We start from the raw sequence: 72,089 nt of genomic DNA on the forward strand, positions 1-72,089 counted from the left end.
ACCTTTCCTTCTCTGGATAAGCATTTTTACAGATGCCCCAAACAATCAGAAAGGGATTCATCAGAGAAATTGACTTTACCCAAGTCCTCAGCAGTCCAATCTCTGTACCTTTTGAAGAATATCAGTGTTTTTCCTGGAGAGAAGTGGCTTCTTTGCAGCCCTTCTTGACACCAGGCCATCCTCCAAAAGTCTTTGCCTCACTGTGCATGAAGATGCACTCACACCTGCCTGCTGCCATTCCTGAGCAAGCTTTGCACTAGCAGTACCCCGATCCTGCAGCTGAATCAACTTTAGGAGATGGTCCTGGAGCTTGCTGGACATTCTTGGGCACCCTGAAGCCTTCTTCACAACTATTGAACCTCTCTCCTTGAAGTTCTTGATGATCCGATGAATGGTTGATTTAGGTGCAATCTTACTAGCAGCAATATCCTTGCCCGTGAAGCCCTTTTTGTGCAAATCAATGATGACTGAACATGTTTCTTTGCAGGTAACCATGGTTAACAGAGAAAGAACAATGATTTCAAGCTCCACCCTCCTTTCAAAGCTTCCAGTCTGTTATTCTAACTCAATCAGCATGACAGAGTAATCTCCAGCCTTGTCCTCCTCAACACATTTACCTTTGTTAATGAGAGAATCACTGACATGATGTCAGCTGGTCCTTTGTGGCAGGGCTGAAATGCAGTGGAAATTTTGTTTTTGGGATTAAGTTCATTGTCATGGCAAAGAGGGACTCTGCAATTAATTGCAATTCATCTGATCACTCTTCATGACATTCTGGAGTATATGCAAGTTGGCATCATAAAAACTGAAGCAGCAAACTTTGTGAAAACCAATACTTGTGTAATTCTCAAAACTTTTGGCCATGCTGTACTCCAAAAGAGTTTTCAGCGCAGACGGGTACCGTGTCAGCGATCAGCGTAGGAGGCTACTTCTTTAAAATGTGGAAAAGGTGATGTCCATCAAAATGCACTACAAATTCTACGAGGAAGACCTTTACCGCCAATTACATCCAAATATTACAGAGGCACTTATAATGGTGTATTCCAGCGGAGAGAAATGAATATTGTGTGAAGATTATGTAAAAATTATGAAGGTGAGGAACAGATGATGATGGCAACAACATCTTGCTTCTGTAAAGTCAGCAATGTCAGTTGCCCATTGGTAGCTTGTTTTGTGGGGTCCAAACAAACCAGTGACTTCATGATTGAGGATATTGTTGATGAAGGTGTTGGTGGTGAAGATGGCAGGTGCTTGGATCTAGCAGAGAGAAGGGAGCAAGCTGATGCTAGACTGCTTGTTGTTACTTTTTTAGCCAAAGTTTCTGAATTTTTTCAAAAACTTTTTTGATGGATGCACTGCAGATGACGTAACAGGGAGGAGGTTCCTAGATGAATAAGGTCCCTACCTCTACTTACTCGGGCTTTACAAATGGTACAGATGACTTGACAATTGTCCAGATTTGATTAGAAATAATTCCACACATAAGAAGTGGATTATTTTGTGTTATGCCGAGGTATGAGAATGGGCTTTTCCTTATCATGGGCAACAACTGCTTCTTCCACTGGTGACTGATTTACACAAACAACATCCTCATCAACAAAATCCTCATCATCAACATCCTCATTAGCGTCAGCTACACAAATATGCTCCTCATCCTGGTGCAGTTCCACAGAAGCATCATTGATTTCTATGTCAGCATGTTCATTTGTGCTTACATCATCATAAGAGGCAGAACCACCAATCATAAATAAAGGCCAAGGCCTTAGCCTTTCCTTGCCACTTCATGTGGTGAAATGCATATTTCCAATTTTATGCCCTTCTCTAGCTAACTTTCCCTTTGATGTTTTTTTCTTTACCAATGTAAAAGATTATTTCTATGATTTTAGGTGCCCTGATTTAAGCTCTGTATGCCCTTGGGCATTGCCTTTAGTAGATGTGGACAAACTAGTATTGTCATGACAAGTGTCACTGGCAGCAGCTCCAGCACTAGTATGTGGTTCCTGCTCTCCTCTCAACTGATCGTTCTCCATATCAACAAACACAAACAAAGTGGGGGTACAGAACACATCAATTTGTACCAAGTTTAAATATTGCACAGTGGTATCAATGACCTACAATGTCACAATACTTTTTACGAATATTACACTGCAGTTCCACTTACAGTGTCACAATATGTGTAGGAATATTACACTGTGTTTCCACTTACAATGTCACAAAATGTGTATGAATAATACACTGTAGTTCCACTTACAGTGTCACAATATTTTTTATGAATATTAAACTGCACTACCACTTACAGTGTCACAATACGTGTATGAATATTACACTGCGCTACCACTTACAGTGTCACAATACGTGTATGACCGGCAGCATCACAGTAAAAATAATAACATATAGTACACTGGGGTACAGCACAAAAAATAATTATATTATTAATATTATTATTACAGCTTTTTTTTTTTTACATTGGGCACCCTTGGACAGACAGAGCACCCTTAGACCGACAGAGCACCCCTGGAATGACAAAGCACCCCTGGAGGACACAGAAGCCCCTTTGATGGATGGACAGAGACCTCTAGACCAACAAAGCACCCCTGAAGGACACAGTAGCCCCTTTGATGGATGGATAGTGCACCCCTAGACTGACAGAGCATCCCTGGAGGACACAGCCCCCTTGATGGATGGATAGAGCACCCCTAGATTCACAGAGCACCCCTGGAGGACACAGCAGCCTCTTTCATGGATTGATGAAGCAGCCCTAGACCAACATACCACCCCTGGAGGACACAGCAGCTCCTTTGATGGATGGACAGAGCATCCCTAGACTGACAGAGCACCCCTGGAGGACACAGCAGCCCCTTTGATGGATGGACAGAGCACCCCTGGAGGACACAGCAGCCCTAGATGGATGGACAGAGCACTCCTGGAGTACACACACGTCTGTTCAGTACACTCTCCACAGCTGGAGTGAAATAGGTGCCGATGACCGGGGACCTTTATAGATTCCAAAACCCGTCGGAATCTCACTGCGGGAGGATAATAGGGGGGGATGGGCTGCACTACCTAATTACAACATTATCAGAGGTGCTACCATGCTGAGACCTGTAGTTCTATTGTAGAAAAAAGGGGGGAAGCTGATGCACACGCTAAGTACTAAGAATAATAAATATACAAAATATATAATAAACTATCAATTAACATGGTGTTATATAGAGATTCTTAGTACATGTTTGGCCAAAAATGTTTGCCCACCTACCACTTCACGGTGAACCTCATCAGGTGGGTCCCTAACATCCCTAATACTGACACATTGTATAAATTTATCTAGGACTTACCTGTAATAGTGTCCATTACATGTGTGTACTGCAATGCAAGGACCAATACTAATTAAAATCACCTGGGGCAGGTAGGAGGCGTGTAAGCCCAAGAGAAGGGGTAGCACCTCTGATAATGTTGTAATTAGGTCGTGCAGGTACACTTTAAGGTGCGAGACCCCTTCTCTTGGGATAGCACGCCTCCTACCTGCCCCAGGTGATTTTGATAAGGCAATCTACCACGCAGGAAAATACTGGATACTGCCAAACAAACATACTTCCAGTCTCTAACCTCTACTCATGCTTCTAAGCCAAAGTGCCTTTTAATACATTTAAATCTCTTCTCACAACTCCCACACCCAACCCACCAGCTACTATCAGTGCCTAAGATTACTTCCTATTTCAAGGACAAAATTGTTAAGATCTGTTCAATTCCTTTCATGAACTCTCTGGCACCTTCACTTCATTTGATCCCACAAATGAAGATGAAGTTTCTAATCTCTTCTCATTTTCCTTCTCTGCTACCTCTTCTTGATCCTATACCCTCACAAACAGTCAGGCTCTGTTTCATGTGCTCATCTCTTGTAGCTACAGTCTTCTAACTCAGAGGCATCCCTTCACGTGGTGACACCTGGTGCGGGGAGGGTAGTAGTACGCACAGCTAAGCTGCGCACCTGTAAAAAGGGGGGCATGGCCTTGCATATAGGGGCGTGGCCTTGCAACCCGAACCCCCATCTTAGTCACTCTGGGGACCCCAGGGACCACCCTGTGTGCAATGCCAGCTGGCTCACTGTGTCAGGAGGCGAGTTCTGCACGTACCGCGCCCCCTTGTGATGCCACTGTGCTAACTGTCTCTATTGTTATATTTCCATGATTATTCATTCATGCAGTGTGTCAAAGCCGGATAATTGGCTGAGACAGGATCGGTTTAAAATGAAATCTGTGTGACGCCATTTTGCGAATGGCAATGAGACGCCATTTTGCAACTGGCCGCCAAGCTCCATTTTAGTGAATCTCGCCCATTATAAGTACATACAGCAATGCTATTATATAGCGTTGTGCGATTCTCACGCAATAGAAAGAAGTTAAAAGTCCTCACCACATAAATACAGACAGTCCCTAAAACATATAAAATGATTATCCCTGCAAAACACGTACCATGGTGTACTCCACAAAATACGTAGTTGCAAAGCGCTAACTAGTGTCTTTTTTCAATTCCCCAATACTTACACACTGCACACTTACATAAAAGCTTCCCTAGCATTAAAGTGTAATATTCAAGGTTTATTCAGTAATTATTAATGTTGTGTAATAAAGGTTATTTGATATCTAAGGTTTAGTACATGGTAAGCAGACCGTGTTTGGTGTTGTACTGGTCCACTGTGTCCCAACAGACTTCCGGTATCATCGGTGAGAAGATCGGAACATGCGTCTACAAACTATGGACTATAGAGAGTTAAAACATTAAAATGTACTATATAATGTTACCAGCTTAGATTAGCATGCAGCGGGAAAAAGGACACAAAGGGCTGTTGGAGGCTGTTTTGTGTCCATTCGAACTGACCTATGAACTATCCTGTAACAGAAGCACCTTTAAGTAGAACCAATGGAATCATGCCAATCTGTTCTATTGTATTGCCTATCCCTGTAAGAGTATATATGTGGGCTCTCTGAACTCAGACCTCAGTCTTCTTGCTGTGCTGTTGACGGAGGTTTCTATGCTGATGCCGGTATCTGGGTCCAGAGCGCATGCGTATGTAACAACTGTACCTTGGGTCGGTATGATTTATTTGCGCTAATTGTCTTTAGATCACAGTGTTTAACTATCTGTTTTTATATTGAATAATAACTTTTTTGTGCTTTGGAACCACACTCAAAGTCTGAAAGCATTTATTTACTGTGCAACTCATTACGCTAAATAGCGACAATTTTAGAAGGTATAGACAGGACTGCATAGAGGTTTTAAATAGGTATCCATAATTGGGGGCTCGCAGTGTGAATCACGCTATCGGTCACTTGGTAACACTAGGTAGCGATCTCTCAGCAAAAGGGTGGAGGCGCCATAGCAGGAGAATGCATTGTGCCTTTGAAAATCTGCTACCACTTTGTTGCTGAGGGTCCGCTACCTGTTATTGTGGCTTAAGGAGCGCTGATTAAGAATCCAGGGACAAGGAAGGAAAAAGTTTGTTTTCCTTCATTGATAGAATTTTTTTATGTTTAAAAGGGGAAGTCGCACAATAGCGTAAGGGTATTAATGCGTTTTGTGTAGTAGTCTTAGTATTGTGTATGCGAAAAGTCGCACAATAGCGTAAACGTATTTCCTGTATTGCTGCCACATGTTTTAACCACAGCCGTTGAGAGTGCACAGTGATATTGATAGATAGCATTGTTGTAAATACCTTGATCAGTGTTGCCATAGTCTGGGAAAATGTGTATTTTTCTGCACAGGAAAAGGGTGTGTAACAGTATTTGTTGGTAGGGGCAACATGTTCCCTAGTTAAGGGTATCATAGGACCCTTAAGTGCTAGGTGCCTCGTGTCGGCCTAGTTGCTCGGTAGTAGATACCGCAGTCTATACACATAAGCAGGTGTAGTTGTTGTCTTTGTTGTAGTTTCGGCTCTCAGTGTGATTACAGTATTCAGTGATCAGTTAGGGTTATTTGAGCATTGTAATTGAACCACACAGTTTTGGCTAAAATGTGATTGTGAACAGAGCAGAGGGTGCATGAAATCACTGAAAAGGGTAGGTGTTATTGGAATGCCTACATGCTAGCAGTTGAAAGGTAGTCAAAAAGGGATTAGGTGCGTGGAAGCAGCCTGGTTATTCTTCCGCAGGTAAGTGAAAGTATCTTGACTGTCTTTCACCAGTTTAAATCTCTGTTGAAAAGCTTAGGGTTCTCCCAGAATGGGGGCCAAGCAAACGGTAGAGATGTTTGATGATGTGCTGCTGTTGGAAGCGACGCTTGGGTCGGCACGGCATATTATGCATACTAAGTATGGTGCTTATTAGGGGTGAGCGGGTTCGGATTTCTGAAATCCGAACCCCCCCCGAGCCTCCCCGATCTGAGTCCGATCCGAGTCAGGCTCGACTTTTCCCGCCTGACTCGGATTCTGAAATCGAGGCAAAACGTCATCATCCCGCCTTCCGAGTCTCGCGGGTTTTGTATCCTATATAAGGTACCCGCGTCGGCGCCATTTTCTCACTCGGCTGTGGACAGTGAAGAGGGAGGGTGGGAGTTAGGGCTGGATGGGCTGCGTAGTGTAGTGTAGTGTAGTGCAGAGTAGTGTTGTGCTATGCTGTGCTGCGCTGTGCTGCTGTTGTCCATAGGGGCTGTGTCCACTACTTCAAAGTCCATAGGGGCTGGCTGGACTGTGTTGTGCAGTCAGTTGTCCATAGGGGCTGTGTCCACTCCAAAGTCCTGTGCAGTGTCCCAGTCCTAAAGGGGTGCTGTAGTGTTGTCCAGGGGGTGCTCTGTTCATCAGGGATGCTCCCCCCAAGTGCTAAAAAAAAAATATTTTTTCTGTGTTTGTGAATTGTGTGCGCAGTAGCCGCACGTGCATCAACAAAGTAGTGCCAAGCGTGCGCCTGTGTCATAAGTAAAGGGCCGGCTGGCTTGACCGTTAAAGGGTGCTGTAACCCCCAAAGTACACTCCAAACCAAATAAAAAAAAAATTCTGTGTTTGTGAATTGTGTGCGCAGTAGCCGCACGTGCATCAACAAAGTAGTGCCAAGCGTGCGCCTGTGTCCTAAGTAAAGGGCCACCTAGCTTGACCGTTAAAGGGTGCTGTAACCCCCAAAGTACACTCCAGTCCAAACCAAATAAAAAAATATTTTCTGTGTTTGTGAATTGTGTGCGCAGTAGCCGCACGTGCATCAACAAAGTAGTGCCAAGCGTGCGCCTGTGTCATAAGTAAAGGGCTGGCTGGCTTGACCGTTAAAGGGTGCTGTAACCCCCAAAGTACACTCCAAACCAAATAAAAAAATATTTTCTGTGTTTGTGAATTGTGTGCGCAGTATCCGCACGTGCATCAACAAAGTAGTGCCAAGCGTGCGCCTGTGTCATAAGTAAAGGGCCAGCTGGCTTGACTGTTAAAGGGTGCTGTAACCCCCAAAGTACACTCCAAACCAAATAAAAAATTTTTTTCTGTGTTTGTGAATTGTGCGCGCAGTAGCCGCAAGTGCATCAACAAAGTAGTGCCAAGCGTGCGCCTGTGTCATAAGTAAAGGGCCGCCTGGCTTGACCGTTAAAGGGTGCTGTAACCCCCAAAGTACACTCCAGTCCAAACCAAATAAAAACATATTTTCTGTGTTTGTGAATTGTGTGCGCAGTAGCCGCACGTGCATCAACAAAGTAGTGCCAAGCGTGCGCCTGTGTCCCATAAGTAAAGGGCCGGCTGGCTCATTTCTTAAAGGGTGGTGTAACCCACAAAGTGCACTAGTCTCCAACAAAAATAAAAAATTATTTTCTGTGTTTGTGTGCGCCTTAGCCGCACGTATATATCAATATAACATAAATGGAGGACCAAACTTTCTCCGATAAAAATAAAATAGGGAAAGATCAAGAACCACTTCCTCCTAGTGCTGAAGCTGCTGCCACTAGTCATGACATAGACGATAACATGCCATCAACGTTGTCTGCCAAGGCCGATGCCCAATGTCATAGTAGAGGGCACATACAATCCCAAATGACAAAGTTCAGGAAAATGACCTTGAAAAAAACATTTAAATCATCTGAAGAGAAATGTAAACTTGCCAATAAGCCATTTACGACACGGAGTGGCAAGGAACGGCTAAGGTCTTTCCCTATGTTCATGGCTAGTGGTTCAGCTTCACATGACGATGGAAGCCCTCCTCCCACTAAAAAATTCAAACGAGTTAAGCTGGCAAAAGCACAGCGAAGAACTGTGCGTTCTAAGAAGATATCACAAATCCCCAAGGAGAGTCCAAGTGTGGTGGCGGTTGCGATGCCTGACCTTCCCAGCACTGGACGGGAAGAGGTGGCTCTTTCTACCATTTGCACGCCCCCTGCAAGTGCTGAAAGGAGCACCCACAGTCCACTTGCTGATATGCAAATTGAAGATGTCACTGTTGAAGTACAACAGGATGAGGATACTGGTGTAACTGGCACTGAGGAGGAAGTTGGCGAGGAGGATTCTGATGGTGATGTGGTTTGTTTAAATCAGGCTCCGGGGGAGACAGTTGTTGTCCGTGAGATGAAAAAGCCCATCACGGTCATGCCTGGGCAGAAGACCAAACATTCCACCTCTTTGGTCTGGCAATATTTCTATCCAAATCCGGACAACAACTGTCTTGCCATATGTACCATATGTAAAGGTGAAATAAGTAGGGGTAGGGACGTTAACCACCTAGGAACATCCTCCCTTATACGGCACCTGCAGCGCGTTCATAAAAAGTTACTGTCAAGTTCAGAAACTTTGGCTCAGACCGTAAGCAGTCCAGGGTCACCTAAATCCCTTTTTCCTGTTTTATCCAAGGAATCGGTGGATGAGGAGGATGAGGACGACATCTTGCCTCCGTAGAACCAGTTTGTGCAGGGACACATTAATTGCCAGCTTGTTTTGTGGGGGCCCAAACGAACCAATCATGTGGCAGACCCTGGCGCTGAAATGATTGGTTTGTTAAGTGTGCATGTCCTATTTATACAACATAAGGGTGGGTGGGACGGCCCAAGGACAATTCCATCTTGCACCTCTTTTTTTTCTTTGCAGTATGTACTGTTTGGGGCCTAGTTTTTCAAACTGCCATCCTGTCTGCCACTGCAGTGTCACTCCTAGATGGGCCACGTGTTTGTGCCGCCCACTCGTGTCGCTTAGCATAGTCATCCAGCTACCTCGGTGCAACCTTTTGGCCATAAAAACAATATTGTGAGGTGTGAGGTGTTCAGAATAGACTGGAAATGAGTGGAAATGAAGGTTATTGAGGTTAATAATAGCATAGGAGCAGAAAAACCCACAAATTCTGTGATTTTAGCTGTTTTTATGCTTTTTTTTAAAAAAATACAGATCCAAAACACAAAACCCAGAACCCAAAACACGGAAGGGTGGTTTTGGCAAAACCAATCCAGATCCAAAACACGAAGAAAGATCCAGATCCAAAACCAAAACACAAAACACGAAAAGTGGCCGGTGCACACCCCTAGTGCTTATGCAATTAGGTACTGTGATGTATGGTTTAAAATGACAATGAAGAGTGCTAGACCGTTTCTCAGAATTGGCAGCTTTGATAAGGAGGTACTGAAGAATGTCCGAGATAGCATCTGTATGGTGCGCTCTCGAATGAAAAAGGTAAAATATAATGAGTGTTTAAAATTAGGGCAGCATGAGGGGGATGCGTGGCTTAAAGGTGTGGATGCGACACAAAGTAGCATCGCGAGCACGTTACCGGAGAGTATACACGCAGCGCTAAACTGCGGTGCATGCGTGCTGCAAGATAGCGCGCACGTGCAGCAAGGTAGCATTGCGGAAGGTATTGCCAGTGGTTCACGCGCACCACCACCGCCCTATGCGAATGGGGGTGCAGGTAAAAATGTAACAAGTAACTTGTACCCTCTCTTGAGTAATCACAAAGAAAATGTTTATGATGCGGATGATGAACCTGTTGTTATGTCTGCCATTTCCCATGCTGTACACATGGTAGATGCTCCATCTCAACAAGCACATGTGGTGCCGCCATCTTCATCAGTGATAGTACAGGAAGTGTTAACATCCACTGCACCCATAGAGGAAGTTGTTAACCCTATACGTAGCAGTAATAGACTAAATCCCCAGCCAGGTAACAAGGTCAAAGTAGCAGTGCGGCCAGTCTGCATCCCATTTGGACAATAACTGTTCTGAATGGGAATACGGATGCAAATGGTGTAGTGCCCACAAGGGAGGTAGCAATGCATTGTCCTTGGACAAGAGCGGAGCTAAATTCCATAATTAATGATTTCCCTGATCCTAAAAAGGAATTAGCCAAATGCCAAAGATTTTTGAAAAATTTGGGTAGTGCTCACGAGCCAACCAATAAAAATTGGCGAGTGGTGTTAAGGTCTTGTCTTCCACCCAATACCGACGTGAAAAAGTTTATCACAGATTGCATATTGGATGGAGATGTTACCTTAACAGATGAGAGTGACCAAGGTAACATTACCCACATAATAACTCAATTGGGTGTATATTTTCCAATAGTAGTTAACTGGAGCAAAATTTTCACCATAAACAAAAAGAGAGTGAATCTGCAGAGGATTATTTTAACCGAGTTCTGCAGGCTATCACCCAGTACACTGTGTTAAAGGATATTAAAGATAGATCTCACCACAGGGGAATGATCATCACTATACTTATGGATGGTCTAAAAGAGAATCTAAAGACCCGAGTTCAGACCTCACTACCTGGCTGGAGAGGAGCTACTGTAGACACGCTCATAGAATCCGCTATTGAACATGATAAAATCATCCTCAAAAAGAGAGAGACCCAGAGCGTGAAGCTAATGGCTGTTAGTATTCATGCTCTAGAAGGAATGACTGTATCATCACAGCCACCAGACACAGCTACACGTCCTCACCAAAACTGCACCACCTCAAACACAGCCCTACCCCACTTATCACACATAGCTGCAAAACCCACACTATCCACAAACACCAATCCTTTCACCCACTCCACTCACGAAGGTGCTATAATTGCAACCAAGTGGGACATGTAAGTAGGAACCGTAAGGTGAAGAAGGTAGGACCCACTAACCAGGGAGTACCTGGATATCCCCATAAGGGATATACACAGAGTACAGGAAACCCACAACAGTAACCAGCTCCAATTGTGGCCGTAAATGCTGTATTGGAGAGTGAGAGTCAATGCTAGGGGTCAGGTCATACCTGTAGTCTACAGATAGTCAGGTTAACGGGAAGTACTAGGGAAGAACCGGTAATGATGGTTGAGGTAGCTGGTACTACATATCCTTTTCTTGTAGACACAGGAGCGACCAGATCAGTGATAAAATCTCCCGCTAATTTACAGGTGACCAGCAAGACAGTACCAGCAATGGGTGTAATGGGTAAAGTGCAACATTATCCTTTAACTTAATCCACAGAGGTCACTATCGGGCCATGGCATACCAGGCATTCTTTCCTCCTGGCAGTAGCGGCTCCTACTAACCTACTGGGAAGGGATTTGTTATGTAAGATGGGATGTGTCATATATTGTACCCCTGATGGTATATTTCTAGATATCCCAGAGAGAGTTACGCACGAGGTGAGGGATATGTTGGACACTCCCCAAAGGATAATGTATCACTCTACCGGTTCAGGCAAAAAATCCATCTCAGGTAGATCAAATGTTATCCCAAATTCCAGATTCGCTTTGGACAAGGATGGACAGGACACTGGATTAATGGCAAATGTAGCTCCCGTAACAGTAAACCTAAAAAGCGGTAGGCAAGGTCCAAAAATTCCCCTGTACCCTTTAAAACAGGAGGTAGAATTAGGGGTTTATCCCATAATTGAGCGATTATTTAGCAGGGAATTTTAGGGGATTATTACAGCAGGGAAGTGTAGTCTTGCTGTATGGACAGTCCCATCTTTCCTGTGAAGAAGAGAGGTGGGAGGAGTTATAGGCTGGTACAGGACCTTAGAGGGGTTAATAAGGTAGTAGAGAGCCAATTTCCCATAGTGCCAAATCCAGCTGTCATTCTTATGCAGATCCCACCAAATGCAACCCATTTCACTGTAATTGACCTCTGTTCTGCTTTCTTCTCTGTACCTCTTCATCTTGACTGTCAGTACCTATTCACTTTTACATACAGGGGTGTACAATACACATGGACACAATTGCACCAGGGTTTCATAGACAGCCCCAGTATCTTCTCAAAGGCCTTACACGACTGTTTACAATCTTTTCAACCTGCCAATGGATCTGTTCTAAAACAATATGGATCTGTTCTAATACAATATGTGGACGATTTATTGTTATGTTATGATTCATTTATGTCATGTTTAAATGATACTAAACTTTTATTGCTTCATCTCTAGCAAACAGGACACAAGGTTGCTAAGGACAAACTACAGCCATGCCAGTCCAGGGTTAAATACTTGGGGCACTGCCTAACCCAGGGATTACGACATCTGACAAATGACAGAATCCAAGCCATACAGAACATGACACTGCCGCAGAATCAACAGCAAATTCGTACCTTCTTGGGAATGTGTGGATACTGCAGTATGTGGATCCCAGGTTTTTCTATTTTGGCCTTGCCATTACAGGACTTTGGGCTTAATTCAGAGGCGGCCGTATGGTCTACGACCGCATGGCCGCCTCGATGTTTGTCCAGTGCGCATGTGCACGAGGGAGCCGGCTGCTTCGTGCACATGCGTGAGACCCGCTACGACCGACAGTGCCGGTCATAGTGGGTCTCTTTCCAAAGGGGGAGAGCTGTCAATGTTGATTGACAGCTCACCCCATTTGGAAGGCGGGCCGGGGGGGTGGCAGCCCAAATGGAGGCGTTCCCATGAAGCTCTCCAGGGCCTACGACAAGTGAGACCCTACCCTAGGGTCTCGTCGTAAGCCCCGATGGTCGCGATGGTCTATGACCATCGCGACCATCACCCTAGCGGTCGTTAGAGCTGTGGATGTAAATCCACAGCCTAACGACTGAAACAGAGGTGGCCGGTCAGGATGCAAGCGGCCGCCCAGTTTCTGAGCGACCGCTTGCATCTTCTGACCGCCTCTGAATGAGGGCCTTAGTCTCTTCCTCAAAGCCCGATCATGTCATACACACAGAGGAATCAGAGCAGGCTTTCCTTAATCTTAAGGATAGTCTGACAAGAGCACCTGCATTGGGAATACCTGATTATGAAAAACCTTTTGATTTGTATTGTACGGAAGCTGATGGTTGTGCAGTAGGTGTCCTCACATAAAAACATGGTGATGCCAGTAGGCCCGTTGCATACTACAGTGCACAATTGGACACTGTGGCAAGATCACTCCCAATGTGTTTAAGAAGTGTAGCAGCAACTGCTCTATTGGTAAGTAAGAGTGAGGATATGGTACTAGGCCATGATATGATTGTCTATACTCCCCATGCTGTATCTGCTTTGCTAAACTCTGCCCAAACCAGACATGTCTCCTCAGCTAGATTCACAAAATGGGAACTAGCCTTAGTAGCACCTGCAAACATCCCCATCAAAAGGTGCAGTACGTTAAGCCCAGCTACGTATTTACCATATGTGCAACATGATGCACAAAGGGTGGAGAGAGGTGAGCCGCTGGCGAAAGGTGAGTTCTGTAGGTATATTGATGCACATGATTGTATGGAATATCTGAATCAAACCTTTACTGCAAGACTTGACATACGGGATACACCTTTAGAAAATGTAGATGTGACATTTTACACAGATGGAGAGTTATGTGCAGGTTATGCTGTGATAGATGAAGAGGTCATCATAGAGGCTGAACCTTTAGGCCCACCACACTCGGCCCAAGTGGTGGATTGGTGGCATTAAAGAGGGCATGTGAATTAGTAAAATGTGAAAGGTAAATCTGCTAATATCTACACTGACTCTAGGTATGCCTTTGGGGTAGTACACAATTTCGGCGCTCTATGGCATCTGAGAAAATTTATGACAGCAGCAGGCACACCAATTGCACATTCCAGACATATAAAATTACTATTGACAGCAATCCAATTGCCTAAGACAGTGACGGTATTTAAGTGTAAGGCCCATACATGTGAGGATGATCCGGTGTCACTGGGCAACAACAGGGCAGACAAAGCTGCAAAATGGGCAGCAGGGTTAAAAATAAATGTACCAATTGAACAAATGATGACTTTTCAAACGATTGACATGCTGAAATTAATTGAGATGCAAAATTTGTGTTCCATCCAGGAAAAGGCAGTCTGGAAAGCTAAGGGATATGGGCAAGAGTCTTCTGGACTGAGGCAGCACATGGTCTGACTCAGTTGGGAAAGTAAGGTATGTGCAAAGTGGTGAGAGCATACTGGTGTGCACCGGGTTTTTCTTCTCAAGTGGATAAGAGAGCAATGTCCTGTCTAACCTGCTTGAGAAAAAACATTAGGAAAACGATCCCTACCGAACCATCCCACATTCCTCCGACTGACGGACCTTTCCAGGTTATACAAATTGATTTCATCCAGTTACCACCCTGCAGGAATCTCAAGTATGTATTAGTGTGCACTGATGTGTTTTCTAATTGGTTTGAGGCATATCCAGCTGCCACTAATACTGCTGCGTTTACTGCCAAGAAAATTGTTCAGGAGTTTGTATGCAGATACGGTATCCCTAAAATTATTGAGAGTGATAGGGGTACTCATTTCGCAGGTGATGTTTTCCAAAATATGTGTAAGCTGATGGGTATTAATAGCCGACTTCATACCCCCTACCGACTGCAAGCCAGTGCCAAGGTGGAGAGGATGAACGGAACTATTAAAAACAAATTGATTAAACTCATGTCGGAAACTGGACTAGGTTGGCCAGAAGCACTACCACTTGTCCTTCATAGTATCAGTACAACTCCTAGACCCCCTCTTAATCTGTTCCCCTTTGAAATACTGTTTGGTAGACGACCTCATTTGATTATAAATCTGCAGGAAGATTTGAAAGGTAGCAATGAGGTAACTGTAAGGTATCTTATAACAATGAGTAAACAGTTAAAACAGCAACAGCAGAAACTGAAATTGTTGTCACTTGATATGCCTGAAACAAACTGTCATGATGTTGAACCTGGAGAATTTGTTATGATCAGAAATTTCTTGCGTTCAGGTTGTTTGACTGATTGGTGGGAAAGTCCGTATCAGGTGTTGCTGACGAGTACAACCTCATTGAAGGTGGCGGAGAGAGATACCTGGGTCCATTCCACTCACAGTAAGAAGGTCAACCAACCAGTGGAGAAACAAGGCAGAGACGAGGCAGATAACATGGATCTGTCGATTGCGAGCTTGTTCCAGGAGAGTTAAAAGGTTGCAGTGAGATATCTGAACTAAAGAAATTTGCAGGTTCTTGCTACGGCAATGGACTGGTCTGCTGTGTTCATTTTTGTATTCTTTTCCAGAGTTTCCATTATCCTGGTTTGTTCGGGGATTTCTGGTTTCTGTGATGGGGGACCAATAGAGGAGATGGGAGCTAATGGCAGTATTGATGGAGTGGAGTTGAAAGGAGGAGTGCTATGCCAATCAGGGGAGTGTCTGACCAATCTTAGTACAGTAATTGTTAAGAGATCTGCTATTCTGGATACCCGGAGACAGTTTGAAGGTTTATCATCTGAAAATGTAAGTGTGAGTTCTGTGGGTCTGTAGCCAATGAGAGATGCATCCAACAGTGCCAACCAAAGTATAACCAGTATTGGGGTGGGTATCCCTTAGAGGATTATCACACCATGGTGGGCAAAATTTTTAATCAAACCGACTGTTGGGTGTGCTCTCACATGCCCCAAGGGCAGCATAATGTAGGATTACTGCCATTCCCATTAAATATATCTGAAATTTTAGAATTGCAAAAAGGGAAGACACTGGATGGAAAATTTCTTAATACCAAACCACCATATTTTAAACTCCACCAGTACCAGGCAAATAAATCACTTTTATGTTTAAACATCACCAACTCCAATGAACCAGGAAGTTGGGAGGTGACTGGGAATAATCAGACGTTGACCTTCTCACAAAGAGCTGACCATGAGCCTATGAATTATGAACTGTTATGCAAAATTAGGTCAGGTGGAAGACACTTCCAGTATAAATATACACTGAGTAACACCAAAGAAATGGTTGGTAGAATACCAGAAGGGTACTGTGCTAAGGTTATACAACTAGAAACATGTATTTGCCAGATGGGAGAACCTGAGATAGGATTATTTGTGTGGGAAATATGTCTAATGATCATGATGCATTCTATTACTTATGTTCTCCCCGATGATGTATATTTTATATGTGGAAGGAAAGCGTATAAGTGGCTCTCTCCGAGTTCTGAAGGTTTGTGTTATCTGGGAAGAGTAGTCCCAGAGGTTATGACCCTTACACATGTTGAAATGCTTGGTATTCATAAAAACACACCATCACCGTATCTTCACACACAGTATGAACACAGAGGCAAAAGAAATATGATACCTGGTGATGTGCACAAAGCCACACAGTTAATTAGTGAGACAACTGGCTTTCAAGTTTTGGCAGCACTGGATCCCACCAGGATCGCTTGGGGTACACTAAATTTTAGATATATCCAAGATCTTGCTAAATGAATAGATAATATCACTGAGATGTATGATGACACATTCAAGTATACAGGTAGGGAGTTGCAAGCGTACAAGAAAGAACTGGGGCAACACAGACTAGTGTTAAATTATTTAACAGCTGTCACTGGAGGGTATTGCATAACTTTGGCCACCCAATTTGGAGTAAAGTGTTGCACTTACGTCACAAATGATACCAGCCATCCCAAGGAGGTGATAGACTGGAAGAGGAATGAAATTCTGAAGTTAAAATTGGAATTTCGAAAGAACCATAATGCTTCAGTGGCTGAAGTAGAGGAATGGGTTTCATGGTTGAACCCAGTGAAATGGTTCTCAGGTCTAGGAGAGTGGGTCCAGGAAATGATTGTGAGCATAGGTAAACTCCTGATCCTCATACTGGTTGTCATCATAGTAATTGGCATATGTGTTAGGTGTGTTCCTACTATGTTGAAATGTGAAAAATGTAAAGATAAGGTGAATCAAAGGAATGACATTATGATGGTGGTCAGTAGTAACAATATGAATACTGAGGTAAATGTAGGACTGCATTACAACCCTGAACTAGAAGGTACCATCATATGATGTATAAGATTTAGACATGCATAAAAATGTGTTATGAAAATGTTATTTCAAAACATCTTAAATAATGTAAGTCCCTATTCCCCCTCAAGACTTCCTTTATAGGATTGGTGCATCCCCACATCTTTCCCATGATCTTCCAAGATCCACGGTGTGCGTATAAGTGTAGTTTTATGTCCCCTCCTAGAGACACATTATTGTTGGATTAAGAACCACCTTGTGCCATCCCATAAATTAACATTAAATAATATGTCATAATGTAAGCCTAAATTAATTTTAAAATCAAAGTATGATAGCATGTTGTTTGCTATCAAAGGGTGGACTGTCGAAGCTGGTTAATTGGCTGAGACAGGATCGGTTTAAAATGAAATCTGCGCGACGCCATTTTGCAAATGGCAATGAGACACCATTTTGCGACTGGCTGCCCAGCGCCATTTTAGTGAATCTCGCCCATTATAAGTACATATGGTGATGCTATTATATAGTGTTGTGCGATTCCCATGCAATAGAAAGAAGTTAAAAGTCCTCACCACATAAATACAAATAGTCACTAAAACATATAAAATGATCATCCCTGCAAAACACGTACCATGGTGCACTCCACAAAACACGTAGTCGCACAGCGCTAACTAGTGTCTTTTTTCAATTCCCCAATACTTCACACTGCACACTTACATAAAAGGTTCCCTTGCATTAAAGTGTAATATTCAAGGTTTATTCAGTAATTATTAATGTTGTGTAATAAAGGTTATTTGATATCTAAGGTTTAGTACATGGTAAGCAGACCATGTTTGGTGTTGTACTGATCCACTGTGTCCCAACAGATTTCCGGTATCATCGGTGAGGAGATCGGAACATGCGTCTGCAAACTATGGACTATAGAGAGTTAAAACATTAAAATGTACTCTGTAATGTTACCAGCTTAGATTAGCATGCAGACACAAAGGGCTGTTGGAGGCTGTTTTGTGTCCATTCAAACTGACCTATGAACTATCCTGTAACAGAAGCACCTTTAAGAAGAACCAATAGAATCATGCCAATCTGTTCTATTGTATTGCCTATCCCTGTAAGAGTATATACGTGGGCTCTCTGAACTCAGACCTCAGTCTTCTTGCTGTGCTGTTGACGGAGGTTTCTATGCTAATTCCGGTATCTGGGTCCAGAGTGCGTGCGTATGTAACAACTGTACCTTGGGAATTGTATGATTTATTTGCGCTAATTGTCTTTAGATCACAGCGTTTAACCATCTGTTTTTATATTGAATAATAACTTTTTTGTGCTTTGGAACCACACTCAAATGTCGACACATATATTTTTAGCCTAACCCTAACTGCAGCCTAACCCCAAACTAATTGCAGTCTAACCCTAATCCTAATTTCACATTTCAACATTTATCATGTCGACATATTTTTTACTGTGTCGGTACTGTGAATGTCAACATGTTAAATGTTGACAATCTGAACATCTCAATATTATGAATGTCGACATTATGGGGGCAGAGTCTAATTGTCAGGCCTGCGGCATTCAATAAAGCACCGCATCCCCATATGTTAAGCCCCAGAGGCTGCACTTAACACAATTTTTACAACCACAGGAGCAGTGATGAATGCACCCTATGGGGCTTAACGCCGAGGGAAACCCATAGATTCCAGCACTTAACGCGGAATCTATGGGTTAATGTCCGCCACCCGCATGATTGCCCTGCAGGGAAATTGACTAATAATTTAATTGCTCCAAGTGTTAAACCCAGAGCTTTACCCACACAGTACACACTGCGGGTAACTGAATCTGCCCCATGATGTCATCATTTTGAATGTCGATATTCTGACAACATACCCCTCCACACTGCTTTGGAGACTTGCCTACACCCAGCTCTCACTCTTTCTTAAATCACACCAACTTTTAGACCCACTTCAGTCTGTCTTTCATTTCCAACACTCCACAGAGACTACACAGAGTAAGGTGGCCAGTGATTTGAACACCTGCTAAATCTAAAGGCCATTACTCACTTCTAATTCTCCTTGCTGCATTTGACATGGCTGACCACTTTCTATGCATACAAACATTGCAGTCCCCAAGTTTTCAGGACACAGGGCCTGATTCAGAGACTGTCGCAAATGCTGTCACAGCTGTGATCCCATACGCATCGGTTGTGCTAAGATATGCAAATGTAGCAGCCACTGGGCCGGTATCTCAGATTTGTCACTTGTGCAGGGAGACCTGGATGCACATCGGCCGACCATCAAACTTCTGAGTAACTCTTTGGTCACGCAGAATAACCATCAGATGTAAGACCCTGGAACCATTTTTACTGCATACGGGATCACAGTTGGAAGCTGTGACATGCCCCTGAAATGGACGTGACAAACCTGTGTTTGAGACCCCCCATTGCCGCCCGAATGTGGTCGCTATCTGTCAATCATTTTGTGAATAAATTCTTGGTGTGACAGCCGTCGCAGGACCATCATGACACGTGCAGTAAAAAAGTGTGCCCTTTTGCGAAAACTTCAGTATTGCAACCATCTCTGAATCATGCCCACATTCCTATCCTGGTTCTCATCCAAATGATCACATCGCTCTTTCAGTTTTCACTTCTCTGGATCCACCTGTTCTTCACTTCCTCTGTTGAAGTAACGAAAGAATCAGTCCTTTGCTTTTCCCTATCTATACTAAGTAATCATTGCTTTCAGAGTTCATTACCATCTGTATGCGTATGATAGCCAAATTTAGTTTTCCTCCCCAGACCTCTCACCATCCTACTTTACTGAATGTCTTTCTGCCATTTCATCTTAGATGACGTCTAACCATCTCTAAATACATTTTGCAAAAAGTTAATTATATTCCTAACAGTCAACAGTAGATACCGACCTGATATCTCTCTGTTGATGATACAATAATAAACCCTACCCCTCAAGCTTGCTGCCTAAATTTTACCATGGACTCAGAACTGTCATTTACTCTCCACTTTCAATCTGTATCCAAATCGTATTACATACATCTAAGAAACATATCCATAATATGTCCATATTTCACACAAGACACTGCAAAAACTCGAATTCATGCACTCGTTATCTCCCACATTGATTATTGTTATAGTCTCCTTACAGGTCTTCCCCTATATAAACTTTCAACCTACAATCTATTTTAAATGCAGCAGTTAGACTATTCTTCCTCTTAAAATTTTCTTCCACTACTGCTCCGTTCTATCAGTCCTTATAGTGGTTGCCTGTATTACCAAATTCAATTAAAAATGTTTATTTTTAGCTATAAGATTGTCAACAAAGCTATACCAACATACATCTCTTTGCTTATCTCAAAATAACTTCCTACTCAATCACACCGCTATGAGCAAGATTTGCTTTCTTCCTCATCCACACACACTACCATTCACAGTTTCAAGACTTTTTGTGACTGCACTCATTCTGTGGAATGCCCTCCCTCGCACGACAAGACTTTCTTCTAGTCTCCAAACCTTCAAGAGTTCCCTGAAAACTAACCTCTTCACACAAGCTTATCAAATGCCAGAACCACCCATGTAACTGCCATAAGCTATTCTAGACAATTACCTCCCCTCTCCGCAGTTCACACAAGACTGTCATCTATTCTCTTTCTACACTTACCCAACCCTCTGACCTCAGACCAATATTGCAGAGTGACTGGATCACACAGACCACCAAGAAACTTTGCAATATGGCCTGGCCAATTTGCAATACATAAAACTTATGTATCAATTTTACTAACTGATTGTACTGTAAGCTTCTTTGGGCTCAATCCAATTACATGCGAGTTTTCAAATGTGAGTTTGTATTATGAAACTCGTACACATCGTACTAATGCATGCACCTGTAAAGCGCAAGATCTATTTTGAAATGCCAATTTGCGCTACTCATGGTCATGTACATGTACATGAAGCGAACTGGGAATAGAGCATGAAAAAAAGTGGGGAAACCATCCTGGACCCCAATAACTTGACAACTGAGATAGCAGGACCATAGTGAAGGTTGTTAGTAGCCATAAAAAGTACTAGAGGGTCTTCAAAAGGTGTAAAATATTTGTATTTTGAATTTTTTAAATAATGGTTGAAAAATGATAGGATGCTAATTAAAGTCTTTTTGCCCATTTGGGCACAGGAAAATGTTTGTACAGTGATTCTGCAGTGTTTTTAAACTTTTACCTCTCATCTGCAATTTCAAAAACCCCTCTCCCATCAAACACTTCCGCATACCTGTCCCACATCATTTAACCCCTTATTGAGCTTGTTAGAGAAATTTACCTGAAAACTGATATCTTTATTGGCCAAATTATGCTTCAAACCCCTCCAAGCACAAGATTTATCATTGGGAGTGGTGTACCAAAGGTTATGCACAGTGTCCTGACATGCTTACCTTAAAATAAATATATTCCCTACCTTTTTACCTGCTCTGGGGGTGTGCACAAAAAATGTGAATTTCCTCTGAAAAAACAAGTTTGGAATTGGACTGCAGCTAAAATTCATGGTGTGAATTTGCCATGAGAACGGTTCGTAGGACCCAACTTGCACCTAATTGGATTGACCCCTCTGTCTGTCTATTATATTACCCAGTCATGTCTTTTTAGTGTTTTGTTCCCTATTTTAAAGCACAGCAGACTATGTTATATGGAATCGGTATGTATGACCGTCGGACCTCAGCCCGGCAGATCATATCCCGATACAGGAAGGCCGGCAGATGAAGATCCCGACTAAGGTAAGTAACTACCCTAACCCTCCCCTCCCCCCCCTAACCCTACCTTAGGGGTGCCTAACCTTAACCTCCCCCTAGTGCCTAACCCTAACCTCCCCCCAGGGGTGCCTAAACCTAACCCCTCCTCCCCACACCCTAAACCTAACCCTCCAGGGGATGCCTAACCCTAACCTCCTCCCGGGGGTGTCTGACCCTATCCCCACCTCCCGACGCCCTGCTTACCTGTGATTGGTATACCGGGCATCGGGATTTCGGCATGGGGCTAGTGATAGGTGTCGGTATTTAGACACCTATCAGTCCCATGCCGGGATTTCAGTGTCGGGAATCCGGCGGTGGGCATTTCGACCGTCGGCTTCCTAACTACATCCCTGCTGTATAAATAAAAGAGAGAGACAATATGCACCATACAACCATTAATAATTATACATCATATACAAGGTTTTTGGCATAAATTTTGCCAAAGTTATGAGCTTACCCACCAACGTCAAGGTAACCTCATCGAGTAAGTCCCTAACACTATGGGGGTCCATGTCTGGGGCGTGGGACACCCCAAACCATCCCAGTTAAACCACCCCAGAGCACCACACAAAATAAATAAAAGTAGCAGTGAGAGTGGCACTAAGCAGCCACTTTCACTTACCTAACACTTCAACACTTCACTGCTATTTTTATTTTGTGTGGTGCCCTGGGGTGGTTTGACTGGGATGGTTTGGGGTGCTCCACTCCCAAGACATGAACCCCGATAGTGTTAGGGACTTACCCAATGAGGTTACCTTGACGTTGGTGGGTAAGCTCATAACTTTGGCCAAATTTATACCATAAACCTCGTATATGATGTATAATTATTAATGGTTGTATGGTGCATCTGGTCTCTTTCTTTTTTTCTATGTTGTAGTAGTAAGTCTCAGTTAGGTAGCACATCCCATTACAAAGAGCTAGGTTGTGCAGTCCAAGCCCCCTTCCCCTAAAATATTATGCTATATAATTGTTAAGATAGATTAAATAAAAAAGTAAATTGTTCTTATTGTGCTATATTAATAAAGGATTTTGGAGGTGATGTATCAGACCTATGAGAGAGTCAAAGTGAAGAAGTTGCCCATAGCAAACAATCAGCTTAGACTGTGCTAGATACATGCCAGTTAGAAGCTAATTGGTTGCTATGGGCAACTTCTCCACTGTATCTCTCTCGAAGGTTTGATACATATACCCTTTTATATGAAATAATGAAATCCTCTATTCCTGAGGTACAGTTGTTTTTTTCTGATTTATGTCAGTTCTATCTTGTTAGCATATTGATTAATAAATACAAATTATGTTCATTGAGCTTCCAGTAGTTACACTGGTGGAGTTTTAGGTATACTGGAAGTTAGTAGCTTCAGTGCTGTAAGTGGGCTTATGCTTACAAAATGATATATATGTTGCTGTCACATCTGGGACTCATAATCTGGATCATTTGTGCTTCAGGGAAATTTCTGCCTAAAATGGCCTGATTTGCTGTCTCTAGGTGTTCTCATTTCATGCTTTGCTGGTAATCCCCCTCTAGTCAGGACAGGCAATAAGCGAAAATAGTTACTGGATTATTTGTATAGAAAGTTTAAAGTAAATTTATGTAATTTAAATCTATGATCTTTACTCAATGTTGACTTTACGGAAATCAATGAAATTAAACTATGAGGGAACTTGAATGACAAAATGTTAACCAGGAACGGAATGGAACATTAATGTTTACTGTTGGGGATTGTGCTGTGAAATCAGTAAAGAATTACAGCCATCAGCAGGTAGAAATATATCAATAGTAAAATGCAAACAAAAAATCATACAGCATCTGCTATTAAAGTAAAGACCTCTTGTCTGTTATTCATAGTTGCCCAGTACATGCCTGAATTTATTTTGCGCTTATGTTTTCTTTTTAGTTTTTTCAGTTTGAGCTATGACAAGACTTTTGCTACGTATTAGGTAAAAGACTAAAATCAGTGGACACTCTATGACAAAGTACTAAAATAATAAATTCATGTTTCTGCTCACATATAAGTCTCTCAACAAAACTACACGAACATACATAACTTTGATTATCTAAAAATCTCCCAGCTAAAACCTTCTACTCTGCGCAAGATCTGCATCTCTCATCCACACTCATTACCTGCACGCATTCACAGTTTCAAGTCTTTTTTTCTGACTGCACCCACTCTGTGGAATGCCCTCCCACACACAACAAGACTGTTTTCTAGTCTCTAAACCTTCTAGCATTCCCTGAAAACTCATCTCTTCAGACAAGCTTATCAAATTTCAGAACCACCCACAAATCCTACATGCTATTCTACCTGATTGCTTTTCTTTTAGGCAGTTTAGATAAAATATACATTTGTTCTGTTTCTACGTTCACACACCCCACTCACCCAGGCAACAATGCTGCGTGACTGGATAACACAGCCTACCAAGAACCTATGCAATCTGGTTTCACCAATTTGCAGACATAGAACTTATCCTCATGTATCAAGGGCCTGATTCATAGTTGTATGCAAACCCGTTTGAGTACAACTACAATGGTGGGAGGACTGTGCATGTGCAGGACCTGTTCTGCATATATGTAGAGCAGGTCCTGCATCGTCACATGCTGTGCCCTCTAAACTGCAGCCTGATTGACAGGCTGCAGCCATTTTTCGGGCTGGAAGGGGCGGTTGTGTCGTCCCATGTTTTGAAAGTATGCTGAGGCCAGGGACTGCATCTTCCGATGCAGATTTCCAGGCCCCGGAAGAGGAGTTTCGGTGGCCATTCTGAGTCATTTTAGGCTTACTCTGATGGCCAATGTCTGCAACCATCGCAACCGGTGGTGATCCAAAGCTGCATCTTTGGATGCAGCACCTGGATCTGTGATGCTGGCGAGAGGAGTCTTTTTTCTTTAGACACCACCTGCAACATATTTTTGCATTGCTGCTGCATCCAAAGACCCAGGAGCGATATGATCAACATAAAACTCTCAATCACCCCACAATTTCACTATAGATTGTAAGCTTGTGAGCAGGGCCCTATTACCTCTTTATCTGTCTGTTAGTACCCAGTCTTTTTGTATTAGTGTTTTGTTCCCAATTGTAAAGCACAGCAGAATATGCTATATAAATATTAAGAAATATTAAATATAAAAATAAGTTTTTTATTATTTGTGATCTATTAATAAGGGATTTTGGGGGAGATGTATCAACATTTTGAGATAAATAAAGTGGAGAAGTTACCCATAGTATCCAATCAACGTCTGTCATTTCATAGAATGTACTAGATAAATGAGTTAACAGCTGATTGGTTGCTTTGGACACCTTCTCCACTTTACCTCTCACTAATGATCACCTTCTCTGCATTCATTTAAAGTTCATTCAATTCTCTAACAAAAAAAATTATCCTCTTAATAATGTTTTTCACTATTATTATTATTATTAATATTATTGTTTATTTATATGGCGCCACAAGTGTTCCGCAGCACCTCACAAAGTACATAAACAAATAATTGACCAGTGACTTACAGTACAATACAATACAAGGATTTGGATAATATACAGTACATTGCTACATTAGTGACCATAACACCGAAATAAGCAACAGAGCATAAGCAACCAAGTGTTAGGTGCCCTAGTGGGGAGTAAGAAGTAGATGAAAGTAAAGTAAGAAGAAGCACAAGAGGGTAGAGGGCCCTGCTTGTAAGAGCTTACATTCTAAAGGGGAGGGCCAAACTGTACAATTAAGGAGGCTACTAAGATCATCAAAGGGGGACAGATTTGACAAGATGAATCAGGCCCTCAGTTTGTAGAAAGCATATGGTGGGTAACAAAAGAATGGTGGCAAATGCCAAAAGGTGTTCTGCCCATGCCAAGCTTGCTGCAAAAATATGCTAATGAATGCAATTGCAATGCCGTTGCACTGCCAGCATAGAGACTCCCACTGCCTCCCACTACCGCTATCTCACATCCGTAATTCCTTACAAACCTTCACAAACATCGGTAACTTTGAGTACCATCTGTCTTTCACACAGAATTACACCAGCCCTGACCTTACTTAGAAATTGCTAACTTCGTTGCATGCAGTGTTTAATTAAGCTGCATATGCAATCACAATGGCTAATTTATGCACGCCCATGCAATGGCGTTGAAACGCTCAGGCACATCTGCGTTTCTCCGTCCATCCCCCCCATCACCATCCCCAAATGCTCACTGCCTGTCAATCACTCTGCGATGGCTCTGCGTGGTCTCTGTGATCACAGTGCGATCGCAGTGGTGCCTTTGCGCACTATGATGCATACGCATGCGCAGTAAGCAACAATCGCCCATCTGCGTACGCTTTAGCAATATCGATCCTTGCTGAAACAGGCACTAAGTCTATAGTTGGACTCATTGAGACTATTTCATCCAGTTAATAGATACACCTTATATTTCGATCCAAACGACCACATCTGGACTTTGTGATTAGTTCCCATAATTATACTCCTATTTGAACTTAAAAGGGACTTTTCTTTTGCAATTTATTACACATAAACTGGTTCTGTTTCTACACAGATTCCGCATAGAGGCCCCCATTTACTAACGAGTTTTATCACCAAAATGAGTGATAAATGTCACTGTGTATGATAAACGGTGCTCCAGCCAATCAGCTCCCAACAGTCATTTTTCTAACAGTTGACAGTTGGGAGCTGATTGGCTGGAGCAGCATTTATCATACACAGTGACATTTATCACTTGTTTTGGTGATAAAACTCGTTAGTAAATGAGGCCCAGAGTTTACTATTGAGACAGTGATGGTATTTTGCACCTGAAGCTGTAACCCTTTATACCAGTCTATGATTTGGAGAACATTAATCACATCAAACATCACCACCCACCAGTGGCGTAAGTTCATCCCAGACGCCCGGAAGCAGGCAGCCTTGCAATTGCGACCCTTGCAGATATGGTAATGCAGCAGAAGGCATCATGCCTCCTGTGCATTACTTATCTAATGCAGCATCGGATAATCTGCGTAACATCGGCCGGCTAAGGTGACCCATGGGGCCACGCAGCCGGCCACCGCAGTTGAGAGGAAGAGGCCAGGAAATCTCCATCAGCCGACAGAGATCCTGGCCTCTTCCCTCCCCCCCAAAACGGCGACGACATACCTCCATTTCAGGAAACCGAGGCCATCGCCAACCCCTCCCCGCCCACAAATGGCAGCAGACTGCGCAGATTCCCGAAACATGCACTGCTGAATCAGGCTCTCAGTTTGTAGAAAGCATATGGTTGGTAACAAAAGAATGGTGGCAAATGCCAAAAGGTATTCTGCCCATCCCAATATATAATGCAATCCCCAGGACACAACCTCACCTAACCACTGACAGAGGTTCTCACCAACGCCACCCTCCACTCATGCATGCCGACATTTCGACTATGCTGACATGATAACTGTTGACATAACATATCACACCCAGGGCTGTCATCAGGGGGGACTGCTGGGACTGGAGTCCAGGGCTAGGAGACAGAGGGGAGCCTGGGTGGCAGCAATGCCCAGCGGCAGGCATGGAGGAGAAATGGCAGTAGCAGCTCCTGATTGACTGCTGTTCTGCAAGCTCTGATTGGCTCATGGCCAGCGCCATACTCAAAAAGCCACCAGCGCTGTATCTCCATTCCTGGCTGGCTGCCAGTGTGTCAGCTGCAAGTTGCAACCAGGTACATAGTTCGTGATCCAGCCCTGTGCCTCCCTCTAGTCCAGCCAGCCTTCCCTGCACTGGGCCCCCCCCATTAAGGTCCAGCCTTCCCTGTCATTTGCCCCCCCCCCCCCTCCCCCAAGTCCAACTTCACCAGCCCTTTGCCTCCCAGGGCCAGCTTTCCCTGCCCTGTGTCCCCCATTAAGGTCCAGCCTTCCCTGGATTACGCACCAATTGATGCCCCACCCATCAATGTAGCTCTACCTACATTATACACAGCTCTGCCAGGGCCCATCCTATTTTGTCAATACATAGCCTGACAATTTCTGATGGCAGTCCTAATCACACCCCATTCATAATGTCGACATAGTTGGTATGTCGACATTGAACATGTTGACATGTTCATAATATTGTCATTCACCATGTTGACCCTATGAAATGTCAACATGGTCAGAATGTCGACACTTGTTATAAAGATAGGTCTATCCCTAACGCTAACTTTAATCCCTAATCCTAAAACTAATCCTGAACCTAGTTCATAAATGTCGACAACTGGAAAATGTAAACATAGATAGAATGTCGTCATATAAAATGTCGACATTGTCAAAATGTCAACATTTTATATGACGACATTCTATCTATGTTTACATTTTCCAGTTGTCAACATTTATGATGTTGACATAATCAATGTTGAAATTCTGGTGTCAACTTTATGAATGTCAAAATGGACAATATCCACAACTGACTGCATACCATCTAGTGATGCAGCACGTTGAGGAATTGTTTTGGGGCAGAGTCACACATTGTCCTCTTTTTTATTATTATTTATTTAGTTCATTATGGAGCTTTCCCAGTCATTTCTTTGGTCCCTTTATTTTACTTTTTAATGAGAACAGTTCTGTACAAATTGTATTCTGAGCTTATATGCAAATGTATTAAGATGTGTTACATTCATATCATCCACATGTATACCACATATCAAATCTGTAACAGATGCAAATACAAAGACATACTTTAAATATACATGCTGTATACTGTAAAGCTGGATGTACATTGAAATTACACATATTTATACTGTTCATGACATATCAGTCTGTACAATCTCCTCGTTATGCCTCTCTACACTTAGGGGTATATTTACTAAAGTGCAGGTTTTTAGAAGTGGAGATGTTGCCCATAGCAACCAGTCAGATTCTACTTAACATTTATCTAGCACCTTATAGAAGGTACTAGCTAGAATATGACTGGTTGCTATGGGCAAAATCTCCACTTCTAAAAAACAGCAGTTTAGTAAATATACCTCTTATAAAGGCAGAATGGTGGAGGAAATGGGTGGGTTAACAAAGCCAAACTACAGCAGACACTTCTTTGCATGTAGGGGGAAGCATCTGCATACATGCAGGGGCATCAAGAGCCGGGCTGGGGGAATAGGGCGTGGCCTAATCACGAGAGGCATGACCCCTTAGAATAAAAACTTTAAAAAAATTAAATTTTGCAGTGCTGCCCTGGGGAGGGGGGTGCTGTGAGCCCCTCAGCCCAGTGCAAAGCCAGGGGGGCACACTCAGTGTGGTCACTCCCTCTCACAGGCATAGGAGACTGCTGCAGCTGCTGCTGCACAGCAGCCGCGAGCAGTTTCCCACTGCAGCCCAGCACACAGCAGCATGTGCTGGGCTGCTGTGAGGTAAAGAGGGAGGGGGGGGCGGTGCCGGTCCGTGCCCCTCCAGGAAGCCCGGACCCAGGTAATTAGTACGCGCTCCCATCCTCTCCCGCCGCCACTGCATACATGTCTTTTTAGTGAAGTATATGCAGCTGTTTCCCATCTGGTGCAAGATTCTCGTGGATAATGAAAATCCTCATCAGCACAGACCTTGCTTTACCTGTAACAAAAAGCCAATAAATACATAAAATAATAATACCAACATTAAAAAGTGGGGATTCTCACCAAAAATGAATAGAACACTAGTGCTCATAGCCTAAACTGGCATCAGCAAAATCAAGTGGACAAAAACATTGGTGATACCAGCTCTACGCTTTGCCAACCAGTGCTGGCGGCACTATAGCAGTTAAAACAGCAGCGTGGTTCCCCCTGCCAATCAGTCCAAGGCTGGTCAGGACAGGTCTATGTACCCTAGAGGGATCAGGGCTGCACACATACACTGAATGTGTGTTAATATTGAAAAAATAAATGGTTAAAAGATCATTTTATCCTACGCACTAAAGATGTTAGCATGGCTAGACTGCCTTAAAGTACCTGGTCGTGCTGGTAGTTCAGGAATCAAATGACAGTATGCTTTGGAACCTAGGGCATACTGAGACCTATTTTTGAACCCAGGGGAAATGCAGTTAAAAAGACACATATACCAAATATATCATTATGAATATAAACATCTCCATGCCAACCATTGTCTTCTAATTTACTGCTCACCTGTGCTTGGTTCTGGAAGAGGTGAGGTAAAATAATTAAAAACCATTTGACAAGATTTGCTCCTTATGAAACCTGAACGTGAAGGACTAAGAAGTGGCACTTTAATTTATACAGTGGGGTCATCATACAGTTTCAGGTCAGACTATAGGGATTCCCCAATGTAGTACAGTGAACTGATAAGCCAATAGCGTAGAATATGTTAACAACGTAGAGGACAAATGCGCATTGTATGTATCTTATGATACCTGCAGCTCCGCATATTAGACAAATTGCATATTTATTATTTTTCCACTTACAATTTCAGTCCAAGTCTCGTGTGCTTTGTTTTATTGCAAAAAGCATAGCACACTCAATTTATACTTTAGTTTTGCCACAAACATCACCCTATCCACACCACTTACTGTAATTGGCAACATGCTTCATTATTATATTTTATAGACATCATTTTTGTACAGCTGCCTAAAATAATCATTTTGGAGTGTGGCACCGTGACAAAGAAGAAACTGCTGTCAAGAACTTTATTAATGAGTTTGTAATTACTATGTCATTGGCACTTGTAGCCATGTCCAGCAAGGGAGATAAACTGTGTGCTAGTTTTCCATTTTAACAAGCATCTACTTACATTTGGAGACTACGCAGCATATGTGGATAGAGTCACATGAGACAAGATGCAGACAGCTGTCTTTAAATCAACTCAATGAGTCCCCAAAAAGCTATTTTAACAATAAAAAATATAATCCTAAAATAATTCAGACCATATGTACAGAGCAAGAATGTTGAATTCATGCCATATAGACCTGGAATGCCACCCCGGCTCTTAAACATGCCGCTCTCTGTTGTTACAGCTGCACCAAACAGCTTATTGCTGCTTGAATCATCTGAAGTAGCAAGATTTATCCTGCTAAGTACACACACTGACATACATATAATGTGTGCATGTGTATATATATATATATATATATATATATATATATATATATATATATATAAAACATGCATTCTCTGTAAGGAAATCATTCTAACTTTAAGATCCCATTTTACAGGATCAGTTTGAAATTTTCTGTAGTTTCCAAGCATATAAAGATGATCTGCATACATTACACATTATTCTACAGCTTCTGTACACGTTGAGTTTGGGATTGGGTTTAGTCAGGATTTTATCTTTTTAATTTATTAATTAATTTGTATATTTTTTCTATGTATTGTTCACAAGCTATGTTCTATCCCTCTGGGGTACAAACAAAAATGTTCATTTATATATTTTTTCCGTTAATCATATAAATGTGGCAAAATATCATTCTGCAATACTACTAATATTATGGTCTTGGAGCTTGATTGAGAGCAAATAAAAAAAAAAAGCCAAAAAGGGGCAATTTGCACTTCGGTAAAAGCTGCACTCCAGGTAGAGCAGATTTAAAATGCTCAGAGAGATTTATAGTTGGGAAGTGTGTGTCTTGACTCCTAGCATACTTCTAATTGCAGTGTAAAAATAAAGCTGTCCAGTATTTGTGGGCTACGTGCAAAAGCAGCTAGTATTTAACCTGCATGCAGAAAAAAAAGAAAAGATTTGCACCCCTTGCATTGCAACATGTTATGATCCAGGAGCCAATTGCTCCTTATTTTTGAATTGCTCCCAACTTAGGCCCATGACGCACGTATATATTAACTGCTTTTGCAGTGTCACAGATCGATTAGCATGATAAAATGTAATACTGATTCAGCAAATTTGACTCAATAGGTTTTAGGGGACATCTGATAAATCTGTATTAATGGATCGATTTTTAATCACAAATGGAAACACAAGATTTCCTTTTGCAGACATTCAAATTAAAAGCAAATCCGTTGGGCATTGGCCTACTTATACCTCTTTTCCACCAAAAACCCGGGTCCGACCGGGGTTTTGAGACATGGTTCCAACCCAGGTCAGACACCGTTTACACAGCACCATCGATCTGGGTTACTTTCAGGTCAGCCACGTTCACATTGAACCTGGATCTGCCCTGCTAAACTTGTGAGGTCATAAAAAGTGGGAGGTGACTGCTCCACAACCACCAATCAGCTCATTTTAGGCATGACCCAGGTCGGATAACCCAGGTTGCGCCGTTTACATTGCACCATTAGCCAGGTCCATCATAGGTCTGACCCTTGTAGCTACCAGGGATTCATTGCCAGGTCACTTGACTCGGGTTATTTTTCAGGGACCTTTTTACACTGAATTGCGACCTGGGTAGACCCAGCAAAAACTCAGGTTTTTGCTCTGGTGTAAAAGGGGTATAAAATAAAAACAACGAGCATGTTGTAATATACTATGTATATGAAGGTAAAATAAACAGTATTTTTGGATATAAATGGACCAGTCAAATGAATGAAGGTGGATGGTCCAAGAAATATATCACACAGTATTCTTTGATAATTGTATTGCTTATGTTGCTGCTATATAGCAAAAAGGATTTTTTTTTCTATTTTTACTACATGTGCTATAACAATTAAAGCAAATAAATCAATCATACATTTACTCCTTATTTATTTAATAAGATCCGCAGATGGCTGTAGAACCCTATGCATTGTATATACTGCAGTATGAGACACACCATCTACAGTCTATGGCTGTTCATTTGTAACATCATTGCTTGGGGGGGGATTGCCAAACTGCTGAAAGTGTCATAAGAAATCTTACAAAAACAGGTGTTATGCCTGTAATTAGTTAGTGTTCTAGAGACTTAACAGACATCTACACAATATCCCTCTACGAAATAGATTAGGTAAATAGTAAGAAGTGAACCAGAGTATTTTTAATGTATGAGGTAATTAAAATCTAAAATCACATGCTTAAAAATGTCCCATGAATATTTAAAAAGAAAACATGGATTTTTTTATTTTTAATATTTTTAGGTGAGACAATATATTCAGATATCTGTTACCATACCAACACAAAAGCTGGCAGGTTTATTAATATCATTTAAGTTATAGATATTAAGTTTAAAAAATAAAACTAACAATTGCCCAATATGTCTAAAACAGACGTGATTTACTGTTCACCATACACATTGTCCCCAAAGTCTTGCCCAACTCTGAACATAAACTCTAAAACTGCGTACACACTAGATGATAAAAATGAACGATATGAATGATAATGATATCGTTCAACGTGTGTATAGTGTGTATGGTCCGAACGACCAACGAGGTGGGCTCCAGCAGGTCATTAACGATATCCCCAGTCGGCTGTACATGCAGCTCAATCTGGGGATATCATTAACGATAAACAAGAGGCTGACAGATGAACAAGCCCGACTGTGGTGAAACGTGCGTACTATCTCTCTGACACGTCCCCGCTGCAGGGTGAGAGTGTTTGCGGCAGGCGGCAGGCTCCTTTGAGATGGATTCTCTTCAAGTCAGGTATTTCTCTTTCAGGTGGGTCATGACTTACCCAGATGGCGCATCCGGATCCTGCAATACTTTAAGTAATAGAGCCCACCTAACACCATACACAGACTCACTGTCCCCCACGACTCCCTTTTGTTTCCAACGGTGCTGCCGGGTGCTCCTCTCTCATCCCAGGTCCACTCAAATTGAAGATCTGGGAAAGCAGAAGGAACCAGACCCTCACACCATACCTAACCATTTATCTGTCCTTTTTGAGCCTCTTTGGTTCTTACTGCCAGCTCATTTATGAAAAGAAGTGTTCATGTACTTTCCCCAATTGTTTTTCCATGAAGTATAAATAATAATCACAGGAGACAGGGGCTGCAACATTGTATACATGACTAGATGTGGCATTTATTTATTATTTATTTCTAATACATGATACTGAATTGCTGGTATTTATGGTTGAGAGAAAGACAGAGAGAAAACAAAATATCTCTCATATAACAAAAGTATATCGAGAATACTGTATATCTGTCCTGTATGTATATACTATATCTGCAACATTTATCAAATTAAAATTCTTAGAAGCATTATAGTGTTTAATTTATAATTTATGTGTATGTTGGTTGCATATAGTGCTGCTATTACATAAATGAATTAATGAAGAAAGGGAGTGAATGTACTAACTGCTAAACCTGCCTATTTTACCCATTAGGGATGCACTGTTAATGACCACAAGGTAGTTATTTCATAGACAATTACAGAATGTCTAATATGATGGAATGTGCTTATTGATGGATATGATATTTATGTGTGCTTATTAGACATAGAAACATAGAACCTAGAATTTGACAGCAAATAAGAACCACTTGGCCCATCTAGTCTGCCCCATTTTTAAACATATTATTACCTCAACCCTTATTGATCCTTACTTCTACTGAAGGATATCCTTATGTCTATCCCATGCATGTTTAAATTGCTCTACTGTCTTAGCCTCTACCACCTCTGATGGGAGCCTATTCCACTTGTCCACTACCCTTTCTGTGAAGTAATTTTTCCTCAAATTTCCCCTGAACCTACCACCCTCCAGTTTTAGAACATGTCCTCTTGTTCTAATATTTCTCTTTCTTTGAAGAATGTCTCCTTCCTTTACCTTGTTAAAACCCTTTATATATAAACGTTTCTATCATGTCCCGCCTTTCCCTTCTCTGCTCCAAACTATACATATTAAGATCTTTTAGTCTTCCTGGTACGTTCTGTGGTGTAGACCTTGCACCATTTTAGTTGCCCTTCTTTGTACAGTCTCTAATATATTAATATCCTTCTGGAGATATGGCCTCCAGAATTGAACACAGTATTCGAGATGAGGCCGTACCAATGACCTATACAGTGGTATTATCACTTCTTTCTTTCTGCTACTGATTCCTCTCCCTATGCAACCAAGCATCTGACTTGCCTTCCTAATTGCTTTGTTACAATGTTTGCTTGCCTTTAAGTCACCTGAAATAGTGACTCCTAGATCCCTTTCCTCTTCAGTACTTTCCAGTATAGTGCCATTAACACTGTACTTAGCCTTGGGATCTTTGAGACCCAAGTGGGTGATCTTGCATTTTTTGGCATTAAACTGTAGTTGCCATGTTCTTGACCATTCCTCTAGTCTACCTAGATCAGTGGTTGTCAAACTCGGTCCTCAGGACCCCACACAGTTCACGTTTTGCAGGTCACCCAGCAGGTGCACAGGTGTAATCATTACTCAATGACACATTTTAAAAGGTCCACAGGTGGAGCAAATTATTTCACTTGATTCAGTGTGGAGACATGGAAAACATGCACTGTTTGGGGTCCTGAGGACCGAGTTTGAGAACCTGTGACCTAGTTCATCAAACATTTGTTTTACCCCTCCTGGTGTGTCTACCCTGTTGCATACCTTTGTGTCATCTGCAAAAAGGCATAGTTTCCCTTCAATACCATTTGCAATGTCACATATAAAGATATGAAAAAGCACTGGTCCAAGTACAGATCCCTGAGGTACTCCACTGGTAACATTTCCCTCTTGACACTGCACTCCGTTTACTACAACTCTCTGTTTCCTATTCTGCAGCCATGATCTTATCCATTCAACTATCTTTGTATCCAATCCCATGCTTTCCAGTTTATTTAACAGTCTGCGATGTGGAACAGTGTCAAAAGCCTTACTAAAGTCTAGATAAGCTATATCTATGGCCCCCCTTTATCTATTTCCTTAGTTACCCAGTCAAAAAAGTCAATAAGATTTGTTTGACATGACCTCACCCCAGTAAATCCATGCTGTTTGGGATCCTGCAAATTGTTGGATTTGAGATAATCTATGACTCTTTATTTTAAGAGTGTTTCCATCAATTTCCCTACTACTGATGTAAGGCGCACTGGTCGGTAGTTGCTTGCCTCTTCCTTGCTTCCACTTTTGTGCAGTGGGACAACATTTGCTCTTTTCCAGTCCTCTGGAATTACTCCAGTAGCTAGTGACTGGTTGAATAATTTTGTTAATGGTGTTACCAGCACCCCTTTAAGCTCTTGTAGTATCCTTGGATGTATCCCATTTGGCCCCATTAATTTATCCACTTTCAGTTTTGAGAGTTCTGATAGGATCTTCTCCTCTGTAAATGTGTTTGTTCCTACCTAATTTTTCTGATTACACCTGCAACTTAACTGTGGCCCCTTTCCCTTTCTCTCAGTAGTAAATACTGAACAAAAATAATTATTAAGATGATCAGCTATTACATTGTCTCCCTCAACAAGACTCCCTCTATTGATGGGTGACTCTATCATATTTTCATAATCAGAGTCATAATAATTCCCAATTTCTTTTAAAGAAGGATCTGATTAAAAGTTATGTTTTAATTATGTTCATTTCCTGATATAAATTACAGTATATCAATTATATGGTATTTATGGGTGTTTATTGATGGGTGACTCTGTCATATTTTCGCACTAAGAGTCAAAATAATCCCCAATCTTTTTAAAGAGGGAACCTATTAAAAGTTATATTGTTATTATATATATTTCTTGATATCAATTATATCAATCAACTTATTATAAAAGAGTGTCCCACAAAGGAATCACTTGCTGCACATTGGCCGAGGCCAATGGAAGGTTTTTTCTGATATCGTTAATGATGCCATGCTGCTAAATGCATGGCCCCATCCCCCTCCGTTGTTCGTCGTTGCCAGCATCGGCAAGTGTGTATGCACTTGCCAATGCTGGCACCCCCACCGGGTTCGTCGCTGATGAGGTCAGCTCATACACACATCGTCTAGTGCAGTGGTTCCCAAACTGTGTGCCTAGGTACCCTGGGGTGCCTCGGGACACTTGCAGGGTGCCTCAGGTTGGTGGTCCAGCACTAAATCAAATTATTTATGGTCAATGTAAAGTAAATATGTGGACAAACAGAAGCACAAACCTGTCCACCACCACATAACTGAACATAAGGATGACACAATTTACTTTACTAAATTTTATTCTGAATTTTTTAAAAAACTTTTGGCCCAGGAGTGCCTTTGAAATAATGCTGATACTCTAGGGTGCCATGATTCCAAAAAGTTTGGGACCCACTGCTCTAGTGTGTATGAGCCTTAAGGGAAATAAGTAATAGATTGCTAGTTCTGTGAATTTGTATTATCTCCAACATAGGCCGGTATTCAAATAGAAGTGAAAAGCCGAGATCCACAAAAAGTATTGCGACTTTTCACCTGTCGGAAACATATCTCCGTATTCAATTACATCCGCTTTTCGTGTATGCGGAAAGTCAATGCAATGTAATAGGTTAAAAATATTCACCTCTGAATAGCAGCAGAAAATAAGTGCAACAATTTTATTTTGGGGTGCAAAGGTGGGGAGACCACTCAGAACCCTTGGGCCAGCCCCCCAAAGGATAACTGCATCAAAAAATCCCAAAAAAAAAAAGCAAGGAACACCCCAAAAAAGTACTTTGAATTTGGGGGTGAAAAAGCACAAAGTGGGGGGACAAGTTCGCAAACTAGCAAAATAAGATTCGGTGGGTTTTTGGGATTGCAGGTCCTTTTATGAGGGAGGATTTTCACTTTTATTAAAACTACACTTTACAGACACTAAAATATCTTTGCTCCCATTTTCAGGTACCCCAAATTTGACAGGACTACTTATTTTCTCCAAAAAATACTGCTTTATGCCATTCTTCATCACTTGTGCAAAGATACTAATTAGAGGCAATTGTACCAACTTAAGTACCCAAGTTTTATTGGGGAGGAATCGGTATGATTTACCGCCGGACGCATGTCTGGCAGTTGGAATCCCGACACCAGCATCCTGGCAGCAGTGGAAATCCTGATCGTCCCTAAGGTAAGTACAACTAAACTAATTCTACCCCCTAACCCTCCCTTAGGGGTGCCTAACCCTAACCTCCCCCCCAGTACCTAACCTTAATCCCCCCTCTAAGTGCCTAAACCTAACCCCCCCTTCCCCGCTGCCTAAACCTAAGTCCCCCGGGGGGTGCCTAACTCTAACCCCCCTTCCCCTAGCCTAACCCTAACCTCGCGGGAAAGGTGCCTAACCCTAAGTCCCCCCTGGGAGCCCTAAACCTAACCCTCCCCCCCTGTGCGGCTATCCAAGCTCGGCGCCCGGCGGCCCTTCGATCGTGATGCTGGGCGTCAGTCTCCCGGCGTATGGCTAATGACAGGCATCGGCATATCGATGCCTGTCTTTAGACCCTAGCCAGGATATGACAGTTGGGAAGCCGGCTATCGGGATTAGGTCCGCCGGCTTCCCAACTGCATACCATTGGGGATAGTCGGGCACTACTACATTTATCCCCAATGTTTCTGCATCTTTTTGGGGATTTCCCAAATTCTGATACCACTTTTCGCCTATTCTGACTTCGCAAGTCACTGTTTTCGCATCTTTTGGAATTGAATAGGGTGAATAGCGGGTACACACACGATAAGTTCCTGCGGATAAACTACGTGATGTAGGTGACAAGTCCATCATGCAAAACTTTATCACAGGTGCGAAACTAATTGAATGCCGCCCATAGACTTAATGCAGTAATAATTTAAAAGGCAAAGCCAAGCTTTTCATTTTAAATTAATTACTACAGCCAAGATTGCAGTAATTGTGCCACTTCACAGAACTTGCAACTTATTAGATATACTCTAAAAGCGCTGTCTCTCTATATGTATCATTATGGAATTCCCAAAGTACAGAGTGCTCAAACCATTGAACTCTCTGAGTAGAAGTACAGTAGCCCCAAAGCATTCCATCCACAGATTAGAAGTATGAAATCCCCAAAATGTTTCACCTTTTGAGTTGAAATATGGAATTCCTAAAGCATTCTTCCCAGTATTAAATCCCCAAAGCATTCCTTCCTTTGAGTAGCAGTAAGGAATACCCACAGCATTCCTTCCTCTGAGTAGTAGTACGGAATCCTCACAACATTCCTTCCTTTGAGTAGCAGTATGGAATCCTCACAGTATTCCATCCTCTGAGTAACAGCACAGAATACTCACAACATTCCTTCCTCTGAGTAATAATATTGAATCCTCACAGCATTCCTTCTTTGGAGTAGCAGTACAGAATACTCACAGCATTTATTTTTATGAGTAGCAGTTTGGAATACTCACAGCAGTCCTACCTCTTAGTAGCAGTACAGAATACTGACAGCTATTCCTCTGAATAGCAGTTTGGAATACTCACTGCATTCCTTCCTCTGAGTGACAGTTTGGAATACTCATTGCATTCCTTCCTTTGAGTAGCAGTTTGGAATCCTCAAAGCATTCCTTCCTCTGAGTAACATCACAGAATACTAATAACATTCCTTCCTCTGAGTAGTAGTATGGAATCCTCACAGCATTCCTTTTTTGGAGTAGCAGTACAGAATACTCACAACATTCATTGTTCTGAGTAGCAATTTGGAATCATCACAGCAGTCCTACCTCGTAGTAGCAGTACAGAATACTCACAGCATTCCTTCCTCTGACTAACAGTTTGGAATACTCACTGCGTTCCTTCCTCTGAGTAGCAGTTTGGAATCCTCACAGCAGTCCTACCTCGTAGTAGCAGTACAGAATACTCACAGCATTCCTTCCTCTGACTAACAGTTTGGAATACTCACTGCGTTCCTTCCTCTGAGTAGCAGTTTGGAATCCTCACAGCAGTCCTACCTCGTAGTAGCAGTACAGAATACTCACAGCATTCCTTCCTCTGAATAGCAGTTTGGAATACTCAGTGCATTTCTTCCTCTAAGTAGCAGTTTGGAATACTCATTGCATTCCTTCCTCTGAGTAGCAGTTTGGAATCCTCACAGCATTCCTTCCTCTGAGTAACAGCACAGAATACTCACAACATTCCTTCCTCTGAGTAGTAGTATGGAATCCTCACAACATTCCTTCTTTGGAGTAGCAGTACAGAATACTCACAGCATTCATTCTTCTGAGTAGCAATTTGGAATCCTCACAGAAGTCCTACCTCGTAGTAGCAGTACATAATACTCACAACATTCCTTCCTCTGAGCAGCAGTTTGGAATTCTCATTGCATTCCTTCCTCTGAGTAGCAGTTTGGAATCCTCACAGCATTCCTTCCTCTGAGTAACAGCACAGAATACGCACAACATTCCTTCCTCTGAGTAGTAGTATGGAATCCTCACAACATTCCTTCTTTGGAGTAACAGCACAGAATACTCACAGTATTCCTTCATCTGAGTAGCAGTTTGGAATACTCACTGCATTCCTTCCTCTGAGTAGCAGTTTGGAATACTCATTGCATTCCTTCCTCTGAGTAGCAGTTTGGAATCATCACAGCATTCCTTCCTCTGAGTAACAGCACAGAATACTCACAGTATTCCTTCCTCTGAGTAGCAGTTTGGAATACTCACAGCATTCCTTCCTCTGAGTAGCAGTTTGGAATACTCATTGCATTCCTTCCTCTGAGTAGTAGTATGGAATCCACACAGCATTCCTTCTTTGGAGTAGCAATACAGAATACTCACAGCATTCATTCTTCTGAGTAGCAGTTTGGAATCCTCACAGCAGTCCTACCTCGTAGTAGCAGTACATAATACTCACAGCATTCCTTCCTCTGAGCAGCAGTTTGGAATACTCATTGCATTCCTTCCTCTGAGTAGCAGTTTGGAATACTCACAGCATTCCTTCCTCAGAGTAGTAGTATGGAATCCTCACAGCATCCCTTCCTTTGAGTAGCTCTGAGTAACAACATGCAATCTCCTAAGCATCTTTTTCTCTGAGTAGCAGTATGGAATCCCCAAAGCATTTACCTCTCTGATTAGAAGTAAGGAATTAAAAAAAACATTCCGATGTATGAGTAGCAGTAAGCAATCCCTATAGCATTCTTTCCTCTGAGCAGCAGTACAAAATCCTTACAACACTGTTTCTCCTTAAACACTAGTATTTGATCCATCCATACTGTTACTGACATACAGCCCTGTACAGTCAGCATTCCTTCCTCTGAGTAGCAGTATGGAATCCTCACAGTATTCCGTCCTTTGAGTAGCAGTATAGAACCCTCACAGCATTCCTTCGTTTAAGTAGCAGTATAGAATCCTCACAGTATTCCTTCCTCTGAGTAGCAGCACAGAACACTCGCAGCATTCCTTCCTCTGAGTAGCAGTATAGAATCTTCACACCATTCCTTCCTCTGAGTAGCAGTATGGAATCCTCACACCATTCCTTCCTCTGAGTAGCAGTATGGAATCCTCACACCACAGCTTAGCTAGCGACCAGGAGGCCGCACTAACAAAAGGAAGCGGCCGCCCTCATTCAGAGAGAGCGATCGCTTCTTGCGATCGCCTCTGAATGAGGGCCAGAGTTCCAACCCGGACAAGACCCGGAATTTCCCCGCGCCGACCCAGGATATTCCTGAGTTGGCGCCATTCACACCGGAGCCGGGTCTGTATATACCTGGCTTTTCTGGCGTTGAAGTGGACGCTTGGAGATGACGTCATCTCCAAACGCCACTGAAGCCGGAGCAACCAGCCAGAGGGCCTTATTCAGAGCCGGACGCTATTTGCGCTCGCTCGTTCAGAAAAAAGGGGTGGCTATTCAAATGAACCGTTCGCTCTTTGTTCACGCCTCTATGTCTGAACGAGCGAACAAAACTTGTGGTCGTTTTTTGGGAAACTACGCCCCCTGGCCGCTCGCATCCTACGTCACATCCGCTATTTATTAGATTAATCGAGTACATCGACCAGTGTATGAACTGCTCGCTATTCTTGTGGTTGGTTTTTCCTACCGCAATCATGCGAGCAGTTCTGACTATAAAATAACCCAGTGACGTGGTCAATGACGCTGCTGTATTAATTATGCACACCCATAATACGCCCGTTTTGACCTTTAAGCACACCTGCGTTCTGATCTCCACTCCCCGTTTTCAAGCACCTTCCCCTGTTACCACCCATATACGCCTCCTCCTGTCACTCAAAATAGCAGGCATTCGCTATTTAGCGAACAAACTATTTTCGGCAGCACTGACTGCTTCGCGCATGCGTATTATGATCCGTACACATGCGCAGTTGTGCAAACATCGCTCGGAACGAACGAGCGGCCACTTAAGAGCGGCTCTGAATCAGGCCCAGAATGCGGCGCGCTCCAGGTCATCGTGACCCAGAGCGCGCCGCTCACACTGCAGGGTTTCACGGGTTATTCCCATGTTAAACCCTGCAATTTACCTGGGTTGGATTGCCGGGTCATTCGACCTGGCAATCCAACCCTTTACCCTTTTACACCAAGGAGCTACCCGGGTTAACCCTGCAATTACCCAGGTTTTAGCTCTGGTGTAAAAGGGGTATTAGATAACATGGGCAATTAAGTACAGACATAGTAGAACAGACATAGGAGGAGATACAAAACTTGACCTTGCCCACCTGTGTGCTCCCTCCTAAAACAGACCAGAAAACAGAGAGAGAAAGTGTAGAAAGATAAAGGACCTCATTTAGACCCGGTCGCAAGCGCTGAGCGCTCGCAACCGGGTCAATGTTTAGGCCCTGCGCACGCGCAGTGGCCGCACTGCGCGTGCGCAAACCCCGGAGTGAGTGAGAAGTTCTCTTGCTCCGGAGCTCACTACAAAAGGGGCGGCTGTCGATCGTGATCGATAGCTTGACCCGTTTTGTAGGCGTGGCGGGGGGTGGTTTCACAAATGGAGGCATTCCTTAAGGAACGCCTGCCATTTTGTGGGTGGCCGCACTGATATCAGCAGTGAGTCCAGGAGGCCGCACTCTCATTCAGAGCGAGCGCTCGCTTCTTGCGACCGCCTCTGAATGAGGGCCAAAGTACCAACTAATCAGCTTCTGTCATTTTACATGCTGTGTTTAAAAAATGCCAGTTAGAACAGCTGATTGATCGGTACTTTTTCTCTCTCCACGGTTTGATACATCTCCCCCTTAGTCCATGCTTGGCATTTCAAAATTACATCTGTTTTGAGAAAAATAACTTGGAAATTCATGAAAATTAAATGACAGTTATTTAAAAGAAGATGAGCCAGACTACATGACTTTTGATATATGATTTGTAGCCAGTTTGTAATTTTTCATTAAAACAGAAAAACACTTACTGGAAAATGATTGAATTCACTGTACAAATTCAGAGTTATTTCTCTATGTAATGGTAATTTGTACTTTACTTTAACATTATATTTAAAGCCTGCCAAATAATTTATATTACAATAGTAAAGAAGATATGTTTTCTCATTTTTGATACATCAGTAATAAACATAAAAATATACAAATTCCCTTAGCTGTCTGGCAGCAGTAGTTTTGCTGATAATAATATAATGATGTTAGTAAATGTTCATGATGAGGTGTCGAAGTGTTAAAATATCCCAAACTACTTCAACTCTAGCAAATATACTTCTTTCAGCCACATGAGATAACCTCAAACAAGACACCCAGGGGTGTATTTACTAAGGTGGAGGTTTTTAGAAGTGGAGATGTTGCCCATAGCAACCAATCAGATTCTACTTAACATTTAACTCGTACTTTCTATAAGATAATAGCTAGAATCTGATTGGTTGCTATGGGCAACATCTCCAATTCTAAAAACATGTAATTTAGTAAATATACCCCCCTCAGTGCTGGGGCCAGTCCTTCTCTCGCCATCCTTTCCCAACAACAATGTCGTGAAAGAGAAGCAAGCCATTTGCTGGAGCTTTTGGAGTTGAACTGTAGTGTTAATCTGGAAAAAAGAAGATGACCACACACAAAATGTACTAGTAACCATATGCAGATAATTTATGCAGTCAGTGTTTACATAAGGCTTAACAAACAGTCATCATTTTAAGAGGGAAAGAAAAATATATTACAGCATAAGAATAACTGTGAATATAGACCTATACTTCCATGTTCAGTGTATTGGGAAACACAGCCATTACTTTCTCCAGCATAAGAACAAAGAACAAAGTGTTGTGTACGTATAACCAGAGGTTTATGTGGCCAGAATCTTAAGTTATTGGTCTTATAAATCTCTCCCTGATTTCCAACCACAGCCGCTGACCACACATTGATTTTCCACTATTCAAATATGCATAAAACTAAGCAGGGGTAACCGCATAATGGTGCCTGGACACAATGACTGCTCTAATAATATCATAAGAAATAAAGTGGGATTCATTAGACGTGAACACACTTTTATAGACATTTATTTTCTATTTACAGTGTCACAGCATAAACTGATCACTTTCAAATTGTATTGTGCAGCTCATTAAGGTTGGATGCTGAAGCGCCCTCAGCTGCGTCTATTGGCAGTCACCCATCTGTGACCTTATGCAAATGCCGCTACAAAGTCCTTCCCTTGTGTTCATAACGGCGTCCAAATGTGCAAAGACTGAAGGGCCTGATTCAGAGCTGAACGCTCTGACCAGAGCGCTCGTTCTGAATCAGTGCCCTCCTACCTGAAAATGGAGCGGCCTCCTGGCTGCTCGCATAGCTGTGGGTGACCACCCACAGCATATGCGAGCGGCCAAAAAGATGGTCGCGATGGTCTTTGACCATCGCGACCATCGGGCTTGCGACGAGACCCTGCGGTAGGGTCTCGCTGCCGCAAGCCCAGGAGTGATTTTGGCTCTATCAGTGGGGCCGGCTTCAGACGGTAGGCGTTCCCATGGGAACGCCTCCGTCTGGCATTCACGCCCCCGGCACGCCCACCAAAGGGGGCGTGCTGTCAATCAACATCGACAGCACACCCCCTTTTGTGCGAGACCCGGAGCGACGGGGAGCTCCGTCGTGCGCATGTGCAGTGGGGCAACATCGACCCGCTTGCGAGCGTCCTTTGCTCGCGAGCGGGTCTGAATGACCCCCGATATTCCTACTTTCAGCGTAGTACACGTAGCAATACAGATTGGTGCCTCCTTAGATGCCACAATCGGTCAAACCATCGAAACTTGCACAAGCCCTATGGAAGGTGCAGTTTTTCCATCCATGTATAGCCTCCTATGCGAGCATTCAAGCATCACTTTCACCAACATGCCAGAGACAACACTCCCATAGCATGCACATAAGACAGACAATCTCTATGAATGTGCTAAGACACCTCACTGTCACTGCCCAGGATAGCCCGCTGCATTTTCACTACACTTCTCCCTGCGTGCACCTGAGACTAAAATTGCAACTCTGTGCAGACACAATCGGGATGCATGTGTGGTACGACTTAGACACAAACACAGTAACAAAGAAATCGTTCTATTACGTCTGACATCTGCAACTGTGTTTGGAATATTACTGCGGTATGTAAGTGAATCTACTGTAACTTGACCGAGTCACTAGTTGAATGCAGTGAATCAGGGGGGAATTGGGAACTTAGGCCCTCATTCAGAGCCGCACGTTAACAACAGTACGCTCGTTGCGTTCCGATGTTGACTAACCGCGCATGCGTCGGTGTTACACCGCGCATGTGCGTACGGCAGATTGCGAGCTTTTTTTCTCTCGTTCCTAAAATAGCGTACAGGAAGTGACATGTCAAATGTGATTGACAGAACAGGGCGTTTTTGGGTGTTGACGGGGGTGGAGATGAAAAAACGCAGGCGTGGCGAGGCGTTTTTGGGGCGTACATACATTAGCAGATGCGAACGTCAAATGTGTTCGGACCGTCTCATACGTCACTGAAACATCCGCTTTCCCTTCAAAATGCTCGCACAGCTTAGGGTCAGGATTACTCGACCACATTGGCGATGGCCTTCTCCTCCGTCCCGGGACTCCACGATGGTGCAGCGATTAATCGTGGCTGGTCAGTAAAGTAATTAGTGTTGGATTGAAATCCGGCTTGGTATGTGTTTGGAAAGCAGTTTATTGGGATAGCACAAAAGCGTACGCAGGTGGAAATCAGAGCTGCTAATGTCATGATTACATAATCAATTAGCGTACATTTTTGGGCTTTTATTTTGGCCACAATTTGGTGGTTATGGCCTATTTTAACAATAATGTCATCATCTTTTAATTAGCTCCCCTTTTTTTTGGTTTACTGTGGAATTTGCATCGCTATGTGTTTTTTTAAACGTTCCTTAAAGAGGCCTTTTTTTAAAAAAAAGAGGGTCAGTTTTTGCGTTTAAGGCCAGGATTAAATGTAACCCATTTGTACAATAATGTCACAATACAATGTCAGTGTTTTGTTTTTAATTTATTGTTTACACACAAACAAATTGGCATAATATTGTATTGCCTTTTTTTGTGGCCAAGATATTTGCTCAAAAAAAAAAAAAAACATAACTACTAACATAAGCGTAAATACAAAATTTAAAAACATTTCACAAGAAAGGAGAGGGAAGTTTTGACCAGAAAGGAATATGAGCCAAGCACAGAAGGAAAGTGGGAAAAGTCGCCATTGCTGTCACCGTTTTCTCGCCCGTTTGGCTGGGTGAGGGTGGGCGCCAGACCGGGTCCGGGATGCCATCGGGCTGGCCTGTCCAGAGGCAGATGTTGTGGCCTCTGGACTAGGCACAGGGCTAGGCACATTTGGAGGATTGCCTGATGTTGTGCCAGAGGTAGAGGATCTGGATGTTCCGGCAGGAAGGGAGGTCGGCTCCACCATGTGCTGGCGAACGAGCTGCTCCAGGGCATCGGCGATGCGGATGTTGGCCCTGGTATTTTCCGCCAGGGCCTGAGCAATGGTCACGTTGGCCGCAGCATTTTGCTCCAGGGCCTCAGCCACCCGTATCAGACTGGCGTCCATCCTCTGCAGAATCTCCGTATGGCAATCCGATTTAAAATTGAGTTCTGTGAGGAGGCCCACTGCCTGCGAGGGGGCACGCCCTGGACTGGCTTCTGCAGGGTCCTCAGCCGGATGTACTGGTTCCTCCCCTGCAGAGTCAGCAGAAATTCTGCGGCCAAGGCTCCCCTCTGGAGCAGACTCATCCGCCTCTGTCTCTGTTAGGAAATTGGAGAAAAGACTCACATTAGAATCTACATATTGGCACAATAGCATTTCTGAGTTGGTGACATCACAAGACTTACCTGGGCCAACATGAGGAGCCGCAAAGTCTGGCATGTCTGTATCCATGTTGGACACGCCAAACACCTCCACAGCCTGCACACACCCCTGTGCCATCTCTTCTAAGTCTGTCAACTCCAATGACACAGGGGTGGGACCCCCACCTGTCCCCCTTGCATGCCTAGCCCTGTCGGCAAGTTTTTGTTTTAGACGATATTTGAAGTCTGCCCATCTGTGGAATGAATTTGGAACCATTATCCTTTTTTTTACAATGGGGTTTGTTTATAGGATGGGAAAGTGTTTACTTACCGCCGTTTGACATCCCGGGCTAGACGGACATAATCACCCACCCTATTGACAGCAACGGCGACCTCCTCCCACATTCTCCACTTCTGGCTTTGGCTCATATTCCTGGCTGCCTGGGGCAGGATGTCAACGCACTTCTGGATCAAAACCTCCATCTCCTTGCTTGTGAAATGTGGCTGCCTTTTTTTTTTGGCAGCTTTGGCGGGTTGACTGGGGCCAGCAGTCTCTTCCATGTCATCCTCCTCAACTATTTGGGTAAATATGCAGATTTAGCCACTTCACAACTTGCACAATATTATGTTTTAAAATACTCATTGACACAAAATGCATGAAGGCCTTACCGCCGCAATTTTGACCATTGTTTCCCTGGTTTGAAGCCATGTCTCTGCTTCCAGCATGAAATCATCCAGAAATTCTATGTGATTTCGTGACGTATTTATACATGCGTCGTTAGTTTGCGGCCGCATCATTGATTGTGCGTCCCTATGATTCATCCTTAATTTGTGCGGGAAAATAAACACTATTTATGGCTTGGTGTGTGTGGATTCGAGGTGGGGTTGTTGGAGTGTTGTCGGTTAAGTGGTTTGGATTTGGTTGGTTGGTTGCGTTTGGAGGATTTTGGAGAGTTGTTTTTTTGTTTGTTTTTGCTACATTTCTTTGGTTTTTCCGTTCGCATTTTTTTCATTTTTTCAACATCCTTTCCTGATTTGGTAAGTTTTGTGCATTCAAATTTGTGGCCAATTGGTGTATTCTTCTGTTTTGTGGTTAGTTAATTTGTTTAACACTCATTTCATCTTTTTTAGTTTTTTTTTGTTTTCTGACCCAAAGAAGTTTTTTGCGGACATCTTATATATTCGAGTTGGGTAAGTCCATTTTTTGTCTTGCATTTGCGAATGAATTACTGCATTTTTGACTGTTGGTGTAGTGACTTGCATTTGCGAATAATTTACCGCATTTTTGACTGTTGGTGTAGTGACTTGCATTTGCGAATAATTTACCGCATTTTTGACTGTTGGTGTAGTGACTTGCATTTGCGAATAATTTACCGCATTTTTGACTGTTGGTGTAGTGACTTGCATTTGCGAATAATTTACCGCATTTTTGACTGTTGGTGTAGTGACTTGCATTTGCGAATAATTTACCGCATTTTTGACTGTTGGTGTAGTGACTTGCATTTGCGAATAATTTACCGCATTTTTGACTGTTGGTGTAGTGACTTGCATTTGCGAATAATTTACCGCATTTTTGACTGTTGGTGTAGTGACTTGCATTTGCGAATAATTTACCGCATTTTTGACTGTTGGTGTAGTGACTTGCATTTGCGAATAATTTACCGCATTTTTGACTGTTGGTGTAGTGACTTGCATTTGCGAATAATTTACCGCATTTTTGACTGTTGGTGTAGTGACTTGCATTTGCGAATAATTTACCGCATTTTTGACTGTTGGTGTAGTGACTTGCATTTGCGAATAATTTACCGCATTTTTGACTGTTGGTGTAGTGACTTGCATTTGCGAATAATTTACCGCATTTTTGACTGTTGGTGTAGTGACTTGCATTTGCGAATAATTTACCGCATTTTTGACTTTTGGTGTAGTGACTTGCATTTGCGAATAATTTACCGCATTTTTGACTGTTGGTGTAGTGACTTGCATTTGCGAATAATTTACCGCATTTTTGACTGTTGGTGTAGTGACTTGCATTTGCGAATAATTTACCGCATTTTTGACTGTTGGTGTAGTGACTTGCATTTGCGAATAATTTACCGCATTTTTGACTGTTGGTGTAGTGACTTGCATTTGCGAATAATTTACCGCATTTTTGACTGTTGGTGTAGTGACTTGCATTTGCGAATAATTTACCGCATTTTTGACTGTTGGTGTAGTGACTTGCATTTGCGAATAATTTACCGCATTTTAGACTGTTGGTGTAGTGACTTGCATTTGCGAATAATTTACCGCATTTTTGACGGCTTATTCATCATATAATCCAGTTTTGCTTTTCCCTTTTCCATTTTTTGGGTCCATTTGAACCCTATTTGACGTACGGTGTGCAATGTAGTTTTCATCGATGGCCAAATGTGTTTTTCCGCTATTTTCTGTGTTGGCTTGCAACAATTTTTAAACAAAAAAAACACCCTCTAAATTTTTGAAGTCTCATTGTTGCCTTTTTTACAGTTTATACGTATCATGACAATACCCCGGCATGTAAGCAGCTATGGATGGTATCAGAAAGCTAAGTTGTTTTTTCTTACTTTTGTGGTGGGTCAAAAGCCTTACATTGTAAACTTTGAATTTCAGGTAGATCTGGGGCGAATTGTTCTGGCCCTGCTCCCGGAAGACGACCAACCTCAAACTCGTCCCAGGCGTAGGCATCGGAGGCATGCAAGGCCCCAGATATTTCGAACACGTGTCACCCTTTTTGGAATGCCCGATGATGAGGTTTTAAGACGCTACCGTCTACCTCCCAAAATCATCATAGACACTCTCTCATTAATAGAAAGTGATCTTGAGCGGCAAATTGACAGTCCAACAGCAATACCACCACTGACGCAATTTATGGCGGTGTTACATTTCTGTGCCTCAGGATCGTTTCAAACAACGGTGGGAATAGTGGCGGGCATCTCCCAATCCTCCTTTTCCCGGATCCTGAGGGCAGTGATGGAGGCACTTTTCAAGCACCTCCATCATTTTATTAAAATGCCTTTGGATATGGGTGCCCTTAGTGTGGCCAAGGCCAATTTTTACCAAATAGCTGGCTTCCCACACATCATAGGGGTTGTGGATGGTACTCACATACCACTTCAGCCTCTAGCACGGCTGGAGGCAATATTTAGAAACAGGAAACACTATCACTCCCTGAATGTAATGGTGGTATGTGATGCCTCCCTCCAGATCCTGTCCCTGAATGCTAAATTACCAGGAAGTGCACATGACTCCTTCGTCATCCGGCAATCAGGGATATGGCAGAAATTAACCAACCTACAAGCTGGTGATGCGTGGCTTCTGGGTAAGTGGAGACCTTTAGTACATAACAATGTTAAGCTTGATACACAGTGTTCCTGATGTGGTCTATTTTTGTTCACAGGAGACAGTGGATACCCTTGCATGTCCTGGCTGCTCACTCCTTATTTGGCTCCCACACCAGGGCCACAAAGTGCGTATAATTCCGCACTTACAGCCACCAGGCAAGTGGTGGAGCGCTGTATCGCTCTGGTGGCGAGCTCATGTATGTGCCGGATATGGTGTCTAAAATTGTGGTCCTGTGTGGGATATTTCACAACATTGCCATAAGGAGTGGTGTCCCAATGCAGCCAGAGGATGCCTTACCTGAGGATGGCCCCCCCGAGGTTGGTCGAAGGTCAGTATGTGGGGGGGCCATACGCGATGATGTGGTGGCCAGATTTTTTAGGTAAGTTTGTTCAAAACTCCAGTGTTTATACCTAATGTGTTTGTTTTTTTTTGCAAACATCTAATTTTTTTTTAATTTTCTCACCATCTTCTGTTTGTTCACATAATCTTTGGCACTCCAACGCTCACTACTTCCTGCTACCCTTACCAAACCTGGATCTGGTCCTTTTGGGCATATATTCTGGAACCCATATCGCAACGCCATGTTTGTGGAATCATGTTGGCATGGTCCTTCGTCAACCAGTTCTTGATTTTGTGTTTTTATTTATTTTTTTCTTGGTATGTGTTGTATTTGAATTTATCACTGTGTATTTTTTTTGGGAGTGACCACTTTGTTTTCTCTGTTATGTGGTGAATAAATGTTTGAAGAGTGAAATGGTCTTCCTTTTTTGGGACGTTAACAGCAAGTGTAACCAGGTTAACACAAGTTACATTTGACTAAGGGGTAAACCAGTACTGACGCCAGTTGAGCAAAACTGAAATATGTTTTCAGCTTTCCAATCCACACCAAAAGGAAGCCTGGCCCAACCTTGGGATTTGTAAGATTGGCCTAAGCAGCTTGCGCACCAAGTAGGAACCTGGAAAATGTAGAAATCTGAAATTGACACTACACCCAAAAAGGGAAATTACATTGTTACTGTTATGTGTTTCTGGTGTCTGTTTGACATACAAAGACAAAACACAATGTAACTTTTAAAAAAGGGAAATCCTTGCAGGAACTTATGTCAGGCTAAACTATCTTGGTTTTGGTTTTTAAAAATGAGCCACAACGTATATTTGTCTTTAAAAATTTATTTGGCAAATACAACAAAAAAAAAAAAACTAATGCCGAAGGAGGCCAGACAGCCGGTCGAGGGCCACCAGAAGGCCGATTACATGGTGGCGCATCTGCCCCACAACATCCGCCACCTCTTGCCGACGCCTCTGTTCCTCTGTGGGTGAGAAAAGTGTGTGGGTTAATACAACAATAGGGACTCCACAGAAAAACATAAAAAAAAAAAGAAATCACTCCTAAACCCAAAAACATAAATAAAAAGGGTGGGCTGGCAAAAATACAAGGCCTAGGTACAAATTCCCACAGGTATGATATGTGTATGCTTAAATCACCAGGAAGAGGTAAAGGCAAACCTTCACAATCAACAAAAGTCAAGCCACAAAAACACGAAGAAAGGCACGACACATGATTACATACAAACAGTTTGTGCTTTAAAAAAAATAAATAAAAAACATACCGGGAAACAAATCGGGAGCTCCGGCAAAACCTCCATGATCCTCCTCGGAGGATCCGTCATTCCCCAAAGAATGGGGCGGAGTTATGCTGGACTCCGGGGAGGGGGTAATTGGAAGAGGGGTGGGTGGAGGAGAGGGGGAAGTGGGACGGAGGGGAAGGAGGCCCGACATTTCCGGGAGAGGGTCTGGGAAGGATGGGGAGGAGTGGGGAATAGGCGAAAGATTTGGGGTGGAGTGTTGGCTGGGGGTTGGGGAGAGTGGGCGGGAACGCCGACGTTGACGGCGGAGTCTTGGCTGTTCCCCTAAAATATGTCAAATAAATTGCGTTTAGTTTATGGACAAATCCGGGCAAACAAACAAAATAAAAAAAAGAAAAAAGAAATAAAACCAAAAAAAATAGCAGTAGAATTAAAAATTCATAAAAAGAGGGAAAACATGCAGACGCAGATATGAGTACAAATAATAAATAGAACAGACAGGAAAACATGCACACGCAGATATGAGTACAAATAATAAATAGAACAGACAGGAAAACATGCACACGCAGATATGAGTACAAATAATAAATAGAACAGACAGGAAAACATGCACACGCAGATATGAGTAAAAATAATAAATAGAACAGACAGGAAAACATGCACACGCAGATATGAGTACAAATAATAAATAGAACAGACAGGAAAACATGCAGACGCAGATATGAGTACAAATAATAAATAGAACAGACAGGAAAACATGCACACGCAGATATGAGTACAAATAATAAATAGAACAGACAGGAAAACATGCAGACGCAGATATGAGTACAAATAATAAATAGAACAGACAGGAAAACATGCACACGCAGATATGAGTACAAATAATAAATAGAACAGACAGGAAAACATGCAGACGCAGATATGAGTACAAATAATAAATAGAACAGACAGGAAAACATGCACACGCAGATATGAGTACAAATAATAAATAGAACAGACAGGAAAACATGCAGACGCAGATATGAGTAAAAATAATAAATAGAACAGACAGGAAAACATGCACACGCAGATATGAGTACAAATAATAAATAGAACAGACAGGAAAACATGCACACGCAGTTTGCCCCACAAACACAAACATTAAAACCACAATACATAACACTTACTTGCCAGGATCTGCATGCGAAAGCATGCCAGCAAGCGGGGCGTTCGCCGTTGCAGGTCGGACCACCTGCGCTCCAGCTGCCCGATGTTGCGGCGTGATCCGAAGGACCGCAGGCGGGACCGTACCTCCGCATACGCGGAGCGCTTCTGCCGGTTGGTCATGGGTTCTGGCTGGCTGGTGATCCGGCGATCCATGACCTCCGTAAGCACCAGCAGCTCACGCCTGGTGAATGCGGAGGCTCTCATGATGGCAATGGTGTTTTTCTTAAAAATCATTTTTGATAAAGTGTGTAAAAATTTTCTGATTGGCTAATGTATTTTGGAAATTAACAGGAGCAATTTTATTGGTTAGTGTATGAGTCATGTGTTCGACAGGGCCAGAAATCTCTGGAGAGTTAGGATAGGCTTGATGCAGTGACATGCGTAAGCAAATTTAAATAAAGAAATGAACCCAGGGAAATATGCGGGGATACACAGCAATAGTACAATTTTTAATTGTGGTTCACATGTTTTTTAAACAATATAAGCGAATGTTTCATCCGTACGTATTCTGCGGGTAAACACAAACACAGACAAGAGTAAAGTTTCTTGCATTGTGTTGAAAAAAAACAAACAATTAAGCTAATTGATACATTGATTGGCATGATACGATTGATGGAGGTAGGCAGAATAAAGGAGCAGGTAATCGACATCTGACAAGGCCACTTCCTGTTTATACTTGTGCGTGCGTTCCTTTCAAGCCATTTCGGGGATGTACGCTCGCTATTTCGTACGCTCGTTAGTTAGAGGAGGGGTCGTCAGAGTTTAGGGAGGAATTTTAGATGCGAACGAAAATACGAGCGAGCCATTGAATTTAAATATTTTTGTACGTACGCCTAACGTACGTGCGCCCGCTTGCGTGCGGCTCTGAATGAGGGCCTTAATGTGGTTCTGGAAAATGTTGTGAAAGTGGTCTGTTTTAGGAGGGAGCACACAGGTGGGCAAGGTCAAATCAATTCATGCATGCTCAAGTCATGCATGCACCGCCGGACACAGCTATCCGAACAGAGAGAGGTTAGCATGCAAAGTTATCTCTTAAGAAAGTGCTAGATCACTCTACAACCACTTCCCTTCCACTTCAAACACACCAGCAATGCTGCACTCACACATCTCATTTACAAACAGGGCAGTGTGAGGGGGTATATATCTCCTGATATAATGTATTTGGTTATCTCTGATACCCTAGTAATTAGGGATGAGCGGTTCGGATTCTGTGGAATCCGAAACGCTCCGAACATCGGGGATCCGAGACTGCCCTACACAGTAACAAACACACAGCCACCAGCTGTAAAGGGGACTACTAAGGGGGCAATGCAGCATAAGGAGGACTACTAAGGGGGCAATGCAGCATAAAGGGGACTACTAAGGATGCAATGCAGCATAAGGGGGACTACTAAGGGTGCAATGTAGCATAAGGGGGACTACTAAGGGGGCAATGCAGCACAGGGGAAACTACTACTGGGGGCAATGCAGCATAAGGGGGACTACTAAGGGTGCAATGTAGCATAAGGGGGACTACTGTAGCATAAGGGGGACTACTAAGGGGGCAATGCAGCACAGGGGAAACTACTACTGGGGGCAATGCAGCATAAGGGGGACTACTACTGGGGGCAATGCAGCATAGGGGGGACGACTACTGGGGGCAATGCAGCATAGGGGGACTACTACTGGGAGCAATCCAGCTTAGGGAAGTACTACTATTGGAGCAATGCAGCATAGGGGGGACTACTACTGGGGGCAATGCAGCATAGAGCGGACTACTACTGGGGCAATGCAGCATAGGGAGGACTACTACTGGGGGCAATGCAGCATAGGGGGGACTATTGCTGGGGACAATGCAGCACAGGGGAACCTACTACTGGGGGGCAATGCAGCATAGGGAGGACTACTACTGGGGGCAATGCAGCACAGGGGAACCTACTACTGGGGGGCAATGCAGCATAGGGACGACTACTACTGGGGGCAATGCAGCATAGGGAGGACTACTACTGGGGGCAATGCAGCATAGGGGGGACTATTGCTGGGGGCAATGCAGCATAGTGGGAACTTCTACTAGGGGCAATGCAGCATAGAGAAGACTACTACTGGGGGGCAATGCAGCATAGGGAGGACTACTACTGGGGGCAATGCAGCATAAGAGGGACTACTACTGGGGCAATGCAGCACAGGGGAACCTACTACTGGGGGGCAATGCAGCATAGGGAGGACTACTACTGGGGGCAATGCAGCATAGGGGGGACTACTATCTATAGATTGTAAGCTTGCGAGCAGGGCCCTCTTACCCTTATGTATGTCTTTTATGTATGTATGTCTTTTACAACCCAGTATAATGTTAATTCAAATTGTGAAGTGCGATGGAATTTGTTGCGCTTTATAAGAAACTGTTAATAAATAAATAAACAATAGTGCATAGGGGGGCTACTGCTGGGGGCACTGCATATGGGGACCACTACTGGGGGCACTGCTGTGAGGTGGTCTAAATTGATTATAATTAGGGGTGTGCACCGGCCACTTCTCGTGTTTTGTTTTGGTTTTGGATCTGGATCTTTCTTCGTGTTTTGGATCTGGATTGGTTTTGCCAAAACCACCCTTCCGTGTTTTGGGTTCTGGGTTTTGTGTTTTGGATCTGTATTTTTTTTTAAAAAAGCATAAAAACAGCTAAAATCACAGAATTTGTTGGTTTCTCTGCTCCTATGCTATTATTCACCTCAATAACCTTAATTTCCACTCATTTCCATTCTATTCAGAATACCTCACAATAGTGTTTTCATGTCCAAAAGGTTGCACCGAGGTAGCTGGATGACTATGCTAAGCGACACGAGTGGGCGGCACAAACACGTGACCCATCTAGGAGTGACACTGCAGTGGCAGACAGGATGGCAGTTAGAAAAACTAGGCCCCAAACTGTACATAATGCAAAGAAAAAAAAGAAGTGCAAGATGGAATTGTCCTTGGGCCCTCCCACCCACCCTTATGTTGTATAAACAGGACATGCACACTTTAACAAATCAATCATTTCAGCGCCAGGGTCTGCCACACAACTGTGGCTGAAATGATTGGTTCATTTGGGCCCCCACAAAACAAGCTGGCAATTAATGTGTCCCTGCACAAACTGGCTCTACGGAGGCAAGATGTCATCCTCATCCTCCTCATCCACCGATTCCTCACCCTCTTCAGTGTGTACATCCTCATCCTCACAAAGTATTAACTCGTCCCCACTTGAATCCACCACCACAGGTCCCTCTGTACCTTCTGGAGGCTGGTCTCCCTGGAAGAGCTGATAATTCATTTTGATGAACATCATCTTCTCCACATTCTGTGGAAGCAACCTCCTACGCCTTTCGCTGACAAGGTTCCCGGCTGCACTAAACACTCTTTCGGAGTACACACTGGAGGGGGGGCAACTCAGGTAAAATAGAGCCAGCTTGTACAGGGGCCTCCAAATTGCCTCTTTTTCCTGCCAGTACAGGTATGGACTGTCTGACATGCCTACTTGGATGCTGTCACCGATGTAATCCTCCACCATTCTGTCAATGGTGACAGTATCATATGCAGTGACAGTAGACATGTCAGAAATTGTTGCCAGGTCCTTCAGTCCGGACCAGATGTCCAAACTTGGTCCTGCCTGCCCTGCATCACCGCCAGCGGGTTGCTTAGGATACCTAAGTTTTTTCCTGGCAGCCCCAGTTACGGGAGAAAATGAAGAAGGAGCCGTTGACGTGTCACGTTCCGCTTCAGCTGACAGTGTGTTCACCAGCAGGTCTTTGCACCTCTGCAGGCTTGTGTCGGCCGGAAAGAGAGACACCACATAGGCTTTAAACCTAGGATCAAGCACGGTGGCCAAAATGTAGTGGTCTGATTTCAACAGATTGACCACCCTGGAATCCTGGCAAAGCGAATGAAGGGCTTCATCCACAAGTCCCACATGCCGAGCGGAATCGCTCCGTCTTAGCTCCTCCTTCACTTTCTCCAGCTGCTTCTGCAAAAGCCTGATGAGGGGAATGACCTGACTCAAGCTGGCTGTGTCTGAACTGACTTCACGTGTGGCAAGTTCGAAGGGCTGGAGAACCTTGCACAACACGGAAATCATTCTCCACTGCGCTTGAGTCAGGTGCATACCCCCTCCTTTGCCTATGTCATAGGTGGATGTATAGGCTTGTATGGCCTTTTGCTGCTCCTCCATCCTCTGAAGCATATAGAGGGTTGAGTTCCACCGTGTCACAACCTCTTGCTTCAGGTGATGGCGGGGCAGGTTCAAGAGTGTTTGCTGGCGCTCCAGTCTTCGGCACGCAGTCGCTGAATGGCGAAAGTGGCCAGAAATTTTTCGGGCCACCCAAAGCGTCTCCTGCACGCCCCTGTCGCTTTTCAGAAAATTCTGCACCACCAAGTTTATTGTGTGAGCAAAACATGGGACGTGCTGGAATTTGCCCAGATGTAATGCCCGCACAATATTGGTGGCGTTGTCAGATATCACAAATCCCCAGGAGAGTCTAAGTGGGGTAAGCCACTGGGCGATGATTTCCCTCAGTTTCTCTAAGAGGTTGTCGGCGGTGTGCCTCTTACTGAAACCGGTGATACACAGCGTAGCCTGCCTTGTAACGAGCTGGCGTTTCTGAGATGCTGCTACTGGTGACGCTGCTGCTGTTGCTGCGTAAGGTGATACATCTACCCAGTGGGCTGTCACAGTCATATAGTCCTTAGTCTGCCCTGTTCCACTTGTCCACATGTCCGTGGTTAAGTGGACATTGTGTACAATGGCATTTTTCAGGACACTGAGGACACTTTTTCTGACGTTTCTGTACAGTCTCGGTATCGCCTGCCTAGTGAAGTGGAATCTAGACGGGATTTGGAACCGGGGACACACTACCTCCATCAATTGTCTAAATCCCACTGCACTAATGGCGGATACCGGACGCACGTCTAACACCAACATAGCAGTCAAGGCCTCAGTTATACGTTTTGCTTCAGGATGACTGCTGTCGTACTTCATCCTCCTCGCTAAGGACTGTTGGAGGGTCAATTGTTTAGTAAAAGTAGTGGTGTTCCTACTTCCTCTCTGGGATGATGAACGACTCCCAGCAGCAGCAACAGCAGCAGCGGCAGCAGTAGGCGTAGCAATGCAGGATCCTCCAGAGGAATCCCGGATAGGAGAGTCAGTCATGCCAGTGACATGGCCTGCAGGACTACTTCCGATCCTGACTAAGGAGGAAATTGATGAGGAGGGAGTTGATGGTGTGGTTTGCAGGCGCTTGGATACAACAGGACAACGGGATTTAGGTGTCCCTGGACTGCTTAAGGTCTTAGCCAAAGTTTCTGAACTTGACAGTAACTTTTTATGAACGCGCTGCAGGTGCCGTATAAGGGAGGATGTTCCTAGGTGGTTGACGTCCCTACCCCTACTTATTTCACCTTTACATATGGTACATATGGCAAGACAGTTGTTGTCCGGATTTGGATAGAAATATTGCCAGACCAAAGAGGTGGAATGTTTGGTCTTCTACCCAGGCATGACCGTGATGGGCTTTTTCATCCCACGGACAACAACTGTCTCCCCCGGAGCCTGATTTAAACAAACCACATCACCATCACAATCCTCCTCGCCAACTTCCTCCTCAGCGCCAGCTACACCAGTATCCTCATCCTGTTGTACTTCAACAGTGACATCTTCAATTTGCATATCAGCAAGTGGACTGTGGGTGCTCCTTTCAGCACTTGCAGGGGGCGTGCAAATGGTGGAAAGAGCCACCTCTTCCCGTCCAGTGCTGGGAAGGTCAGGCATCGCAACCACCACCACACTTGGACTCTCCTTGGGGATTTGTGATATCTTCTTAGAAAGCACAGTTCTTCGCTGTGCTTTTGCCAGCTTAACTCTTTTGATTTTTTTAGTGGGAGGAGGGCTTCCATCGTCATGTGAAGCTGAACCACTAGTCATGAACATACTAGGGATCGACCTTAGCCGTTCCTTGCCACTCCGTGTCGTAAATGGCATATTGGCAAGTTTACGTTTCTCTTCAGCTGATTTAAATGTCTTTTTCAAGGTCATTTTCCTGAACTTTGCCATTTGGGATTGTATGTGCCCTCTACTATGACATTGGGCATCGGCCTTGGCAGATGACGTTGATGGCATGTTATCGTCTATGTCATGACTAGTGGCAGCAGCTTCAGCACTAGGAGGAAGTGGTTCTTGATCTTTCTCTATTTTATTTTTATCGGAGAAAGTTTGGTCCTCCATTTATGTTATATCGATTTGATATATACGTGCGGCTAAACACAGAAAATAATTTTTTTTTTGGTTTGGACTGGAGTGTACTTTGGGGGTTACAGCACCCTTTAACGGTCAAGCCAGCCGGCCCTTTACTTATGACACAGGCGCACTCTTGGCACTACTTTGTTGATGCACGTGCGGCTACTGCGCACACAATTCACAAACACAGAAAATAATTTTTTTTTTGGTTTGGACTGGAGTGTACTTTTGGGGGTTACAGCACCCTTAACGGTCAAGCCAGCCGGCCCTTTACTTATGACACAGGCGCACGCTTGGCACTACTTTGTTGATGCACGTGCGGCTACTGCGCACACAATTCACAAACACAGAAAATAATTTTTTTTTTGGTTTGGACTGGAGTGTACTCTCGGGGGTTACAGCACCCTTAACGGTCAAGCCAGCCGGCCCTTTACTTATGACACAGGCGCACGCTTGGCACTACTTTGTTGATGCACGTGCGGCTACTGCGCACACAATTCACAAACACAGAAAATAATTTTTTTTTTGGTTTGGACTGGAGTGTACTTTGGGGGTTACAGCACCCTTTAACAGTCAAGCCAGCCGGCCCTTTACTTATGACACAGGCGCACGCTTGGCACTACTTTGTTGATGCACGTGCGGCTACTGCGCACACAATTCACAAACACAGAAAATTATTTTTTTTTTGGTTTGGACTGGAGTGTACTTTCGGGGGTTACAGCACCCTTAACGGTCAAGCCAGCCGGCCCTTTACTTATGACACAGGCGCACGCTTGGCACTACTTTGTTGATGCACGTGCGGCTACTGCGCACACAATTCACAAACACAGAAAATAATTTTTTTTTTGGTTTGGACTGGAGTGTACTTTCGGGGGTTACAGCACCCTTAACGGTCAAGCCAGCCGGCCCTTTACTTATGACACAGGCGCACGCTTGGCACTACTTTGTTGATGCACGTGCGGCTACTGCGCACACAATTCACAAACACAGAAAATAATTTTTTTTTGGTTTGGACTGGAGTGTACTTTCGGGGGTTACAGCACCCTTTAACGGTCAAGCCAGCCGGCCCTTTACTTATGACACAGGCGCACGCTTGGCACTACTTTGTTGATGCACGTGCGGCTACTGCGCACACAATTCACAAACACAGAAAATATATTATTTATTTAGCACTTGGGGGGAGCACCCCTGATGGACAGAGCACCCCCTGGACAACACTACAGCACTCCTTTAGGACTGGGACACTGCACAGGACTTTGGAGTGGACACAGCCCCTATGGAGAACTGACTGCACAACACAGTCCAGCCAGCCCCTATGGACTTTGAAGTAGTGGACACAGCCCCTATTAACAACAGCAGCACAGCACAACACAGCCAGCCCCTATGGACTTTGAAGTAGTGGACAACAGCAGCACTACACTACACTACACTACACTACACTACACTACACTACACTACACAGCCCTAACTCCCACCCTCCCTCTTCACTGTCCACAGCCGAGTGAGAAAATGGCACCGACGCGGGTACCTTATATAGGATCCAAAACCCGCGAGACTCGGAAGGCGGGATGATGACGTTTTGCCTCGATTTCAGATCCGAGTCAGGCGGGAAAAGTCGAGCCTGACTCGGATCAGACTCGGATCGGGGGGGCTCGGGGGAGTTCGGATTTCAGAAATCCGAACCCGCTCACCCCTAATTATAATGACTGGAAATTAATGTTATTGAGGTTAATAATACTCGAAACAAATTATGTGGTTTTAGCTTTTTTTGGCAATTTTTGTAATAAAAATCCAAATCCAAATCGAAAGCCAGTCACGGCAGATTTGCCAAATCCAAATCCGGACGATGACTCAGAGCCAAATCCAAATCCAGCAAAAGTGGTCCGGCGCACATCCCTACTAGTAATGTGCGCGGAGTGCCTCTGGAATGGTCAAGTGAATGTGCAGAGGTGTGCAGGAAAATGGGCGAAGATTGCATACCTAATTAAATGGTATTGTGCGTTGCCAGACATCGTAATGATATTTGGTGGCACATTGACAAGAACTCAAAATGCCGCATAAAGTCCATTCTTGTGGCAGAACCACTTCTGATGGCTACTGTACAAATTAGACTGTGATCTGATGGATAGTCTGTAAATGAGACATCCACTTTGGAAGCTACTGTATAAAATAAAGATTTATCAAGCATGGAGAAAAGCTCCACACAGACATAACTCTGATCAGAATTGAACCCAGAACTTCAGTTTTATGATTGAGATCTGCTATCCATTGTGCCACTGTCATGCTCTGGATCTCACAATTAACCTAGTTTCTACTTGTCATGGAATAATTCTTTATTTGTAATGTTCCAGCTATGACATTATATTATGGGTTAGGTATGGTATTCCGGCGTTCGGAATGCCGACGGTCACAATATCCACAGTGGCATCCCGACAGTGAGAATCCTGACCCAATTAAGTAACTTTCCTAACTCCTAACCCTCCTCCCAATCTTAACCCTAATACTTATTGTTGTGATGCCGGCTGGGATGGTAACTACAGCCTTAAATTATTGACATAACTTTTTTTTTTATGAATTTGATTTTCTTGTTGTCCTTATGTAAGTTGGGGTTTTCCTTGCTGACTCAATTTTTATAAATTGTTCACGTTTCACATTTTTAGGAAACAATTCCATCACCAACACCAGAGATGGACTGGACTGTTGCCATAGTGTGCTGTCTTGGACCAGGCTAGTTGGGACAAAAGTTTAATAAAAACAAAATTTTCTAATAGACCACCAGCTGTGCCAGATAGACCAGTGCAGCCTGGCACAGAGGTCACGCAATTGGAAGTCTCTTTTCTCCTCAAGGCCGTTCCTGTACTTTACTAACATGTGGTCAGAACACAACAGACCTTCATTGGAGAAGCTACATGAGAACTACTGCTACACGAGGACTACGAGCAGCAATTAAGTGAGGTGGGACTTTATTTTACTATTATAGTGTCATTGGCTCTTCAGTACCGTGGAATTACAAGGTTCTCAATGCCCTGCTAGATAGTAAACTTGGATTTGTAATTCCAAAAAGCTGAAGAGCCAAGGACCTTATTGTAGATCACTTTCAGTCATAGGGACAAAAACAAAGGCTCATTTATTTCACATATCACATGATAAAGACCGCATGTGATAACATTTTGTGTTTTACCTACAATCAGGATACATTCTTTCTGTGCATAGCATGCTGAAGTACGTCAGCAGATTTCATGTTGAAATAACAACTGATACATATGGTATTAGCTAGATGTATGTGCGCATTGCATATCATCTTTGCATTTGGAATACACGTGAAACATCTGTGTGAGTGGAAAAACTGGAATTGTTTATTTGGATTTGCAAGTCAATATCTACATTGGTGCATGAAGGAATTTGCACTAGTATTCAAGTTACACATTTGTCATTTTGGAATTTGATTTTCATTAGAGGTTGTATTATAGGACCTGATTCAGAGGCGCCCACAATCCCATCAAACCTGTGATTCCATATGCAGTGGACATGCGAAAATATGCTAATGACTTAGCTGATGTCTTGTGCACAGAGACTCCCACCGTCTTACATCCGCCATTTACGCACAAATGCGGAGACATCGGTAACATCAATCGCACATTGTCGCAAATTCGAACATCTGAACAAGCCTATGCTGTCCCATAATGTCTGTCTCAAGTAAAACGCTGGGGCCTCTCCAGCTGCAAATGAATTTGCAGAGGCTCACTAGGAGATGCCCAGAAAATGGTGGTGAAACGCCTGCAGTTTTCTAGCCATCCCTATTACCACCCCCAAACACTGATTACCTGTCATTCATTTTATGAATAAATATTCTCTGCGACCACCTTCAAAATCCATTTGCTGAATGTGCGTACTGTAGTATGGCAGCAGCAAAAAATCGATCCGCTGACTTCAACATCGACATTACATGCATCAATAAGTTGTTCATGATGTGTCATATTGTTTCTAATTGGAACTTATTGTAACTGTTATAACAGAATATTGTAAACAGAATAAAAAACCTAAGAAATATATTTCAGCACTTATGAGTCAGTTTTGTCTTATATTGAATGACTTCATACAGTATCATGATCAGTGGCATAAATATAAATTTTGCTCCCCCTGCCTAAAAAGTTTCAGATGCCCCCCCCACCCAAAAAACAAGCACACCCAAAGACGACATTTATGGTCTGTTGTTTCATGATACAGTAATGTCCCTTACACATTATGACACACTAAGTAATGCCCCTTATAACACATTATGCCACACCATATTGCCTTTATAACAAATTATGCCACACCTTAATGCTCCTATAACACATTATGCCATATCATAATGCCCCTTACAACACATTATGCCACACAGTAATGCCCCTTACACATTATGCCACACAATAATGCCACGTATACACACAGTAATGCCCTTATAAAAAATTATGCCACACCGTAATGCCCCTATAACACATTATTCCACACTGTAATGCCCCTTACACATTATGCCCCTTACAACACATGCCACACAGTAATGCCCTTTATAACACATTATGCCACACTAAGTAATATCCCTAATAGCACATTGTGCCATACAGTAATGCCCCTTACAAATTATGCTACACAGTAATGTCCATTACATCCCACCCTGACAGGTCTACTTCTCCAACCCTCCTCTCTGCTCCTGCCAGTCTGTCACATCAGCTCAAGACAGGTTGCATGTTTCTATGTCCATGTAGAACCAGATTATTGGGAACATAGTTTATAACATGTAGCGCCCCTTATATAGTGCCTGCTGTAGTAGTCCCCCTGTAGTTGTGCCCCTTATACAATAATCCCTGTAGCAGTGCCCATTATGCAGGGCCCCCTGTAGCAGAGCCCCTTATGCAGTGCCCCCTATAGCAGTGCCTCTTATGCTATGCCCCCTGTAGCAGTGACCCTTATGCAATACTCCCTGTAGCAGTGCCCATTATGCAGGGCCCCCTGTAGCAGTGCCCCTTATGCAGTGCCCCCTATAGCAGTACCCCATATGTAATGGCCCCTGTAGCAGTGCCCCTTATGCAATGCCCCCTGTAGCAGTGCCCATACCATGTAGTAGTGCCCCTTATGCAATGCCCCTGTAGTAGTGACCATTATGCAATTCCCCCTGTAGTAGTGCCTATTATGCACTGCTGCTCTCTGTAGCAGTACCCCTTATGCAATGCCCCCTGTAGCAGTGCCCCTTATGCAATGCCCCCTGTAGTAGTGCCCATACCCTGTAGTAGTGCCCATTATGCAAATCCCCCTGTAGTAGTGCCCATTATGCAGGGCTCCCTGTAGCAGTGTCCATTATGCAATGTCCCCGGTATCAGTACCCCTTATGCAATACCCCTGTAGTAGCGCCCCTTATGAAATGCCCCCTGTAGTAGTGTCCATTCTGCAGGGCCCCTGTAGCAGTGCCCCTTATGTAATGCCTCCTGTAGTAGTGCCCCTTAAGCAATGCCCCCTGTAGCAGTGCTCATTATGCAATGCCCCCTGTAGCAGTGCCCCTTATGCAATTCCCCCTGTAGTAATGCCCCTTATGCAATGCCCCCTGTAGTAGTGCCCCTTATGCAGAGCTCTTTGTAGTAGTGCCCCTGTAGTTGTGCTCATAGGCAGTGCCCCCTGTAGTTGAGCCCATATGCAGTGACCCCTGTTGCTGTGCCCATATGCAGTGCCCCCTGTAGTTGAGCCCATATGCAGTGCCCCTTAAAGTAGTTCCCCTGTAGTTGTGCATAAAGCCCACTTTGTGCATCTGTAGAAGCTGTAAATATCGTCTGGTGCATCTTTAAATGCCACCATTGGTTGCATCTATGGCAGGTGCATATTTTCAGTCTGAGTATGGCATCCAAAGGAAACGATTGAGCATCTGTGTATGTAAACAGTTCAGCTACACTCCCGCAACACACCTATAACATACCCATAAGATAGACCATCTGTTTAGTCACCTCCCAGTAACTACCCAGGAACACACCCAGCACTTTTCCAAGACAACAATTACAACAGCGCCTTTGTGTGTACACTCCGTGTATTGCATGTACCATCAGAGTTTGTTGGGATTTGCAAACATGTGCAGTAGCAGAAAAATGTGTGACTACATCAACATCAAAATTGCAGCGACTCTGAATTAGGCCCATACCGCCTGACTACATGTCTGCGAACTCTGCATTTAAAACACACTGCACTGTACCTATCTGATTTATACCTTGTTTTGGCACGACTTATCTTTGCATTTGATATATTCATTTTAACTGTAGTAAGAAATGTTTCAATGTTTTTACATAAAAAATATGTTTAGAAACAAATAGCTTTGATTAACTTACAGTCCCCTTATCGAGGGCCATATGTACTAAGCTCTGAAAAGTGATAAACTGGAGAGTGATAAACCACCAGCCAATCAGCTCCCAACTGTCATTTTTCAAACACAGCCTGTAACATGACAGTTGGGAGCTAAATGGCTGGTCGTTTATCACTCTCCAGTGTATAACTTTTCAGAGCTTAGTACATCTCCCCCAGTCAGTGTGATCATTTATCCTGTACAAAGAATCACATTTTAAAAGCTATTGAACTTCTACAGGATAATAAGTAAGTAGTCTGCTATCTGCAGCGCCAGACTTCCCCACATAGGCGTCAATATTGATCAGCTGGAAACTATAATCTGTAATATACTCCAATGGGGATTCACCTGGAACACATTTAGAAGCTGTTTTTTTTGTAGTCATTCAACCAAATTTCCAGGTCATAGACTTTCTCTTGGGGAGGGCGCCTTGTGTGCTCTGAGTCACACCAGGTTATACCCTTTCCAAAGATGTGGTTGTGTGTTTGCATAAATATTATGTTAATTAATGTTTTCTGAGAGCAACCAGAAATGCCCCTGCATCTATTAATGGTAAAACCCTTTAAGATAAAAGCATCTGGTTCAAATGATTTAGCAGAAAAGACAAAACTCTAACTCAGCTTCTAAATAAAAACCTCAGTGAAAGGGAAATTGCTTTGACCATTCACTTTAAATCGATCATCTACCTTGTTCATTTTTCCTCCTATTTTGAATGTAAATCATTCAGTATTTAATGAGCTGACTTCTCTGGCCTGGAGAGGAGACCTGCACTAAAGGAATTGCTTTGTAATGTGTCCAGTCAAAAATGCATCTTTTTATTTTGCTTATAGAGGTTTTCACATTAATAGGGGTATTCAATATGGAGCGAAAACGCAGTTTCTGCGAGGTTTTCGCTCGGATGACATCATTTTCGCCGGTTTAACATTTACACCGTATTCAATTTGAAAACTTATAGCCGGTCCGAAAAGTATATTGCATTCGACCCTGCGAAAAAGTATCACCAAGGAATGGGTGGCGAAAAAAAGTGCAGAATTGGGGTTTTGGGGTGTAGCATTTCGGAAACCACCCTGCAACCTTCAGACAGTCCCCCAATGGTAAACTGTGTCAAAAAAATTAAATAAAATGCCTCATAAGACCCCAAAAAAGCACTTTCATTTCGGGGGCGAAAAAAAAAATTAGGGGGTACAAAGTTAAAAACTAGCAACCTACAATCTAGGGGGGTCCCCAAGTATGTCCCAGGTGTTTTTTTCATTGCAGATGTTTGCGGCAGGTAGATTTTTCATGTTTTTTAAAACATCACTTGAGCAACTTTTAAATATGCTCACCCCCATTTTCAAGTACCCCAAATTTGCTGGGACTACTTATTTTCAGCCAAAAAAACTTCTAAATACTATTCTTCACCACCTTCCCAAATCCCCAAAATAGCAGCTATTGAGCCCATTTAAAGACCCCAAAAACCTTCAGCAGGGCTAATCGGGGGTATCCACAGTGATCCCCCATGTCACAGCATCTTTTTGGGGGTGTTAGGGTAATTTCCCCAAAAATCAGCAAAGTTTTCGCTGATTTCACATTCGCCGAGTGCCGTTTTCGACGATTTCATATTGAATATGGGTATAATCGGGGGCGTGTGATACTTTTTCGCCGGCAAAAGCTCAGATGAAAACTTCGACGGCGAGGTTAACGTTTCATATTGAATACCCCTATAAGACTCTGCTGTATCCATCAGTATGTGTTATTGCATATTATGATGTACCACTGCAAATTTACAAACTGCAAAGTAAAATTCTCCTTACCAGTGAAAGGTTAGAGTAATCTATGTATGCGAATCTAGGGGCTGATCTCTGTGCACTGATACAAATGGTGATTTATTTGCATACAGCACAGGTGCAGGTGTGAGTTACCATGGCCAGTGCAAGATTTCTAGGCACCCTTGGCAAAACTTTACCCTACAGGCATGGCTCCCCCCAGTACCCTCTTCCCAGCAATATACTGTACATAAAACCTCACCTGTACATAAAACATCACCATATGCATTTGACTTAAGATGGGCATCCACTATACAATTTTCTGTCAGGTATCTGTCCAATCTGTGCTGCGCTGTGCTGCTGTTGTCCATAGGGGCTGTGTCCACTACTTCAAAGTCCATAGGGGCTGGCTGTGTTGTGCTGTGCTGCTCTTGTTAATAGGGGCTGTGTCCACTACTGCAAAGTCCATAGGGGCTGGCTGGACTGTGTTGTGCAGTCAGTTGTCCATAGGGGCTGTGTCCACTCCAAAGTCCTGTGCAGTGTCCCAGTCCTAAAGGGGTGCTGTAGTGTTGTCCAGGGGGTGCTCTGTTCGTTAGGGGTGCTCCCCCCAAGTGCTAAAAAAAAAATATTTTTTCTGTGTTTGTGAATTGTGTGCGCAGTAGCCGCACGTGCATCAGCAAAGTAGTGCCAAGCGTGCACCTGTGTCATAAGTAAAGCGCCGGCTGGCTTGACCGTTAAAGGGTGCTGTAACCTCCAAAGTACACTCCAAACCAAATAAAAAAATATTTTCTGTGTTTGTGAATTGTGTGCGCAGTAGCCGCACGTGCATCAACAAAGTAGTGCCAAGCGTGCACCTGTGTCATAAGTAAAGGGCCAGCTGGCTTGACCGTTAAAGGGTGCTGTAACCCCCAAAGTACACTCCAGTCCAAACCAAATAAAAAAATATTTTCTGTGTTTGTGAATTGTGTGCGCAGTAGCAGCACGTGCATCAACAAAGTAGTGCCAAGCGTGCGCCTGTGTCATAAGTAAAGGGCCGGCTGGCTTGACCATTAAAGGGTGCTGTAACCCCCAAAGTACACTCCAAACCAAATAAAAAAATATTTTCTGTGTTTGTGAATTGTGTGCGCAGTAGCCGCACGTGCATCAACAAAGTAGTGCCAAGCGTGCGCCTGTGTCATAAGTAAAGGGCCGGCTGGCTTGACCGTTAAAGGGTGCTGTAACCTCCAAAGTACACTCCAAACCAAATAAAAAAATAATTTCTGTGTTTGTGAATTGTGTGCGCAGTAGCCGCACGTGCATCAACAAAGGAGAAGCGCCAAGCGTGCGCCTGTGTCATAAGTAAAGGGCCGGCTGGCTTGACCGTTAAAGGGTGCTGTAACCCCCAAAGTACACTCCAAACCAAATAAAAAAATATTTTCTGTGTTTGTGAATTGTGTGCGCAGAAGCCGCACGTGCATCAACAAAGTAGTGCCAAGTGTGTGCCTGTGTCATAAGTAAAGGGCCAGCAGGCTTGACCGTTAAAGGGTGCTGTAACCCCCAAAGTACACTCCAAACCAAATAAAAAAATATTTTCTGTGTTTGTGAATTGTGTGCGCAGTAGCCACTTGTGCATCAACAAAGGAGCAGCGCCAAGCGTGCGCCTTTGTCATAAGTAAAGGGCCGGCTGGCTTGACCGTTAAAGGGTGCTGTAACCCCCAAAGTACACTCCAAACCAAATAAAAAAATATTTTCGGTGTTTGTGAATTGTGTGTGCAGTAGCCGCACGTGCATCAACAAAGTAGTGCCAAGCATATGCCTGTGTCATAAGTAAAGGGCCAGCCGGCTTGACCGTTAAAGGGTGCTGTAACCCCCAAAGTACACTCCAAACCAAATAAAAAAATATTTTCTGTGTTTGTGTGCGCCTTAGCCGCACGTATATATCAAATCGATATAACATAAATGGAGGACCAAACTTTCTCCGATAAAAATAAAATAGAGAAAGATCAAGAACCACTTCCTCCTAGTGCTGAAGCTGCTGCCACTAGTCATGACATAGACGATAACATGCCATCAACATCGTCTGCCAAGGCCGATGCCCAATGTCATAGTAGAAGCCACATACAATCCCAAATGACAAAGTTCAGGAAAATTACCTTAAAAAAACATTTAAATCATCTGAAGAGAAACGTAAACTTGCCAATATGCCATTTATGACACGGAGTGGCAAGGAACGGCTAAGGTCTTTCCCTATGACTAGTGTGTGTCATACTAGTATGACTAGTATGTTCATGACTAGTGGTTCAGCTTCACATGATGATGGAAGCCCTCCTCCCGCTAAAAAAATCAAACGAGATAAGCTGGCAAAAGCACAGCAAAGAACTGTGCGTTCTAAGAAGAATACACAAATCCCCAAGGAGAGTCCAAGTGTGGTGGCGGTTGCGATGCCTGACCTTCCCAGCACTGGACGGGAAGAGGTGGCTCTTTCCACCATTTGCACGCCCCCTGCAAGTGCTGAAAGGAGCACCCACAGTCCACTTGCTGATATGCAAATTGAAGATGTCACTGTTGAAGTACAACAGGATGAGGATACTGGTGTAGCTGGCGCTGAGGAGGAAGTTGGCGAGGAGGATTCTGATGGTGATGTGGTTTGTTTAAATCAGGCTCCGGGGGAGACAGTTGTTGTCCGTGGGATGAAAAAGCCCATCACGGTCATGCCTGGGCAGAAGACCAAACATTCCACCTCTTTGGTCTGGCAATATTTCTATCCAAATCCGGACAACAACTATCTTGCCATATGTACCATATGTAAAGGTGGAATAAGTAGGGGTAGGGACGTTAACCACCTAGGAACATCCTCCATTATACGGCACCTGCAGCGCGTACATAATAAGTTACTGTCAAGTTCATAAACTTTGGCTAAGACCATAAGCAGTCCAGGAACACCTACATGCCGTTGTCCTGTTGTATCCAAGCGCCTGCAAACCACACCGTCAACTCCCTCCTCGTCAATTTCCTCCTTAGTCAGGATTGGAAGTAGTCCTGCAGGCCATGTCACTGGCATGACTGACTCTCCTATCCGGGATTCCTCTGGAGGATCCTGCATTGCTACGCCTCCTGCTGCCACTGCTGCTGTTGCTGCTGCTGGGAGTCGTTCATCATCCCAGAGAGGAAGTAGGAACACCACTACTTTTACTAAACAATTGACCCTCCAACAGTCCTTAGCGAGGAGGATGAAGTACGACAGCAGTCATCCTGAAGCAAAACGTATAACTGAGGCCTTGACTGCTATGTTGGTGTTAGACGTGCGTCCGGTATCCGCCATTAGAGCAGTGGGATTTAGACAATTGATGGAGGTAGTGTGTCCCGGTTCCAAATCCCGTCTAGATTCCAATTCACTAGGCAGGTGATACCGAGACTGTACAGAAACGTCAGAAAAAGTGTCCTCAGTGTCCTGAAAAATGCCGTTGTACTCAATGTCCACTTAACCACGGACATGTGGACAAGTGGAACAGGGCAGACTAAGGACTATATGACTGTAACAGCCCTCTGGGTAGATGTATCACCTTACGCAGCAACAGCAGCAGCGTCACCAGTAGCAGCATCTCAGAAACGCCAGCTCGTTCCAAGGCAGGCTACGCTGTGTATCACCGGTTTCAGTAAGAGGCACACCGCCGACAACCTCTTAGAGAAACTGAGGGAAATCATCGCCCAGTGGCTTACCCCACTTAGACTCTCCTGGGGATTTGTGATATCTGACAACGCCACCAATATTGTGCGGGCATTACATCTGGGCAAATTCCAGCACGTCCCATGTTTTGCTCACACAATAAACTTGGTGGTGCAGAATTTTCTGAAAAGCGACAGGGGCGTGCAGGAGACGCTTTGGGTGGCCCGAAAAATTTCTGCCCACTTTCGCCATTCAGCGACTGCGTGCCGAAGACTGGAGCACCAGCAAACACTCTTGAACCTGCCCCGCCATCACCTGAAGCAAGAGGTTGTGACGCGGTGGAACTCAACCCTCTATATGCTTCAGAGGATGGAGGATCAGCAAAAGGCCATACAAGCCTATACATCCACCTATGACATAGGCAAAAGAGGGGGTATGCACCTGACTCAAGCGCAGTGGAGAATAATTTCCGTGTTGTGCAAGGTTCTCCAGCCCTTCGAACTTGCCACACGTGAAGTCAGTTCAGACACTGCCAGCTTGAGTCAGGTCATTCCCCTCATCAGGCTTTTGCAGAAGCAGCTGGAGAAAGTGAAGGAGGAGCTAAGACGGAGCGATTCCGCTCGGCATGTGGGACTTGTGGATGAAGCCCTTCATTCGCTTTGCCAGGATTCCAGGGTGGTCAATCTGTTGAAATCAGACCACTACATTTTGGCCACCGTGCTTGATCCTAGGTTTAAAGCCTATGTGGTGTCTCTCTTTCCGGCCGACACAAGCCTGCAGAGGTGCAAAGACCTGCTGGTGAACACACTGTCAGCTGCAGCGGAACGTGACACGTCAACAGCTCCTTCTTCATTTTCTCCCGCAACTGGGGCTGCCAGGAAAAAACTTAGCTATCCTAAGCAACCCGCTGGTGGTGATGCAGGGCAGGCAGGACCAAGTTTGGACATCTGGTCTGGACTGAAGGACATGGCAACAATTTCTGACATGTCTACTGTCACTACATATGATACTTTCACCATTGACAGAATGGTGGAGGATTACATCGGTGACAGCATCCAAGTAGGCATGTCAGACAGTCCATACCTGTACTGGCAGGAAAAAGAGGCAATTTGGAGGCCCCTGTACAAACTGGCTCTATTTTACCTGAGTTGCCCCCCCCCTCCAGTGTGTACTCTGAAAGAGTGTTTAGTGCAGCCGGGAATCTTGTCAGTGAAAGGCGTAGGA

The sequence above is a fragment of the Taudactylus pleione genome, unplaced genomic scaffold (assembly GCF_031769625.1).
Source record: "Taudactylus pleione unplaced genomic scaffold, aTauple2 ptg000170l, whole genome shotgun sequence".
NCBI classification, from domain to species: domain Eukaryota; kingdom Metazoa; phylum Chordata; class Amphibia; order Anura; family Myobatrachidae; genus Taudactylus; species Taudactylus pleione.